Source organism: Thamnophis sirtalis, unplaced genomic scaffold, assembly GCF_051295495.1.
Source record: "Thamnophis sirtalis isolate CommonGarterSnake01/CBP01778 unplaced genomic scaffold, rThaSir2_p1.2 scaffold_7, whole genome shotgun sequence".
NCBI lineage: Eukaryota > Metazoa > Chordata > Lepidosauria > Squamata > Natricidae > Thamnophis > Thamnophis sirtalis.
The window spans coordinates 82,169,194-82,240,792 of record NW_028261387.1 but is presented as its reverse complement, the minus strand read 5'-3'; the positions used below and the strand labels follow the sequence as shown (position 1 = coordinate 82,240,792).

The 71,599-nt window shown below is 39.1% G+C and overlaps 3 protein-coding genes across 10 annotated transcripts; all 3 read right to left on the bottom strand.

Annotated features, from left to right (window-relative positions):
* Positions 1 to 4,004: 4,004 nt before the first annotated feature.
* LOC148044734 (uncharacterized) lies at positions 4,005 to 12,924 on the bottom strand. 4 transcript variants are annotated; one of them, XM_087720835.1, is made up of 3 exons: positions 12,653 to 12,924; positions 8,818 to 8,875; positions 4,005 to 5,308 (listed from the first exon to the last, which is right to left on the bottom strand). In XM_087720835.1, the coding sequence occupies exons 1-3, from the start codon at positions 12,803 to 12,805 to the stop codon at positions 4,137 to 4,139; spliced, it is 1,383 nt and encodes a 460-aa protein (XP_087576961.1). In that variant the 5' UTR covers positions 12,806 to 12,924; the 3' UTR covers positions 4,005 to 4,136. The 4 variants fall into 4 exon arrangements, with proteins under 4 accessions (XP_087576961.1, XP_087576962.1, XP_087576963.1 ...); XM_087720836.1 differs by having other exon boundaries at positions 12,671 to 12,924; XM_087720837.1 differs by having other exon boundaries at positions 4,005 to 5,191; positions 12,653 to 12,920.
* A 12,504-nt stretch (positions 12,925 to 25,428) lies between these two features.
* RAE1 (ribonucleic acid export 1) lies at positions 25,429 to 45,201 on the bottom strand. Of its 5 annotated transcripts, XR_015697365.1 has the most exons (15): positions 45,094 to 45,201; positions 42,948 to 43,044; positions 42,185 to 42,289; positions 41,420 to 41,512; positions 40,820 to 40,906; positions 39,897 to 39,983; positions 39,046 to 39,117; positions 38,675 to 38,782; positions 38,050 to 38,156; positions 37,861 to 37,936; positions 35,999 to 36,193; positions 33,557 to 33,642; positions 31,239 to 31,272; positions 27,282 to 27,401; positions 25,429 to 26,389 (listed from the first exon to the last, which is right to left on the bottom strand). XR_015697365.1 is itself a non-coding variant. In XM_087720500.1 (14 exons), exons 2-13 carry the CDS (start codon positions 43,035 to 43,037, stop codon positions 31,269 to 31,271), a joined length of 1,110 nt encoding a protein of 369 aa, XP_087576626.1. In that variant the 5' UTR covers positions 43,038 to 43,044; positions 45,094 to 45,201; the 3' UTR covers positions 25,429 to 26,389; positions 31,239 to 31,268. The 5 variants fall into 5 exon arrangements, 3 of the variants coding, with proteins under 3 accessions (XP_087576626.1, XP_087576627.1, XP_013924318.1); XR_015697364.1 differs by lacking the exon at positions 31,239 to 31,272; XM_087720500.1 differs by lacking the exon at positions 27,282 to 27,401.
* Positions 45,202 to 46,768: 1,567 nt separating this feature from the next.
* On the bottom strand, positions 46,769 to 70,047 carry SPO11 (SPO11 initiator of meiotic double strand breaks). Its single transcript, XM_087720834.1, has 13 exons — positions 69,926 to 70,047; positions 65,651 to 65,764; positions 61,927 to 62,015; positions 60,556 to 60,622; positions 59,202 to 59,310; positions 58,267 to 58,353; positions 57,017 to 57,050; positions 56,700 to 56,809; positions 53,325 to 53,424; positions 52,804 to 52,841; positions 50,562 to 50,638; positions 48,528 to 48,639; positions 46,769 to 47,132 (listed from the first exon to the last, which is right to left on the bottom strand). The coding sequence occupies exons 1-13, from the start codon at positions 70,045 to 70,047 to the stop codon at positions 47,013 to 47,015; spliced, it is 1,179 nt and encodes a 392-aa protein (XP_087576960.1). The 3' UTR covers positions 46,769 to 47,012.
* Positions 70,048 to 71,599: the final 1,552 nt, after the last annotated feature.

Sequence of the window (71,599 nt, the reverse complement as noted above, 5' to 3'; positions counted from 1 at the left end):
TTATGATTGAATCACCAACCAGGTGACTTCTCTTTTTGCATATCTTGCTCTTCTTGTGCGACTGATGTATGATGCCTGGTTCTCCATTTCGCCTTTCCGAAGTAAATTCTTCATTTTGGACCACGATCCCCCGCTTATTTGAGTCATCGTTATCACAACTACCTTGACTTGTCTCTTTAGTATCCCCATTAGGGTCAGCAAGGGCGCTATATCTGTTATGCTGGGTCACAGCAAAAGCTTTGTGTTTATGGTTCACAGCTCTCACCCTGCCAGATCCCACGGTTGTCCAGACTGCTCTTCTCCTGCGGGATCTTTGTGGTAGGGGGAGCTGATAGCGTGGCATCTCCGTAGAGTGGAATGACCGAATTGGACACCTAATTTTTGCTTGGAGAGCACAGATTAGAGATTCTAGATATGTAATCTGTCTATGTAGACTAGTAATTTGTTTACAAAGGGTACAGTATCCAAATTTGAAAAGAGTACTGCGGAAGACAGGTGCAAGACAGCTATTACATTGAACTAAACCGGTCATTTTGAAATAAATAAAATCACAATTTCAAGTGCCCTAATCCAGAATGTATTATTACTATTTTGGTTTATGGACATATGATTCACGGGCCACTACCTACTCCTCTTTTTCTCTCTGCTTCCCCCCCCCTTCCAGCCAGCAGCTCCAGTCACCAGCCACAGGAAAGTTCAAATGAAATGAGTAAATCTTGTAGTGGAGTTCATGAATAAATCTCGTAGTGGAGTTCATAACTGCTGCCCCTGGGGTTATTACATCATTATAGTCTTACATTCCTTTTTAGGAAAGAAATCTAGTGTTAGAATTTGGGGCTGTGAACATGTGAAGCTTCCTTGTAGATTCTTGGAGAAGTCCTCTAAAGATGGAGGAAAGACATTAGGAAAAATAAACCACACTGAACATACGGAAGAACTGACGGGTTATGTGTGGCATCTCAGTATCTCTGTGGGACCCGTTTGCTATTGTTTGCTATTTTTTAATAGCTCGTTTGCTATTTTTTGGCTTCTTCAAATTATTTTAATTAACAAATTGACAAGCTGGCATGCTGCAAAATGTAAGTCGGTTTGGTCAGGGGTGAAATCAACTTACCTTCGCTACCAGTTCAGGAATATGAGCGAGCAAACACTCCTTCCTCTCCTATTTCCCCACCTCTGCACGTGTGCAGGACCTTTGATTTCTGACGATCAGCTGTGACACACAATTTAAATTAGCTAGAAAGCAGGAAATCCAACCTTCTAGCTAATATAAATTGCTCATCACAGCTGATTGTTGGAAATACTGGTTCGCCTGAACCATTTTTTTAAACTGCTGGTTCGGGTGAACCGGTAGCATTTTTACTACTGGTTCGGTCGAACCGGTCCAAACCAGTAGCATTTCACCCCTGGGTTTGATATAGTGGTTTAAGATCCCAGCCTAGCATGAAAAACCACCTGGATGACTTTGAGCCAGTCATTCTCTCAGCCTAATTTATCTTACAGGATTGCTGTTGGGAAATAGGAGAGGAAGGAGTATTAGGTATATTCACCACCTTGAGTTCTACAGGTAGTCTTCAACTTACAACAGTTCATTTAGTGACTGTTCGAAGTTACAACAACACTGAAAAAAGTGACTTGTGACCATTTTTTCACACTGATGACTTTTGCAGCATCCCTACAGTCTCGCGATCAAAATTCAGACACTTGGCAATTGACTCATATTTATTATGGTTGCAGTGTGCCAAGAAGCTGTGATCCTCTTTTGTGACCTTCTGACAAGCAAAGTCAAAGGGGAAAGCCAGTTTCACTTAACAACTGTGACAAGAAAGGTCGTAAAATGGGGCAAAATTCACTTAGCAAATGTCTCACTTAGCAACAAAAATTTGGGGCTTAATTGTGGTCGTACGTTGAGGACTACCTGCATATGAAAAGAAAGGTGAATTTCATAAGGTTTCTGAATAAATAAAAATGATGGATGGATACAATCTATTGCTTAGTTGGGTATGTCTACTTACCTAGAATTAAGACAGATGAGCAGGTGTAGTAGAATATGAGTATAAATGTTTGGGTATGGGAATATGTGGGGGTATCATGACAAACCAGAACTTTTGAATTCTGTAACTCATGTCCAGGGGTGGGATTCAAATTTTTGTATTACTAGTTCTGTGGCCGTGGCTTGGTAGGCATGGTGTGGCTTGGTGGGCGTGGCAGAGGCAGGATAGTGCAAAATCTTAATTCCCTCCCGACTCCTTGGGAAGAATACTGCAAAATCCCCATTCCTCCCCAGCCAACTAACCTGCTTTCCAGCTCAGGACAACAAAAGCTGCAGCTGCATGGCAACAAAAGGAGACCCAGCTGATCAGCTGGGACTCGGGAGGCAGAGAATAGATGGGGGCGGGGCCAGCCAGAGATGGTATTTGCCAATTCTCCGAATTACTCAAAATGTCTGCTTTTCCGGTTTGCGAAAACCAGTCAGAACCGTCTGAATACCACCTCTGCTCATGTCTGTTGTTATCTGAATGGGAACATGCCACCAAGGCCATTTCACGGAGGACCCATAATGGTTCCTACAATTTGAGATGTCTTCATTTGAAAATCAGACACCCCTGTGGTTTCTTTGCTCTGCTTAATGTGAGGGAAGCAAGTGATTTCACCAGCCCACTATGAAGAAACAATTAACTTAGGAGTATCTAGCTGAGAATCTCCTTGGCTTCATCCCCCAGCCTCATTTTACAACTGCAAAATAGGTGTTTTTGCCTTTCCCCAGCCCTGCTGAAGCCTGCAGAGTGCTGCTGGGGGCTGGGGAGGCAAAAATGCCTCAGTTTTCTGTCTGTTTTTTTGCAAAAATGGGATGCAGGGGCGGGGCTTCGGGAGGCCAAAAATGGGTGTATTCGGTGTATAAGATGCACCAAGATGCATTTCCATGCTCTTTTTTGGGGGGGGGGGAGGTGCATCTTATACTCTGAAAAACATGGTATTTTGGTGATGTGAGAAGCTCTCTATCAGGTAGGACAAAATTGCCCGTGCTGTGGAAAACGTGGATGGAAACCCCCACCCCCCCATTCACAAAGTTAGAAGTTAGGGTTAATTGTCGCTGTGGGTGGTTATATGATCAATAAAGAGAAGTTAAAATGCTATGGTCAAGTGGAATCTGCTGACTTCAAAGCGAGATGGGGCTGCATGTAGCTATTGATCTTGACAGCTCTTTCTTATGAGAAAAACAGGCATTCCTGGAATACCAACAGCTGAAAATCACCCATGGAAGAGAAGTTTTTAACCCTCCTGGCTATATTGGTGAGCTTTCTGAAAGCATCTAGCTGACTAATGGGAGACACCATGCTGAGTCTGTTAGCCTAACACAGCAGGACTCCGTATGTTCTTACAAGTTGGAGATGAGATGATTATTATTTCTTCTTTAAAACCTTCAGAGTCTCCTTTTCCTTCAAATAATTCCTTCTGCAACAAAGGACCTAGTTGCTGAATGTCTATGGAGATTCTCAGTCACCCAAGTCATGGTTGTCCCAAAGGTGCTTTTTTTTTTTTCAAGAGGCAACTGGATTGGACTTTCTGGTTTTTCTTTGAAGATGTTTCGCTTCTCATCCAAGAAGCTTCTTCAGCACTGACTGGATGGAGGGGAATGAAAGGATTTATACTCCTTGCAGACAATTGACCATTTTTGCGTTCTTTTAGCGAGTCAAGTTGTTAAGGCTACCTGGAGGTTTATCTGTGTCATCAAGGACACCTGAGTGATGCAAATGGGTGTGTGGCCTTCTTGGAACTGTTGAAAGGACTGTGTTGTAGACTGGAGATAATGATGTCGTCAGATGATGATAAACGTCTTCAAAGAAAAACAAAGTCCAGTTGCGTCCTGGGAGGGGAAGACAAGCTCCTTTGGGATCTAGTGGCTGAGGATCTGGGCTATCATTGGGGGTTAGCCTATCAATGGGGCAGGTTCTGTACCTTTACCACACCAATATGGTGCTTTGTTAATTATGCTCTGTAAATGCTTTGCGCTTTGCCTTTATTTTAATGACCCCAGATATGCACCAAAGTGTTGAGGGAAGCAGTAGGAAAGACCCTTCCTTTCTCAAGAATTCCACCTGATTTCCGGAGCCTAAAAGGACCGTCAAATATCTTCAGCTGGCAATGTTGGGTGGAGTTGCATCAAGACTTTCCTTCCCTCTATCGACTAAGAGAGATGGGCTATGAGAAAACGGCTCATGGGTCCCAGCGTTAACTCCACCGTTGCTCCCTACTAACTTCTCATGGTCTGAGGTTGGCTGCAGTGATCTTCTCTGGCGCTTCCTCTCCCAGATGCTTTTGCGTGGCTTATTGGAATCGCTGCCCCCGTGGACTGCAGGGCCTTGATTATTGCCGCCCCTGCTCTGGTTAAGGGAGATTTTGTTCTCCAGCATTTCCTTCCTGGAGATGGTCTGAGAGGTTGGAAAAGCTGGGTTGGGTTGCTCAGGACGGTGTTCTGCTCTAGGGTGGGGTGGACTGACCAGATAGACATAGACCTCTGCTTGCTGTGCGGCTGGCAAGTGCTGATGCCACTCTAGGCCAAGACGAGGTTGATGACCTCTGGGAGAATGTGGGTAGACATATTCCTCAGCATTGAGGTGGGTTCTAGATGCCATATCTTGAGCAAAGGTAGAATACAGCACCCGCCGGGGACCAGGTAAGATTGGGCTGGGGATGAAATTGGTCTCACTGGTTGGATGATGAAAGGGCTCGTGGGGTTGAGTCAAGTGGTGGGGAGCAGGCCCATCTGTGTTTAGGCCCACCGAGCGAGTCAAGAAGCGTTGCCCATGGGAACTACCTCCTGTCACTTCCGAACTCTGCAGCTTATCGCCTGTGGCCCTTTGGTGACTCCTTGCCAAAACGCCATAGTTGGCTGAACTGTTTACCGTGTCAGGGGTGCGTACTGGTGAGCTGAAGCTGAAGCGGACCCAGGAAGCCACCGATCCCACAGGACACGCTGGCTGGGGAGTCTCGGGGTCAGACAGGTGGGAGCTTCCTTGGCTGTCCTGGAGGTGTTGTTGGCTCTTATGCCAACTGGCTTTCTTGTCATCTGTGTCATGGTGGCTTGACCATTCCCCAGAATAGTAGGCCTTGTTTTTCCTTCCCAGCTGAGTGCAGAAGGCTTTGGACTCGTGCGGGTTGCCGATTTTCACAGTCACTTTCACAGGATCTACAATGCAACGGAAGCGCAGGGTTGAGGGCTTTTTCTGGCTCCTGAAAAGGGCCGATTCTTTCCATAGCCTCTTGCTGCTGGAGAGAATCTTCATGGTTTTGAGCAGTCGGCTGCCTGCAATCCAAGGAGAAGCAGCCTAAAAAACCTTGAAAACGGGCAAGAAAATCACGAAGGGCGTCTCCCGGATAGAGGTGTATGGTTGTCCCAAAGGTGCTTTTTCAAGAGGCAACTGGATGTTTCGTTTCTCATCCAAGAAGCTTCTTCAGCTCTGACAGGATAGTGGGGAATGGATGTCAGAGCTGAGGACTCTTCTTGGATGAGAAGGGAAACGTCTTCAAAGGAAAACCGGAAAGTCCGGTTGTCTCTTGGAAAAAAAAGAGGTGCCTTTGGAATAGCTAGAAGTGTAATTCAGCAATATCCTTGCTGAGTTACCTCTCCCAGCATCTCTGGGAACTTGCCTGATAAAGCTGTGTACCCACAATTTATTGAATTCTTGACTGAGCAATAGTCAAGAGCTAGTCATTATTTTACTTATTATGGAAAAGCAATGAATGTGGGATTGGTGGGACAGGAAAGATCATTTTTTCCTAGAATTCTCTGGAAGAGCAGTGAAGAGAACGTGAAACAAACCCACAGTTGATCCATAGGCTCAGCAGGGTGATCTCCCTGGACCTGGGGGGGGGGATCATGTGCTAAGCCACCTACTATCCTGATGACCCCTAGCTGTGGGGTTAATTGCTGACTGTGGAAAGTGACTATGAGCCACCATTGGAAATTAGCAAGTACAATGTAGATACTTCCTTATTCACACTCTCTGAATCACTCATGTGCTCGTTCTATTGTTCTAACCAGTCAGCTGGCTAGGATGTGATGGGCATTGTAGTCTAAGCATCTGCAAGGCACCCGTGTGGCAAAAGTGGGTCTTAACGATTAGCTCACAATCTAATCTTAAGGCCATTTCCCATTTGCACCTAACTACAATGCCAAACATTGTCAAGCATCCTCCCGCCCCCCCGCCCCCGGCTTTGTCCCCTAAAACTTTTCCAATCTTCTCCCTCACTCATGAGTGAGACAGCTGTGTGCCATCCTTAGCTGTGCGGTGAACAGTTATTTCCCCTATTCAGATAGACGTTGTGCATGATATATTTACGCTTCGTCACCAATCATTGTCCAAGGTGAACAACTGTGGGTGGAGTTGGAATTAAATTTTATTCTTTCAAGCTAATGGGGGGGAAACTCCACCCCCCCCCACTCCTTGACCAGCCTCATCTGCCCCATTATTCTACTTCCAGAGAGTAGAAACATGATGATGCCAGTAGCATTACATTGTTCAGCTGGCTGTGTGATAAGTGCTTTAAAGCAGGGGTCTCCAACCTTGGCAACTTTAAGCCTGGTGGACTTCAACTCCCAGAATCCCCCATTTTGGGAGTTGAAGTCCTCCAGGCTTAAAGTTGCCAAGATTGGAGACCTCTGCTTTAAAGGCCATAGCTAAAATAGTAACAGTGGAATGACGGGACCAAACCCTCCTGACCCTCACCTCCCTATTGCCAAAATACTCATAAATTTGACATTTGTTGCCCAGATGAAGAAAGGTGTGTGTTTGGGTGTGAATTGAATAGAACTGAAGTATTCTAAATAAGCATCCCTATGACTCAGCTGCCTTCATTACTCTGACCTATTTTACTCGCTCTTTCAAACAAGTCAACTTTATCCGAATGGAGTGAAGGGGAGACTGAAGATGACAGGGCCCTGCAGCCACAGACATTTCTCCTGTTCTACGGCAGCCCCATGATTGGCGGATGTAAGCAGGAGGAGAAGAGCAAAGCCCGAGGAATCGGCCACTTGCTCCTGCTTATCACACGCAGAGACAAAATCAGGATGGCACAGTTCAGCAGTGAGTCAAGGCAGGGGCAGGATAGGGATCTGCAATAGGGATAACTGCCTAATTTTTTAATTTTCTTTTGCCATTTCAAGCAACATCCCTTTGTATCAGCAGTAGAGAAAGGCCCTCAGGTCATTTTCTCTAATGCATTACACCTCGTGGTGACACAAGCATGCGTTGGCAATTGCTTCCTGCCGTCTCAATTTTGTTTCCAGTTCAAGGATGAGATAGTTTTGGGATTTCATTTAAAGGGAAATATTTTCAGTTCAGGGGTGAAATGAGGCTGCTGTCTCTGAGCTCGGTTGTTTTCTTGCAGATATTTCATTACCCAAACTAGGTAACGGCGCCAGTGATAGCAGTCTTAATTCTTTTGGTTTTTTTTGTAGGTATTGTGATCTGTCCACAATAACCGTGGTTCAGCCTTTGCTAGTAGGATGATGATGGTCTGCCTCCCCCCCCCCCGTTTTTTTTTTGCTTGTGAGGGCTGCTCTATCCTCTGCTGTAAATTGATCCAGTTCTCGTCATCTTTCTGGTCTGCGGAAGGATGGTTTGTCTCAGGGGTGAGTTCCGGCTGCTGCTACTGCCGGTTCGTTCTGAGATGCGCTGTGCATGCGCACGTGCTTTGTGGTGCTCATGCGCAGTACTAAAAAAAAAACAGCTTCCGTGCATGCGCAGAAGCAAAAAACAAGATGGTGGCGCCATAGGCCAGTTTGGGGGCGTGGCAGGCCAAGTTACTACCTACTCGGCTGAACCGGTCTGAAGCAGGAGGAGCCCACCTCTGGTTTGTCTGATGTTTTCTTGGGCCTCTGGGAAGTTTAAGCAGTTTTACATGCTCCTTCTAAGGCTGCCAAGAATTTCAGGTCATTGACATCGCCTCTGGTTATAGTGGAGGCCTTTCGGTAGAATTCTGTGTTCTGCAGTGGAGAGTGTGCGGCTGGACTACTAGCTCTGATTAACATTTTGGGTAATGAAATGTCTGCAAGAAAACAGCCAAGTTCAAAGCACCAAGGACCCCTCATCTTGGGTTTTCCTTAGCTTTACCCATGGTTAAAGTCAGGGGTGGGCTTCAAAATTTTTAGCAAGGGTTGCTGAGTGGGCGTGACCATGGCGGGTGTGGCTTAGTCAGCCTCCTGCACCACGGCGGGGGTGTGTGTGTGTGGCCCTCCGGAGACTCCAGAAACTTTCCTCAAGCCTCTGGGAGGGTGGAAACGGCCTCCCCAGGCTCTGGAGGCCTTCTCCCTGAACTTCCAGTAGGCCCGTTTTTCGCCCTCCCCAAGCCTCTGTGCACACCCTGCACTTACCTGCATCCAAAACGGGCCAGGTAGAGACTCCTAAGAGGGGCGGGGTGGGATTTGGGGGTTCTCCGAATTGCAAAGAATCTTAGCTAGAGGTTCTCCTGAACCCCCGTGAAGTAATGTACAATTTACTGAGACTCTTCACTCCTCAGCTGTTTCTTTGACTAAGATCTTTTGGTATTTTTGTTTATAAATTGCCTGAGTTTTCTGTGACTTACTTCATAGCTTGTATTAAGCCAAGTTTACTGAATGCTGTATTGAATAAGTTACGGTTGTGTGATTTTGTGCAGCATGTTAAAGCAAAACCCACTAGAACTCATTACAACTTCATGTCATATGTGAGTTTAGCTGATGATTTTTGAAGGCTGAAGAGAAAAGATTGGCTGGGGGGAAAGAAAAGGGAATTTGGTTGCTTCCCTCCTACTTTTTATGCATCTATAAAATACCTTTCTTGAAGAAAGAGTCATATATTTTCCTCAGGAATGGGGGAAAGGTGATCCATAACTGAAGAGAGAGAGAGAGAGAGAAAGCATGGCATTAAATTAAGTAACTTAACATACTGAAATATTTTAGGCCTTTCCCAATGTTTCATTGCTCATCAGACCCCCAACCAAGTTTTCTGGTGCGATTGAGTAAAATTGGAAGAACTTAAGTCAAACTATATGAGATGATGCTGTGGTTATTTTCCATCTAGGTGACTGCCCAGAACTCCTGCAATTATAACATAAGAATTAGCTGGAATAGGAAGAATGGGCAGCCCAGAGAACAGGCCTTTGCTGACTTCCTCCTATTCATTTCCTGAGTGGAAAGCAAATACTATCTTCTAATAAAAAGGACAAAATATAGATGCTGTTGGAGAGTGATGTTCTGGCCAACCAGTGGCCAGCAGAGCTGGCAGCAGATTCGGACAGTGAGGAGGCTGGGGAGGAACATGGGCCAGTCCTGGAGTCTGATGAGGGCTCTGTGTTGGAGGCAGAGAGGGGGGCAGAGCCGTATGTCAGTTATCAGCTGCCTTCAGAGTCAAACATGATTGAGGCAGACAAACAGCTGGAGCCTATTCCCAATGTGCGCATGCCCAGAGTTGCCAGACGAAGGGAACAGCTAAAGAACAGGGGTCAACTTGGAAGTAAGGCCACAGGTGGAAGATGAATGGCCCCTCCCAGAGGAAATAAAAGAGGCACAAAAGGAAAGTGGAGTTTGCAGGAGACAATTAGTTCACTTAATTGGTTCGTGACTCTGTGAATCTCCTTGCCAAGTTTTGCAGATAGCAGCCTGTCAGCTCTCCAAGCCAGATAAGGTCTGTGACTGTAAATCCTCCCTTGAAAGACTTTGCTGGTTGTGAATGAGCAGAAATCACAGTAAATTAATAAAAGGTTTTTTTGTCGGGACTTCATAATTTTGGGAAGCCTAGGTCAGAACAACTGGTATAAGTAACCAATATGAAGTCATAAAGACATTAGTCATTACATATAGACACAACTACCACATTCACAACTGCCCAGAGCAGACTACTGGGGAGCCAACTACAATCCACAGCTTCCTCAACAGTATAGCATATAAGAAAGGATGCTGGAAAGTGTACTTTGGGGGCAGGATGCATCTCTGTATATATTTCCTTTTAAACCCAATGCATGGCTTGGCCTGTTTATCCCTCTGTTTGACACGGCTGTTCCGAGTTATCAGTAGCTGTTTCAACAGTTGGGACAGTAAAGGTTCCTCATATCTTCCTACTCTCACAACCTGTTCTATTTATCGGGAAGAGTCATCAGCAAGAGTCATCTAGTTTCAAAATTCAGGGAATTCAGGAGATCACAGTTTGGATTCTCCAACGTTTCTACTTTTATGTCTATGGAGATTCTCAGTCAATCCAGGTCATGGTTGTCCCAAAAATGCTTTTTCAAGAGGCATCTGGACTTTGTGGTTTTTCTTTGAAGACGTTTCACTTCTCATCCAAGAAGCTTCTTCTGTGTTGAGTCAAAAGGCCAGTCAAAAAGTTAGACACGTGCCCTATAGCAGTGTTTTTCAACCACTGTGCCGCGGCACACTAGTGTGCCGTGACATAGTGTAAGGTGTGCCGTGGGAAAAACACTTTATATATAGTCAATATAGGCACAGAGTTAATTTTTTTAAACATTTTCTAATGGTGGTGTGCCTTGTGATTTTTTTCATGAAACAAGTGTGCCTTTGCACAAAAAAGGTTGAAAAACACTGCCCTATAGCATCAGTTGTTTTAATCTGTTTTGTCGTTTTGCATATTTGAGTTATTTTTTTTACAAACAATGTATGCTTTGGGATTTTTTTTTTCTTGCTTAATGTTTTTTTGTTTATGCTGCCCATTCAGCTTGAGTTCAGCGGCTATGTAAATCCCTGTAATAAATCAATCAACAAATACTCTATATATTCCCATCCTTTGCCCGGATCTGCTATTTGTCTCTTTGAGTTGAGCAGCTGTATAAATGCAGTTGGCTTATATTCTTCTCCTTTATCTGGGTCTGTTTCTTCTCACTTTAATTCCTATTCATATTTTTGCAGGGCCAAAATGCTGGCAAATCGAAGCCTGTTGTGTTAGAAGCTTTTTGTGGGTTAAAGGAAAAGTGTTTCTGTAATTGTTGAATTGAATTGAATTTATTGCATTTATATGCCGCCCTTTTCCCCGGAGGGGACTCAGGGCGGCTCACAATCCAAGTCAAGGGAAGGGGGTACAGATAAGGGATAAAAAAGACGAACAGAACAATACACAATTTAAAAGCACACAACAACCATACCATTCGAGAGGGGGGGCAAAAGCTCTTTAGCCCCAGGCCTGTCAGAACAGCCAAGTTTTAAGGGCTTTGCGGAAGGCCTGGAGGGTGGTGAGAGTTCGAATCTCCACGGGGAGCTCGTTCCAGAGGGTCGGAGCAGCCACAGAGAAGGCTCTCCTCCGGGTAGTCGCCAGTCGGCATTGGCTGGCGGATGGTATTTGGAGGAGGCCTAATCTGTGGGATCTAATCGGTCTATTGGAGGTAATTGGCAGCAGGTGGTCTCTCAAGTACCCAGGTCCAATACCATGAAGGGCTTTATAAGTGACGAAAGGCTAACATACTCTAATATTAAATGTCCATCTCTCTTGACTCTCATAGGTGAAAGCAAAGTGTAATAGGTATCTTAGTAGTCAGTCAGTCCTGAATATTTTTTAGAAAATTGAATTATTGGGCAATCTGTGCATGTATCTCCTATGTCTCTTTTTTTTTTTTTTAATTTTGAGGCAATTCAGAATTTTCTTTGTAAGGAAAATCTTTATTAGAGGTCTTTTTTAGCAGAACCCTTTTTTCTTATTATTGTTTGTTTAAAAAGTAAAACTTTGTTTGGTCAACTTGATACTTAGAACTTCAAGTCCCCTTTGCCTTCTTGGCAGCCATTTAGAAGTGGTGTTCATCGCCATCTTGCAAAGTTTCTTTCGCTCCCCATTCTAGATCTATTGTGCTGATCCTCTAGTGCAGTGTTTCTCAACCTTGGCAACTTGAAGATGTCTGGACTTCAAGTCCCAGAATTCCCCAGCCAGCGAATGCTGGCTGGGGAATTCTGGGAGTTGAAGTCCAGACATCTTCAAGTTGCCAAGATTGAGAAACACTGCTCTAGTGCAGAAGTGGGTGTCAAACTCACGAGCCAGATGTGTCACGCTCTGGCCACGCCCACCTCTGTTTTAGCAAAGAGGAAAAAAAGTGATATGTCACGTGACGACGTGTCATTGTGAGTTTGACACCCCTGCTCTAGTGATACGTATCCAATCAGGTCTGAGACCCCTTTTTTCCCGCTGGGATTAACCAAATTGGCTTCCTGTTGTAACATGCTGCAGCTTGATCGTTGTTAGTGCTCACCAGTGGTGGGATTCACTTACCTTCCCTATGTGAGCAAGCGTGCATGCGCAGTGCTTGGGCATTACATCAGGGTGGGTGGGCGGAGCCTCCTGCAGCCACCACTGCCAGTTCCCCCAGATCAGAGAGAACCCGCTGAATATCACCTCGGATGCTCACTATTTACTTGTTTTGTAATCCCAGACCTAATTCATGCCTTCACCACCATCACCCAGGAAAGAACAAACCTTGTTTTAACTATGATTATTTGCTTGTAGAAGAAACCTCTCAGCAGAAAGGCTTCTATCCAGAAGAGAGATCCAGTAGAGAAGCTCATAGACGCCTCAGTGCCTTAATGCCCAGTGACGCTCACCCAATGCCCACAATTCGGATGGCCAAATATTCCTTGCAGCCCATCCAGCTTGTGAGGACCTGCGTTAACACCCACCTGATTCATTTTGCTTACCAAGGCAATCAGTTTAACGGCATATTCCAGTAAAGCAAAAAGGCCCAACACAATCAGAACGGTGGCTAAGAGTTTCTGATGGGTCTCACCAAAAGGGAGGCAACTGTTGTAAATCTTGTCCCCTGGCAGAGCCATGGTTGGTAAGGGGAAAAAAAAACAAAAATGGGCAAGCTGAGAATCAGAAGAGCATCTTCCTTATCATGGCTGTGTTGCCAGCTGCAGCCACAGCGCCAGCTGCAGCCGTGGAAGCTCTCCAAAGGGTGGATAAGTCCAAGCCTCTGCACAAGCCTTTGTGACAGATTCCCTGTGTCATTTCTTCACTGGTGAGTCAAGCCAGAATTGTCTTGGTTGACCAATCAGAAGTCTTCTGCAAGGCTACAAGAGGCCTTCATCCATTGGATAAGAGGTCATACCATATAGGTCTTTGAAGCCTAGGGATTGGTGGACAACCTAAGGGGACGTTCTTTTCAAATCATGCTAAGCCAGTGTTTCTCAACCTTGGCGACTTTAAGACCTGTGGACTTCAACTCCCAGAATCCCCCAGCCAGCATAGCTGGCTGGGGAATTCTGTGAGTTGAAGTCCACAGGACTTAAAGTCGCCAAGGTTGAGAAACACTGTGCTAAGCTGTAGTGACTGTGTTAACATCCCGTACTCAAGCAAGAACCCCATCATGTGAGCCAATGAGGTCAGGAGGAAGCGTCATGTCCACTTACCATATTTTTCCGTTTACAAGACGCCCCCGTGTATAGGATGCCCCCTACTTTTCTTACCCAAAATTCAGAAATCAATATGTTAAACATTAAGTAGAAGACATTTATTTTGCAGAGTAAGACATTCGCTTACCGGTACCTTTAAAAAAAAAATCTAACATTTTTATGGGCTCAGAACACTCTGACATTACCGCTCCCCGTCGCCTGTGGCTACATGCGCTCTGTAGCATCAGTTGACATCAGTTACAAAAAGCTCATGATTGGAGGAAACCTGTTAGCTTGTCTCTGCAATCAGAGGTTTCGCTCCGGAGGCTATATAATCTCAATCTCTGTTCTCCTGAGAAATACTGCTCTGGAAGGTGTAATCTCGTCTCCAACTCCCTCCTTAAAGGCTTCTTCCCTCCTTCCCCTCCTTTATTTATTTTTTATTAACAAACATATAAAATACACACACAAAACTTAGACGTACACCACATTTACACAATACAATATGAACAGGAGGTTCCTGTTCTTTCTAATAGCAATTATCAATCAATACCACTCACCTTATACTATTTCCCCTTCTATTGTATTTCATTTGGATTTCACCATTCTTAACCCTCTTATTTTATTCATAACTATTATTTTTTGAGTTTTGTTATATTCCTTCATTGATTCTTGTTTCTTTTCTCCATCCACCTATACCATTTATCCCATATCTGGTAGAATTCTGATTCTTCTTTTCCCTGGATTTCTTTAGTTAGTTTGTCCATTTCAGCACAATCCATAACCTTTCTTATTATTTCATCTTCGCTTGGAGTTAATTTGTTTTTCCATTTCTGGGCAAAGGCAATCCTTGCCGCTGTAATTATATGTAGTATTAAATACTGGATTTCTTTTTTGTATTTCACAGACATTATTCCTAATAAAAAAACTTCAGGTTTCCATTCTATTTTAACCCCTGTTATTGCTTCCAGCCAATTTTTGATCCTTTTCCAAAACTTTTAGCCTCCTCACTGGTCCACCATAAATGGTAATATGTTCCGTGTATTGATTAGCATTTCCAACATTTTGGTCCTTCCCCTCCTTTAATGCCTCTTCCTTATCTTCCCCAAGGTCCTCTCTCAATTTCTTTACAGGATCTGCTTAATAGGCATGCCATTCAGCCCATGTCTAATGAGTATTTAAGTAATTAAGAGCTCACACGGAATTTGTCAATTTTATTTTCATTTCCTTATCTTGCCTTACCTCATTTGGATGGTAAGATGACTGGGAACAAATCTGAGACTGGTGGCCTCAAAGTGGTGCGGTGGCCTATAGATAGAGCTCTCTCTGGGCACAATGAGAATATATCTGCTGAACAAAACTCCACATTGGTGACAGGAAGGGCATCCGGCCATTAAGCACTCTGTTAACTACATTCGGTTGCCCAGACTCCATCCCGTAAAATATTATGGGGTCGTTAAAAGATGGTGATGATCCTCTGCCTCATTCTTCATTGGCCTTCAATTTTGCTCCAATCATTTTGGCTAGAGATTTCCAGAATTTGTAGCCAGCCAGCACCCCAACTGGAGATCATTTTAATGGGAAACACTAAAGATGTAAAGCAACTGTCATTCCTGCTGAGTTTTAGATCTTTGCCAGAATAGCTTTTTAAATGGGTTCTGCTGATTTCCGCAATTCTTTTGTTATTTGTCTGTGTCTATTTGCTTTTAAACATTTTTTTTCATTTATTAAAAAAACATTTAAGAAACAAAATGAGACACGACGTAAAAGAAACCAGAAAAAGGCACATCGTGGATGGTAAATAAAATAGAGCATGTACTATTGACAAAAGATTTAAAATTCATTATTCCACGGATTGGATATATTGAACTAGACTTAATAAATCATCTTGAGAAACCACTGGAAATCACTGCGAAACACTAAACATTCATTCCAAGGTTCTTCTGGTGCCCAAGCAAATCTGTAGGCCTATTTAAAATGATTTGATCGTGAATTGTGAAGCCAGCCTTATAAATACAGGTAGTCCTTGACTTACAACAGTTCATTTCGTGACCGTTCAAACTTACATCATCGCTGCAAAAAGGGACTTACGACCATTTTTCACACTTACGACCATTGCAGCATCCCCATGCACACATGATTTACATTCAGATGCTTCATGAATGACTCACATTGATGACCACTGCTGTGTCCCGGGGTCATGTGGTCCCCTTTTGCAAAGTCAAAGGGGAAACCAGATTCTCTTAACAAACCTGCTACTTGAAGAGGCATGATGGCATAGTGGTTAGAATGCAGCACTACTTCTGCTGACTGCCGGCTGCCTGCAATTTGGCAGTTCGAACCTCACCAGGCTCAAGGTTGACTCAGCCTTCCATCCTTCTGAGGTGGGTGAAATGAGGACCCAGATTGATGGGGGCAAATATGCTGACTCTGTAAACCGCTTAGAGAGGGCTGTAAACTACTGTGAAGCGGCATATAAGTCTAAGTGCTAGTGCTATTGCTATTCAGTATTTCACTTAACAAATGTGGCAAGAGAAGCTGTAAAATGGGGCATAGAATTACTCACATAAAAAATTTCTCGCTTAACAACCTAAATTTTGGGCTCAATTGTGGTCGTAAGTTGAAGACTACCTGTATGATGAAATCTCTTTCCAAGCATCATACTGAATCAAGCTGAAATTTGCCCCAAATGTCTGCGCAGAAAAAGGGCCTTCACTATCAATGAGCATTTGCTGAGCATTGATATCTAGCTGATCCCAGGTTTGTTCCATTTTTGGTTTCCACTTTTTAGGAGTTTGTACAGGTAGCCCTCAACCACAATTGAGCCCACAATTTCTGTTTTTAAGCAAGACAATCGTTAAAATGGGTTCTGCCTCATTTTGCTGCCTTTCTTGCTGGAGATGTTAAGTGAATCCCTGCAGTTGTTAGTTCATAACCTGGTTAGCGAATCTGGCTTCCCTATCTACTTTGTTTGTCAGAAGGTCGCAAAAGGAAAACACATGACCCCGGGACACTGCAACCGTCATAACTACATGCCAAGTACCAAGCATCTGAATTTTGAACACAAGATATGGGAATGTTGTTGTGGTCATAAGTGTGAACATGGTCATAAGTTACTTTTTTCAGTGCCATTGTAACTCTGGTTACTGAATGAATGGTTGTAAGTCAAAGACTATCTGTATTACATATCATAAATACATGTTTTGGGGAAAAAAATAGGCATTGCATATTTGGGATACAAAAAGCTAAGTGGCCCTGATTGACACCAGAGAGTTTTAGTGTCTCCTTACTGCCACCTCATGAGCATTCAAGTGTTTGCAGTTGAGGTATGGCAATACCTACAAAAATAATCTAGTTGCTTAGATCAGTGTTTTTCAACCTTTTTTGTGCAAAGGCACACTTTTTTCATGAAAAAAATCACGAGGCACACCACCATTAGAAAATGTTAAATTTTTTTAACTCTGTGCCTATATTGACTATAGGCAGGTGTTTTTCCCACGGCACACCTTACACTATGTCACGGCACACTAGTGTGCTGCGGCACAGTGGTTGAAAAACACTGGCTTAGATAAAATAGAATGAGCTGGAAGGGACCTTGGAGGTCTTCTAGATCATCCCCCTGCTCAAGTAGGTGAACTTATACTATTTCAGATAAATGACTGTCTAGTCTCTTCTTAAAAACCTCCAGTGATGGAGCGTCCACGATTCCTGAAGGCACGTTGTTCCACTGGTTAATTGTCCTCACTGTTAGGAAGTTTCTCCAAGTTGCTTCTCTCTTTGGTTAGTTTCCAACCATTGTTTCTTGTCCTGCCCTCCGGTGCTTTGGAGAATAATTTGACCCCCCCTCTTCTTTGTGGCAGCCCCTCAAATACTGGAATGCTGCTATCATGTCACCCCTAATTCTTCTTTTCTTTAGACTAGCCAGACCCAAATCCTGCAGCTGTTCTTCACATGTTTTAGTCTCCAGGCCTTTGATTATCTTAGTTGCTCTTCTCTGTACTTTTTCCAAAGTCTCCACATCTTTTTTGTAGTATGGTGACCAAAATTGGTTGTAGTATTCCAGGTATGTGGTCCTATTAGGGTTTTAGAAAGTGGAACTAATACTTCATGTGATCTTGACTTTATGTCTCTGTTTATACAACCCAGGGTTGTATTAGCTTTTATGGCTGCTGCTGCACACTGCTTAAAAGACCACCAATGTATATTAGCAATTTTTACCCTCTCAGGCTTGTAACTTTTGGTACGTATTATCAGGCTTGCAATATCATTTGTAAGTCAAGCACAAGATGCAACAGCTGGCATTGTTGCCTTCCTAAAGGGAAGAGTTGATTAATTACTTAGCATATGCATTCATCTCAGGGAGACATTACTTACTCAGTGCTTATGTAGAATGTTCCTTTGTCTTTCAGTTCCTTCAGATCAGTGATTCTCAATCTTGGGAACTTTAAGATATGTGGCCGTCAACTCCCAGAACATTGAATTAAAGTTCCCAAGTTTGGAAAAGACTCTTATTGTATCACTTGCAATCCAATTCCTGATTTAGAGTACATAATGCTTCAAAATACTCATACCACACAAGACATCTCAAAGTGCAAGAGCTACAGGAGATATCTAGTGTGCTGTGACAGGGAATTGGGAAAAGAAATCCCAACATTCAAGCCTACTTGAGCCACCAAAGCTTTTAGTAGGAGGGCCAAGCGAGTCTATAGTGGTACCTTAGGGTTCAACATCAACCTAGCCAGACTAGTCATTGTATTAAGTCGGCTGCAGAACATGAAAGCTTTCATCTGTTCATTAAATTGGTCATGTGGAAAAGAAGCTACCTGGTCGCGCTTGGAACAGTTCTGTTCTTAGCCCAGCCTAGTTCACAGAATTGATGGTGTGTGGATTACAAGACCCTCAAGGTCCCTTCCAACTCTCTCTCTCTCTCAGTGTGTGTGTCTTGGAGGAAGGTAATATGTGGGAATGCCTTGAGAGACAGGAGAAAGATCTATAATCTTTGTATCAGAGTCTAATACATGGATCAGAAAGATCCATGTATTAGACAATGGCCATATAAATGGCACCTGGCTCTGCAGAAGGCAGGAGGACATGGCAGAATACAGTATAACAGAATTGGAAGGGACTTTGGAAGTCTTCTAGTCAAAACACCAGCCCAAGCAGGAGACTCTATACTACTCTGGACAAATGGCTGTGGAATGTATTCTTGAAGACTTCCAGTATTTGAGCACCCACAACCTCTGAAGGAAAATTGTTCCACTGCTTAATTGTTCCGTCAGGAAATTTCTCAGTTCTAGGTTGGACCTCTCTTTGATAGGTTTCCATCTGTTGTGTGTGTTGCCCTCAGAGACTTTGTGGAATAAGCTGTCCCCTTCTTTGTGACAGCTCTCAAATATTGGACGACTGTTATGTCACTCCTGGTCCTTCTGTTTATTGGACTAGACAGACCTAGTTCTTGCAACTGTTCGTTGTTTTGGCCTCTAGCCCCCTAATCATCTTTGTTGCTCTCCTGCACACTCTTTCCAGGAGTGTCTCAACATCTTTTTGGTATTGTGATGATCAGAACTAGACATAGCATTCCAGGTGTAGTCTTACCACGACAGTATATAGCAGTATTAATACTTCATGTGATCTTGATAGTATCCCTCTGTTGATGCAATCTAGGACTGCATTGGATTTTTTTGATAGCTGTAGCAAATTGCTGGCTTATACTTAAGTGGTCATTCACTAGGAGTCTTAGTGGATAGTGGATAACTGTAAGTTATTACTATTGAGCTAGGTTCCACCTATTCTATACCCGTGCATTTGGTTTTCCTTGTTAAGTGTACCTTACTTTTCTAACCATTGAATTGCATTTTGTTGAATAGTACCCAGTGTTCAAGTCTGTCAAAATTGTTAAGTGTATCTTCTTTTGGAGACTAGAGTTGAGTAGCAGAAGGTAGCAAGGAATGTGCCGCTGAGTAGTCAACACTATCAAACCCAGCTGCTGAAGTTAAAACAAGGATAACTTTACTTGTGTTGACAAAAATAAAGTAGGATAAACATTCTCCAAAACAAGCAATAAGTAGTCTTGAATTATATACAACACGTTGGTTTACAGATGCTCAACTCACGATTCACCATATAGACAGGTAACTTAACATACAGAGTAGCCACCATCCAATATACAGTATTCAACTCCAATAACAAGCACAGAGAACCTACAGAAACAACCAGGAACAACCAGTAGTAGTTCCCATTCCCTCTTATGGCTGATTAAAGCAACAGCATCCAATCACATCTCACTTGAGCATTTAAAGTGACAGATACATTATTTCATGGCATATATATATATATATATATATATATATATGTGTGTGTGTGTGTGTGTGTGTGTGTGTGTGTGTGTGTGTGTGTGTGTGTTTGTTTTATTTGTGCTGATAAATAAATAAATATCAGCACAAATAAAAAACACAAATATAACAAAGGCAACAGTAAAAATATTGGGTTTCTGTCGTGATGGACTCTTGTGACGAGCCGATTGACAGAGAATGGAAGCAGTTAACTTCCTCCCATAATTGGGGCATAGCAGGGGTTGTGACACTAAATATATATATATCCCTAACAAAAATCTTTCTGGATCTTGAGCCTATCTTTCAAAGTGTTGGTTAGTGATCTGCAAATTGGATGAATTCCCCTTCTACCCCCTTATCTAAATCATTTATGAAGATATTGCAGAGTACTGGGGCTAAGATAGTACCATACTGCATACTTCCTTCCACATAGATGTAGATTCTATTGAGGACTACACATTGCATATTGTCAGCCAGTTACAAATTCATATGAAGATGCTGTCTATCCACATTTTCTCTTATCAAGAAGTAGGTTGCGGTCTACTGAAATCCAAGCATACTACATCCCCCGCATTTCACTGGCCCACTAATTTTGTCACTTTGTCAAAGAATGCAGTAAGATTTGTTTGGCATGCAAACATCTTAGAAGGGGCATTTTTTAAATTCTTGTATTATAAAGACAGGGTTGGGGTGAGATTTATTTTCAGTTTTGCAAGATTCTCTTAATATATCCTTACAATCAAGTGCTTCTGGGTATGCTTTTTGTCTGGATTACCTCAGAAGGCAGACAAGGGAGGAGTGAAATTGAAGAAGTTTTGAATGAAAAGCAGGATATAAATGTAGCAACATCCCAAATTACATTTGTAATTATAAAGGGCATTTTGTTTTTTACTTTCCTGAAACCTGCGTTTCTCACACAAGTACATACACACCTATGCTGATAACAAATACATACTCTTTTAAGTTCTGATGTTTATGTACTCAAAATGGCACTTCCAATGCCAAATGGCACCTTGACAAAAAGGAGGAAGTGAGTGTTGCATGCTGTTGTGGAACTATAGAAAATGTTAGGAAATGAGAAAGGACAGAGGAAGTGCTCTCATCTCTCAGTCAAATGAAGGATATACGGCTTGCAATTGGGGTTGTCTAAAGTTTGGAGGGGGGGTTGGAAATGGAAAGCTATGTTGAAAAATCTTTGGCAGGCTGAACATATCACCTCCCAGTATTTCATTGCAAGTTCAGCATGTAAATAAAACAATTCTTCTTTTGAAGAAATTACTGTGTCTCAAGACACAGTAATTTGAGAGTAAAGTTGAGAGAAAAGGTTATTCTTATAAATAGCTTTAGGAGGTATCTAAATTCATCCTGGAACATCAGAAGGAAGCATCTGAATTTGCTGAGACTGTCGTCTTTAATTACCAGGAAAACCAAAACAAGGAATCTGACTTGTGGGTGGTTCCAGCTTCCTAAGCTTGATAAGCACCTAAAGCAGCTGGAGTTTTTAATTTTAATTTCCTGTAGTTTTATTTAACTTTTATTAGTTTATGCTGATTAGGCCAAGCCTTCCAAACTTTCCCTTTTCAACCTGCAATAGATACAAATGCTGCCATCTTCCGGCTCAAGTAAAGTTTACAGTATCAACAATAGTTCTTTTAAAAATTTGAAAATTCTTTAAAACATTTTTTTATCATTCATCCATATTTTTTTTGAAATTTACAGAGTGGGCAGTTAAATTTCTGAAAAACGGTTTTTCAGTGCCAGGCCAAATATCACATACACACACATATATAAAAAAAAACCAATTTCATAGAAAAGACTACCATAATCAAAAGAAAAAAAGGAGAGAGAAAAGTGCATTAATCTACTTATTCATGCTTAGAAGGCACACTGCTTTCTTAGAAATTACGTTGCTTAGAAAGAACTTGTGGCACTTGTATGTTGCTTGAATCCCATCCATCACTTGTTTCTCTATTGGTTAAAAGTTTTTAATATCTATATAAATTAAAATGTAAATGTTCGTTTGTTCAAAATCTTAAATCTCTGAAAGTTCTTTACCAATTGCTTTGAAATTTTGATACAATGCTGCATTCGAATACGCGCATTTTTATATACCTACTATTATATAGATGTCACACCTGTGACAGGTAAAAACATGTTTTGAAAACCAGCGCCATCTGTTGGACGTAAAAGCAACACACACTATACTAAATATTTCACGATTCCATTTCAATGTTTCTGATTGCATTGTTATATTGAATTTTCATAGATTTCAATATATTTTCATTTTGATTTAAATATTTCATGTGACATTGCATTGGAATTGAGCTGTGTCATTTACCATAGCGTTCATTTCGTGAGTATAGTATATTCGGAACAGTTCAGCCTCTCTCCAGCTTCGTCCCGATGGTCCCTTTATATGTGTGGCTGGGCTGTGGCTGCACCCTTTCCCCTTTCCGCCCCACCTCCGATGAGCTTCGGCCATTTTCGCCAAGGGGAACCAAAGTCCTTCGGCCTCCGCCTCCCCTCTCTCCTCTGGCCAGGCCTTTGCTGTCTGTGGCGGGGCGGCGCCTGCGCCATCCCTTGGCCACCTCTCCCCGCCCTTAAGCTGGCTGGCCCCGTGTGCTCTCCACCCCCCCTCACAACGAACGAGCTACGGCCTCACCAAGGCTGCTCTGACGGGCGGCGGTGTCAGCCTGAGGCGCAGTGGGGCTGGGGTGGCCGCTGGGTGCCCCGTGAAGCAGCGGCTGCAGCATCTCTGGATAGGGCCACAGCTGGCGGGAGCTGCCTCGTGTCTGTATCGCCAGGGGCTGTTCCTTCCTCCTCCTCAGGGGATGCTGGATGCCTCCTCTCGCCACTGCCACTGAGAGAAGCTGGGGCGGGGGCCGCCTCCTCCTCTCCTTCTCAGCTCAGCCGGCGCCTGAGGGAGGCATCATCATCATCAATGGCCGCATCGGGCCTTCCTCCCGCAGGCCCCAATTCAGCTGCAGCAGTAGCCTGACTCAGCGGCAGAGGCCCGAGAGAGTAAGAAGATGGTGCAGCCTGCGATGCTGCCTCGGTGGGCTGGCAGCAGCAGCAGCGGCGCTGACTTGGAGGACTTCCCACCCGGCCTGCTGGCCCAGCCGATGCCGCCTCCACCACCGCCTTTCTCGGTCCCCTCCTGCCCTTCCGGGACACCTCCGCTGCAGAGCCCGGCGCTGTTCTTGCAGGGAGGCGTCGTCGGTCCAGCAGGCTCCCAGTTGAAGTGCGGCTTTCAGATCACCAGCGTGACCCCGGCGCAGATCTAGGCCAGCCTCAGCTCCAACAACAGCATTGCCGAAGAGACGGAAAGGTATGACGACCTGGACAAGTCGCATACCAAGGACTTCTCCTCAGAGATCCTGGACATCTTGCTCTCCTGGTCATATTTGGGGGAGCTCGAGCGCAGCTCCTCCAAGATGCTCAACAACTTCCACGAGGCCGACACACCCAGCACCGTCTTCCCCACCAGCCTCGACTGGCCAGCAGCCCCGGGGCCTGACCAATGGCAGCACCCACCCGCCTACACCACTACACCCACAGGGGACACTACACCCACAGGGGACACCCCCAGCCTCCCTCGCATGCTGGAGTCCCCCCACCGTCTGAAGGGGCCCCATCCAGCCATCCGTTCCAGAGGCTGACCGTTGTGGGGAGCTTGGAGGATGCCAGGTAGGGGCCTGTGGGAGCATCCTCCATGGCAGCTCTTGAAGGGGCCACCGTGGCTCACTTCCATGCATGGACCGCCTCTGCCAGGGGAGCCATGGCCGGTGCAGCGAGTGGCAGGGATCGCCTGGTGGGCAAGACCCTCACGAACCTTGCCACTGCTGGCAACGGGATGACCCTGCCTGGAGGGAACCACTGTGAGAATGTTTCTTTCTTCGCATGCTGTTGGTAAATGTGCCCGGTCCAACGTCTTTCCAGCAATTGAAAATTGTTTCTCACATGGACAATTATATGTTGCATGTTCTAGAGTTGGCAAACCAGACAATCTCTACATCTGCACAGACAATGGAACAACAAAAAATATTGCATACCCACAAGCATTGTGAAATTAAACGTATTAGAAACTTGTGCTTTCTCTTTTCCATTTAACCAGACTGGGCCACAGCAACGCGTGGCCGGGTACACCTAGTAGTTATATAAAAACTCCTTTTAAAGCCCTGCAATCCTTGCTCGGGATAGAATTGTGGCTACTGGATGGAGCTGAACATTTACTGGCTGGATGCCCTTCCTGATGCCTACACATAGATTTACAGATATTATCACCTTGCTTTAGTGGAAATTCCAGTTTTTAGTAAAGTTGTAGTGTTTCTGATTTGATCCTTAAAGTATCTCAAAGGGATTGGGGTTTGCACAACTGATTTATTTATGTAACGTTTTCAGTTGTTCAAGCAAAGCTCACTGCCATGTTGTATACCAGTTAACACAAATATCTGTAACAAAATGAGTATCAGTTAAAAACAAGTATAACAATTATTCAAGAAGTGTAACAATTAATTGGCCTCATATTTATTGTGCTCTTTCAGTCGCTGTAATCATTCTGTCCCAAAAGCCCAAGGACTCTGCAATGGCTTAAAACAGCTACTCCTACTATGGAATTTGTACTTACCAAAATATTGGGGACACGTGCAGTCAAGTTGGGACTGGAATTTTGGTTAGGAAATGATTCAGTCATTAAATGAGTCATCATGTGACCAGACCCATTTTTAATGCAAAGTTCCCAGTGGACTTTGCTTGTTGGGAGCAGACTGGTAAGGTTACAAATCGTGGTCTTGTGATTGCAAGACTCCACAACCGCTGTAAATGAGTTGGTTGCCAAGAGCCCAAATCGCCATCAGGTGACCGTGGGGTGTGGGTGAAGCGATGGTCATAACTTTGAGGACAAGTCATCGCCTTTTCCAAGGCTGTTGTAACTTTGAACTGTCATTGAATGATCTTAAGTCAAGGACCACTTGTACAGCTGAATGGCAAGATCAGCAAATGTGTATTAAGTTGATGGGGCAAACTGATTTCCGAAGCATCTTGAATGCAGATTTAAACAATTAGCAGAGAAAGGATAACATTTTTTCTGGGACCTTGCCATTTGCGGAATCATCAACAGAGGAAAAGTTATACTGTAGATTTCTTTCAATACCTCTCTATCCAGATAAAGAAGAGTAAGTCATATGGTCAATCACCTACAATGAGGAAGAAATATTTTTATTCTATTTGCTCTTCATGAGACTTCAGTCTGCTTATACTACATATAACACTAGGGTGTAATGCTGGTGGTAGAAGAGCTCTATTAATCCTTGTTTTGTCAGCAGTGGCCCAAAACTGCCATTTATGAACATGTGGGAGGAATTATTAAAATTATTGCACTAGCAGTCCCTATATAATATTTTTAATACCTAGCAAGAACTGATCAATAAAAGATGAGTGCCAGAAACAAGAGGAAAAAAGGCAAGTTATTGTTTTGTGTGTGTGTGTGGTAAGGTAACAAATTCCCTTAGGAAACAACAGGGTATAGAGTAGAATCCTCATGGTGAAAATTGTAAAATAAAACTTTTCTGCCATAAGCAAAACCAATATATTTGTGAAATCATCACACAGGTTCATAATTTCTCCACATAGTTTTGTCATAGTGTGGCAACCTATTTCAGAAATTGTTAATCTGCATTTTCTAATTTATTGTCTTTTCTGTATCACTTTGGGGCAATTAAGAGGTTCCGACATGATGCCCAACTTTTATTTTAAATCATGGACCACTTGCAAATTGTTAGACAGCTTAGCGAGCCTCTTAGCAAACATTTCAAATTCCAGCATGTACATATCTCGTATAGAAAAAAAAAATGCTGCTTTATTCAGTAGCACCATCATTGTTGAAAAGAAACGTGTGAAAACCTGGGGCCTGAAGTTTAAGGGTTAATTCAACCAGGCTATGAAGTCTGTTCTGAGAAAATAAATCAAAGCCAAAGCATAAATAATAGTTGACTTTTCGATAGATTTCTTGAATGGAGTTCATTGGACCACAATGAAAAATCACCACTGAAGACACCTACACATTGTGCTGAAGATGATCAATGATAACAACCAGATAAGGACACTTGCTTAACTTTCTACTGCAATATATATCAAGGTAAACTTTTAAACAACTTATAAAGATGGTATAAGAACCAGAACCAAGTTGGGGCAAAAATGTAAAAATCCCAACTGTGGTGAAAAGAACCGAAAATATTTTGTTCATGATTTTATAATTGTTCATATAATATGAACCTTTGAGAGATCTAAAATAAAATATTTTAAACTGCTGTTTTTTTCCTCACTGTTAAATATTCCACAATTCTATTGGAGGAGGGAGGCAGTGCTGCTGTCATGCATAGTGTGATCCTATGCATAATTACTTGAAATTATGCCACAGGTTATAGGCCCACAGCCTTCAAGTACAGGTAGAAACAAATGGCCAATGTACAACACTTAAAAGTGAACGCAGTTCCCATAAAAAGAACACATTTTTAAAAACGAGGGAAAGGAAGAGACAACTGAGCATTTCTTTCTTTTCTTTTCTTTCTTTTTTTGATTTTTCTTATTTTGGCCTCAAAATAAGGCCGCACAAGGAAGAAGCCCAACTGACAGGCACGGTTAGTTAAGTTTCTGGTAGAAATTCCTTCCTCAGTTGAAGTTCTTGTGGCACCTTCAAAATAAAAAGGAACACAAGGATTTGTAAGAAAGGTTGCTTTAGAAATCATCTAATCCAAGAATGGGCACAAGGGTCCAAACATTTATTTTATGAACCAACTAACTCACAGTGTTAGAAATGGAAATGATAATTATTATGCTAAGATAAAACTGATCAATTCATTCCTACAAAATCTGTAACATTGTTTTGTTAAGATTCATTTATATATAATAATACATTATAAGAATAATTTTATTTAGCTTTGATGGTAATACTCTACTTCACAACTCCAAATTGTACTCTCCTATTACAGGTAGTCTTCAACTTACAAATATAGTTGAGACCAGAATTATCTTAAGTTGTGCAGGCCATTAAGCAAATCATCACATGATCAACTAGATTTTCTGACATTTTTGTGGCAGCCATTAAGTGAATCAACATGGTCATTAAGTGAATGCCACAGTCATTAAACAAATCCATTGTCTACAATAGGAATTCCCCCCCTGGAAACTGGGAGTAAAGGCCATCTGGCAAAGTCATAAATCAGGGTCATATGACAACAGGACACTACAAATCGCTACAAATGTGAGCTGGGCACCAAAAATGGATTATGTGCACAATTGTTGGAACTTTGAATTCTGGTCATAAGAACATTTGGGGGGGGGGGGGGGGGGCTTACATCAAACATTTGCTAAGCAGCTGGTCATACATTAAGGAGTACCTGCTTAACAGGGCTGAGAAATATTTCAGATTTAAAAGGGAAAATCTTCTTTGGAACATGGTACCCGTTGGCAACTCCTAAAACTAAATACATGAAGCTCAGAGTGGAAGAATGATTCTTAGAAAAGATGTATTTTGCTGAATTAACTACAATTACTCAGTATGTTCCCCGCTACCCTTGATTTACCAGCAAGCGGTGCAAACTAAAATTTTGGGCTCTTTTGAAGATCTATTATTCTGAGATGCACACAAATAACTGATCTCTAAGCACATGCTTCAGCACCTTTTCCATGAACCTGAGCAGCTGCTAGAAAAATATAAAGAACAAAGCACAATTTTCAAAGCTGACAATATTATATACACACAAACACATTCATACTAAAAAGCTCAATTAAAAGGGTCTCACAATATTGTGAGTGCCTTTTGTTACTTTACGAAACATCTTAATTTGGCCTTAAGAGCACCCAACGTAGCATCGTAGATGCATTTACATCCTCAATGAAGCAAATCCTTGTTTTAGCACGTAAGTGAAGCTTCTCAAAATCATTCTTCAGAACTCAGCAATTAAAAAAAAAGGAAAGAAACCCAGTCTGCCAAAAGCTTTATATCAGAAATGTAAAAGAACTTGAAATATATGAATTCCTTTAGACTGTTCTAATATTGTCCAAACATATATATGAGAAGGTACAGCATGATGCAGGGCACCTTTGAAAAAAAGCTTTGTGAACAAGCTTTTCTTTATGGCTACAGAACATTTTTGCAATATAAATGCTAGCAGAAACACACACATAATAAGCCAGTTTTAAAAGACAAAACATAATCAAACCTATGATATTCAATGGTAAATTATACTTTCAAGAAGATGTATTTTTAAGATGAAACATTTGAAAAGAAAATTGGCAAAAATGTAATTTAAATATCGCTCTTTTCTAAGTCCACATACTTACAATTTAAATCAGTCCATGTTGATGTTCTTGCTGTATCTCAAGTACTCAATACACTTTATAAAAAAACAATATTTCTCCCTTGCTACCAGTAACAGTATGTCAATCACGTATTAGAGTAAGTAATTCCAATTCATTCACTATCATCTATCTATCTATCTATCTATCTATCTATCTATCTATCTATCTATCTATCTATCTATCTATCTATCTATCTATCTATCTATCTATCTATCATCTATCTATCTATCATCTATCTATCTATCATCTATCTATCTATCTATCTATCTATCTATCTATCTATCTATCTATCTATCTATCTATCTATCTATCTATCTATCATCTATCTAATCTAATCTAATCTAATCTACCTAAATCTATCTACAGTATCTATGAACTGCACATGCTTGCGCTTGCTGACTTTTAAATGATTGACCTCAAATGAATAGTAATATTGGTTGTTCTTGCTTAACAATGGTAATTGGGACTCACCAGTGCAATAGTAAAGCACAATATCACATGGCAGTGTCTCCATTTACCATCGATAAGCAAGGACCACGCAGCTCATTAAGTGAGGCCCTCAAATGGCCGTTGGCTTCCAACCTCCCGCCAGCTTCCTCCACTGACTTTGCTAATGGAAGGCCAGGAGGAAAGGTGAAAATTGCAATCACATCAAAATGCATGACACTGCAGCTGTTGGAAATCTGGGTCAGTTGCTGAGCGGCTGGATCGTGATCACGTGACTGTGGGGCGGGGGGGGGGGGGTATACTATAATAGCTAGAATTTCAAGCACTGGTCTTATTCAGTGCTGTTACAAGTTTCAACAGTCATTAAATGAGTGCTCGTTAAACAAAAGACTCCATTGTATAGTTTACATTATTTTAAAAAGCACATTTAAGAAGAAAACGCACACATACACAGAGTCCATGGCATCGCCTTAACTCCAGCATTTGCTGTATTGGAGCAAAATAGGCATGCTCTCTCCTCACATGTATTTTCCAGATAGACAAAAACTCCTTGAGAACTTGAGGAGGAAAGACAGAAGAGGAAACCTTTGGTTTCTTTTATTTTCTCTCAAGGGCTCAGCTCCCTCCCATTATGGGCGTGTTGGAAACTGATGTCTGAGACACCATTTGTGATTTTTATCAGTACTCAATTCCCTATTCCATCCATTTGTCATTGCTCGGTATATTTGGCTACGTAATGTTAAATAGATATTGTACTTTTTCTTATTTTAAAAAAAAAAATTGGTGCTTTTGCCTTCTTTTAAAAGCAGGGGTAACTATTTTCTGTCACACATCTTAAAAGTTACTAGGCCCTGCAGATGATGCTACAGAACTTCCTATTCCATTACTACCAGTATTAGTGCTACTACTACTACTACCACCACCATTATACCTGGTTTTCAGGAAAGTAACTGCTCAAATTGAGATGCTCCCTCTCTCTTGTAAGCCAATACTAATGGAAGAAGAGCCAGCTCACATCATTTCCTTCCCTTGGAAAGACAACTGGTGGCAGTAGAAAACTACTATGTAAGTGGTGCACAAGAAAATGTAGACCCTAAGATGCTATCACTCTTAGACAACTTTTGAGAAAGGAGAGAGATTTTTCTATGAGCAGTCACAATCTGTCATGGCATCACAGAAAATATATCCTTTTCAAAAAAGGAAGGAAAAAATAACTAACAAAAACAACAATAATGAAGAAAACTAGACTGTAAAAACAGAAGTTCTATTAAATCTTTTCATTGATATGAAAAAGGCCAATTGAATGTTTCTTTAGAAAAAGGATTCTTCTACCTTATGAAGCAGTAATGAATAGGGTATCACTTGATCCATTCACCTTATTTTAATAGATGGGAGTGGCTAGACTCCTGATGAAGATTTTACAAAGAAGACAACCATGCATAAGAAATAATGATATTTAAGGTATCTTGGTTCCGCCCCATTAAAGCACTTCACCTAGCACTTTCCCTAGAAGCCCAACAAATCCCAAATTAAATTAGCCCAAATTAATAATCTGCCAGTCTGCTTCTAAACCATTTGTAGTTTCAGAACCATTTTAAAAAACAATGAATTGCAGAAGTTGAAATGAGACGTGACAAAATTGCAGGCAACTGTGGTTAAGCTCTCAGTTTGGAATTATAGTAGCACATGGCACATCTGCTGACATTTCTTAATGACTGTAGTAAATTAATAAGCATTATTGTTAAACACTAACTTCCATTCCTTTGATGATAGCCTACTCCACCAATAGCATAGCAACTGGATTCTGGTTCATATTTTACTTTTGTTGTTTACCTAAAAGTGCCATTGTAAAGAAGCTATGTCTTAAAGTCAAATACCTGGAATTTATACTTGCAAAAAAGTAAGGCTGATACAATGCCAAAACTTAGTATCATAATTAGCTTTTGAAAAAATATCCATCAACATAATGCCTGATTTGTCTATTACTTTATTTTGCATAAAGCAAAGTTATCTTGCAAAAGCCTGTTACAATTATTAATAGTTCAAATCTCTTGAATAAAAAGCACTATATTAATTGTGTGTTTTATAATGTATTACTCTAAAAAAACCAACTTTTACATAAATACAGATAGTCCTCAACATGGCAGAATTTCCATCGCTAAATGATGTGGTCATAAAGTGCAACCACATTGCTTAGCAACAACAATATCTGCATGGATCACAAAGGGTGTGCAAGAGGCGGGTCATGGGTCATGAAGCATAGTGTGAGGCAGTCAGGAAGAGTGTGTGAGAGGGTGAGGAAGGGTATGGCACAGGTCAGGGAGGTGCAGCAATGGTTGGGGAATAGTCCCCTGAGCACGAGTACAGAAGGCCTGGGGAGGTTGTTCAGGTGAAGGAGACTTACCCCAGCAATTTGCAACCTTCCTGTTGGCTTCTCCACTGACTTTCTGAGGTAGCCGTCAGAGAAGGTTACAAATAGCAATCAGGAGGATCCAGGGCATTTCCAACTGTGTGGAACAGTTGCATAGCATCCAGTCTGCGAGAATGATCATAGGGATGCTGCAAGGGCTGGAATAACCATGATATAATTCATTCAGCGTAGCTGTAACTTCAAATACTCACTGAATGAATGGTCACGGGTAGAGGACTATAACTACAGTCTAGTGAAACCAGGAGTACAATGCTCTGCATGAGTAATAGGGGTCACACACATAAACACAAAGAATGGTTACCTGCTAGAATCATAATGACTTCCATAAGATTTAACTGCAAAAATGAAAAACGCTTTTTTATAATCAGAAAGAGTATACATTTAGTCTATATTACATTAGTTACAGTGCAGCACTCCGACACAAACATTTAAATATTTATGAGCCACTGTCTATGATCTAAAACAGCGCAATCAGATTCTTGCCATAAGCAGTAGATTAGGGGGCAGATCTGTTCTTCCTAAAAGCCTACTGCATGCAAAGCTGATTTCAAAATATTGGCATATACAAGTATTGATGCAGTCAGAGCTTCAGCATGCCAAATATGCATTTTCTTGTGGCCTTCACAGTGAAACCCTGGATTGATTTGAACAAAATACCGGGCATGCACATACCTGCCTAACTGCAGAAAGAATTCTCTGTAGTCCTACATCTAATCTCACAGATTCACATCAAAACAATCTATGGCTCTGTTGGGAGACATTTAGGTTATGTGAACCTGAAGGTAACCTTTTAACAGTGGGTAGAAGAGGGTCATTATAGGAGATGCTAAGAAATCAAGAATCCTTGTAAGATACTAAACAGCATGAAACCATGTTGATTAAATTTCTTTCAGATTCAATTCTAGCAAGCACCCTCAGTTAAAACAGTATTAGCTAACATTGTTCTCATCAGATCCCTTCTAATCTCAACACAAATAGGAGATAGTATTGGGATGAACTGTCTGAAGCTGCACAAATTAACTTTTTAACTTAATGTTAGCCAACCAGGAACAACAGACATGCACACTTTATGTAGTAGCACAACCGTGTAGTTATTGAACTGAAAAGTGTAGCAAGATTACACGATGCATAGATAAGCATAGACTTCTCATTTACAGTGAAGTTAGTGATTGCCCTCTCTTAGAAGCAGATATATATATATTAAAGAAGAGTCTGCTAAATAATTAGTAAGAGCAATTGCCAGCTGCCTTTATTTCACTGCCTAACTCCAGATTATAAGCATTTGACCATTCGCCTATTAATGTAAAAAACATATTAATTCAAATCAGTTTTATTTAAATAGTAGCAAATATTACAACATAAGAACTTACAGAGATTGAATTGACAGAAATATCATAATATACAAGTTCTACAGTTTTGCTCCCATTCTTTATAAATAGCTACAGCATCAACCTTGAAAGAACAGTCCTTTGGCAGTCACACAGAAGATTCCAAAATGAAAACCTCAACTGAAATAACATTATAAAAGTCTCCAAACCATTTCTATTTGGTGGTATTCTGATTTGATCCCCATGCTTGATGATGTTGAAACTGACATAAAAATGCTGAGGGCAAACTGTTATTCTACTTGGGATATATCTGGGGGGATGGGACACCCCTGCATTTACAGTAGGGCACTGATTGGTTTACAGAAATAATCATATGCAACTGAGTCACAGAAGATATTCTAAAACACTGGTCCTTCATTTTTGTTGATACCACACAAGCATGGGCACAGTGCAATGTTAACATCTGTCCTGTTCATTCACTCATTGTCACTTAATGCAGACCCACAGAAATGGAAGGCAGGGTTCTAAGATTTAAAATTTTACAAAGATATACAGTATCATATGCTGCTTCTACATGATAAAGAGCATCAAGGCCAATAATTATCCTTTAAGGCATTGCCTAAAATTTCCAAGTTATGGTTGCATGCTAGAATTGCCCTCATCTCAAATATATATAGGCTTGGTCTAGCTTGGGATTTTTAACCACAAATTTATTGTTCACGTTCATAGGTAGAAAAATAATGTATACAGAATAAAAATAAGAACACATTATTTTGTTCTAAGTGGACAGTCGTTTAATATTAAATTTTACATTTTCATTATAAAAAGAAAAATCATTGCCTTGAGATTTCATTGAAATAGAAAGCTGACCTATAAATATAACAATAAAATACACAAAAAGACTTCACTCACAACTGTCTTTTTAGGTTTATTTCCTTGATCCCAATTGTTAGCCTTTCTTTTATGGAATTCCATCAAGGAAACAAAAAAGAAAGGTGGGGATCTCTCAGATTTTCTGCAGTATTCATGTTTTTCAAACTGACAAGTACCTTTAAAAGATGCAACTATTGTCTCTTGATCCAATGCAAGGATTTTGCCTCTATTAAGAAAAAGGACACATCTTCATGCACATGTCAGGCATTCCTTGCAAGGTTAATTTTCCAGCCAACCAAATGTGCTTTGATGTTAGTTACAGAATGTCCTGCAAAGAATGAATAGGCAACTCCAAGGAGACTAAAGGAGAGCAGGTGGCAGGAAAACAACATGGAATAATGGACAGAGTTATACTCACTACTTTTTATTTCTAGGTTTTAGTTCTTCAGCAGCATTGCGCAGAAATATATAGTTTTTCTTTTGGGGATTATAGAATTCATGTCCCTGGGGAATAAAAAAGGTTGGACACAACATTACATATAAACCTGAATCACGACATTATAAAATCAGGCACACAATATTTGTGATATTCAATTAAATTTTTCTTCATAATTACTGAGCAATCATTAATGCTATAGAAACCTTTAGCTCAGAGTAAAGACCAGTTGTTCCTCAATTTAAAACTCCATGTGAAAATATATATCTGAAAAGTGGTTCCCCATTTAAATATCCATGTAAGGGCATTAAGAGATATTCTAATTGTAAGACAAGTTAAACTCAGACGGTCAGCTAAAAAGCAAGATTGAAGAGAAACAAGATTGAAGAGAATAAAACAATTGCTAAGTGACAGAAATGCCAATCCCAATTGCTGTTGTAATCTGAAGACTACCTGAGATTCTATCACCAATAGAGTGAAAGGAAAAGGAGAAATTATGTATTTGTATATAATAAGAAAGAATAGATCTATTCATACTATGGCTAATGTAGTAATTTTTCCAACAATCCTTTGTTATTTATCATCGGAATACATAACACAACTGTAACAGATCTATAGGAGGTTTGGTATTTTCACCTTCTTACCTGTGCCACTTGTTAAAATTTGCAATTAAAACTTAATACTGATTTTCTACTTGGTACCAGGTCTTGCGCCCACCTTAAGATGGGCGTCCAGTGGCATCAAAATGTTGAGGTGGAATCTGATGAGAATTCTTTTCTGAATCATGTACTATGCTTAATGCCTGTCATTAGCAGACATCTGAAAGATAAGTTTTCCTTACAAAAATGTGATTGGTATTCTGGAAGATTTCACATTTGCTAACGTAGTAGCAAATCACAATATTCTGTCATATTAGCAGTTATACAGGTAGCCCTCACTTAACAACCACTGTTCAGTGACCATTGAAAGCTAGGACAGCACTGAGCAATAGGTATTTATGACTAGTTCTTGGAGTTGTGACCACTGCAGTGCCCCCATGGTAATGTGGTCAATTACTAGTTGATACCGTGTTTCCCTGAAAATAAGACAGGGTCTTATTTTCTTTTCTCCCCCCCCCCAAATATTGATTGGGCCTTATTATCCGAGGGGGGGGGCGCTTATTGTTTTGGGGTTGCCGGGTAGCTGCTCTCTTGCGAGCAGGAGCCCAAAGAGCCAGGCACAGCCTCAGAGGCAAACGGTTGTGTTGCGCTGTTGCAGCAGCATAACATACCAGCCATGAGGTGACTACGCTCACGAGCAGCCACCTGGCAACCCCCCTTCCCAGCCAATCAGAGCGCCACTCACAGATGCAATGATATCCCAAAGGTGGTAAGCCGAGTGGTGTTCTGCCCTCCCCCTAGCTCCCACGGCTTGGCGCATTCGGGATACCCTTAGGTCAGTGCATGGCACTCTGCCCAGCTGGAAAGGGAAGCTGTTCCCCAGCTTGTGTGCCTCCCAGCCTCACCATGCCCTGGCCCAGCTCTTCCTGCAGGGCCAGGGTGCCGCGGCACTCCGAATATAACCTATTCTCTGGCTTCTAAACTCCAGAGATCCGCAGCGGAATCTTCCGGCAGCGGCCGCTCTGGGAGTACGCTCTAAGGTTGTGGGCTAGCTGCTGGGAGAGCGTATTCCCAGAGCGTACAACCATAGAGCGTATTCCCAGAGTGGCAACTTCCAGAAGACTCGGCATTCTACCTCCGTGCTTTGGGAGCCGCAGAAAGAGTCAGGTGGCTGCGGTGGCAGCAGAGGTGCCCTGGCTCTATAGGGAGAGTTAGGCAAGGGCATCGTGAGGCTGGGAGGCACACGAGTGGGGAGCTGAAAACCCACTCGTGCAACCCCCCTCTCCAGCCATGCAGAGCACCATTCACTGACCTAGGGGCATTCCGAAGGTGCCAAGCAGCAGGAGCTGGAGAGCGGTGAACAGCCGCTCATGCGGTTTGGTAATACCCCTAGGTCAGTGAATGGCACTGTGCCCGGCTGGAAAGGGGGTTTGTCGGGCGGCTGCTGCAACACGCAACATAGCCATTCGACCCTGAGGCTGTGCCCGGCTCTTCGGGAGCCCGCTTGCAAGAGAGCAACCACCCAGCAGCCCCTCTCTCCAGCTGGGCACAGCAGCACTCACCAACCTAGTGGTATCCTAAAGGTGCCAAGCAACGCGAGCCTTTGCCCCACTCCCATCCCGTTCCTGCAGCTTGGCACCTTCGGGCTACCGACAGGTCGGTGAGTGGTGCTCTGCATGGCTGGAGGGGGATTGTCCAGGGGGTTTATTTTTAGGGGAGGGCTTACATTTTTGCTCACCTGAAAAATGTGGCATTGCCTTATTATCAGGACATGTCATATTTTTGGGGGAACACGGTAGAAATTATGTTAAGCAAACTCAATTACCTTTGACCAGTCATAACTAGAAGCATATGCAAATATGTTGCCATTATGGTTGAAGCAACAAGCAGATATCGGCTGGTCTAGCTGTTCAGATGTTTTTAGCTTTGTCCGCGCATCTTTATCCCAGAAACTGAATCTGCCATCAGACCCCACAGTTGCAAGAGTGCCGTGGGCAGGATGGAAGGCAATCCCATTTACCTGTTAAGTAAAAGTTAAAGTATAATTTGAATGTTCACATGCTCTCAGTAATGAAGATTGAAACCCCACTTTACCAAGCTTATAATTTAAAAAGTATGAGAAAAAAGCTTTGTAGTTGTGGCACAAAAAAGTTCCAAATAATAGCTCCACTTTACTCTGCAATAATCAAATCCAGGTCCAACTCTGGCACTTTGTTTTAGGAAAGATTTACAATAATTGGAATCAGTTCAGTTAAGCGAAATAAGAATGAACTGGAAACCTAAGAGAGACAGAAGGATCTGAAAATATTTAACCTCGGGACAAGACTAAGAGTCATATGGCAGCACTCTTCAAATACTTGAAATGATATATCACAAAAGAAAAGCACGACCTGTTATCTACTATTTCGGAATTCCACCAAATAGTGGATTCAATATACAGAAAAGCAAAGCCCAAGGGAATGTTAGGAAAAAAAAAACTCTTCCTAACTGTTAAAGCAGTTTGATAATGGCTGCAATTATTAAATACAGTGGCCTCTCCTTGCTGGTTGCGTTCAAGTGGAAAGTAGACAGTTATCTGTCAGAAATACTTTAGGTTAGCTTCCCATGGATTCAGAGTCCATCTCATGGACTGGATTCAGAGAATACACCTTTGAACAACATGATTCTTAAACAGTCAGTATTCTTCACAACTGGTTTAGTAATCTGAGTTTAGATTCAGCAATATATGGTAGGCTGCCAACTGCAAACTCTGCTTTAGACAATGAGAGACAGTATTGCTTTCCCATATGGAGTAGTGATTAAAGCATCACTTCCATTACTTTTCTCACCATATTTTATTCTTGTAAAATGATTGCAATTAATTTATAAGGGAAAGAATGATGGGAGCCATTGGTCAAGTAATGCAAGCATTTGAAGTAGGAAGGGTTGTTCTTTTCATTTCCTCAAGCTAAAGCATAATTGCTTTATCTGTAGAATTTTAATCAGAACCAAGGCATACTGTAACTTCTTTTTCTTTTGTATTAGCAAAATTCTGAATCCTACTTATCAAATAAATTAGAGCAGCGATGACTAACCTTTTTGCTGTTGGGTGCCAAAAATGCGAGTGCACCCATAGTACAAATGCCCCGCCTCGTGCGTATGTGCACACAACACCCTCCCATGCTCTCCTCCCCCCCATGCATGCCGCACTACTTACCTCCAAGCTGACCTTGGCATTTCCTCCTGGGGGTTGGGGGAGGCCATTTTTCACCCTCTCCAGGCTTCAGGAAAGCCTCCAGAGCAGCTCCCCTGCCCCCTGGAAGCTGGAAACGGATCGTTTCCGAACTTCCGGTAGGCTCGTTGGGCCCATTTTTGCCCTTCCCTGGCTCCAGAGGCTTTCCTGAAACATGGGGAGGGTGAAAACATCCCCACCCGCCTTCCAGAAGGCTGAAAATAAGATGGCGGCAGGTGCATGTACTTGTGTGCCGACAGATATGGTTGTGTGTGCCACTTGTGGCACGCATGCCATAGATTTGCCATCACGTTACTAGAGCTTGTCAGAGTAGGTTTCCACTCAGATGTGTGATACTAAGTGAAAATGTACTGATTTGAAAACAGCAATTCTTTTTGTAATTTATTATAAATATCCATTTTTCTCCTGTAATTCGTCCTAGAGGAAACTTACTGTACAACATACAAAATACTTACTGCATAGATATCCTGAGGCGCAGAGGTGTTTGTACCATTGGATCGATGGCATTTGAAGGTAAAGTTGTCTTTGGCGCTGAAAAAAAAATGCATTCTTTCACTTCACATTGCATGCAACACAGAGTTATTCTAAAAGCCTGCACTTCTTGGAATTCAAAAGTAAACAGGAGACCATTGCCAAATACTTACGGATTTGGTGGATTAATATAATGAATGGCAACTCTTCCTTCGATACTTCCAAGGGCAAAGCCTGTTGGTTTGTTCACTTTGTCTTTGAAAATAGCCACACAGCGATGCTAAATAAAAGGGACTGTATTTTAATCAGTACTTTCATATATGGCAGTTACAGCTCTCTAATTATCCCATTAGAAATAAGAAACCAATGCTAGCATTCAGGTAGTCCTTAATTTACAACAATTTAGTGACTGTTCAAAGTTACAATGTCACTGAAAAAGTGACATGATTGTCATCCACACATACGACCATTGCAGTATCAAGGTCAAGTGATCAAAATTCAATTGCTTGGCAACTGACTCATATTTATAACTGCAGTGTTCCGGGGTCATGTGATCACCCTTTCCGACCTTCTGACAAGCCAAGTCAGAAGCAGATTTACTTAACCGTGTTGCTAACTTAACAACTCTAGTGATTCACTTAACTGTGGCAAGATAGGTCGTAAAATGGGGCAAAATTCACTTAACAGATGTCTCTCCTATCAATAGAAATTTTAGACTGAATTGTATTCGTATGTTGAGGACGATCTGTTACAATTAAAAACAAGCCATACTGGGGAAATCAAGAAAACTCAGGTTACCTGATGTTTAAGTGGAGAGTCTATCCTTCTAAATTCAGAAGGCTGATTCTCTAACTGGTAAACTATCAAGCCCCTTTCTGCAGTAGCAACAACAGCCATGGGATATATCTAAAACAGGAGAAATTGTGTGAGAGTACAGACAGAGTTATGTAGTAAAAAGTGTTTTATTTCACATTCACACCTAAACAGGAAAGTATTTAATACAAAATTCAATCACATGCTTTTTTCCTGCAGTAACTGTACATCTATTTCATTATCATAACACATAATACAAATACCACTAATTACCACAATATAGAGAAAAGAGTGATAGTCAAGCATGGCATGATTCTAACTAATCAAAGCCCGAAGGCTTCTGAAATTCATCTTACCACATCAGCACAATAGCATCGTTCAGGCAACTGTAGCATCATCATTGGAGTGGGTGTTCGTGTATCCCAAAACTTTAAAAAAAAAAGTTCAATAAGGCCTCAACAAATTCTTTTATATAGTAGCAGAACGATCATTCATCATTTCACTTTGAAACGCCTCCAAACCCTAACCAAAATTGATTCAGGAAATATAATATAATGAATGTGGGAGGCTGAAGGTACAAATGAGCAAATGGTTGAATAAGTTATGCTTGGGCTCAGTTCTTACCTTTTCAACTGAACGAATAAGGATCAATTCAAAAGACTTGCAAGCATTTTTTATATTGGAATTTGATATACTTAGATAAGATTCTTTTTGGTGGAACTCTCAATATTGACCTCTACCATTTGAAGCGCTTTAAGCATGGCCCAGTTTCTGAAAATGTACTTTTTTATCGATACAGATAATTCTCTGGAGCATTCATCTGTATTTTTTATTATGCTTAAAAAACTGCATTTTTAAAAAGCATTGCTAAAAAAGTGTTACAAATATAATAGACAAAAAACAATTGCTCCTAATTGCAAAAAGTTCAAAGCATTTCATATATATCCATTATAATAGAAATATATTGGCACTAACTTGGAAAGAATATGTTAAATGGATATTGTGGAATAGACACTTCTCTCAATAAATTACTTGAATCAACCATTAGATTTCACCCTCAAGTACATTCACTTGGAAATAAGCCTCACATTTACAGGAATGCATTACACTTTATTCTAGTATGTACTAGCAATCATTTTTCCATAATAATTATTACACAGAACTGCATAAAACCTTTTTACACATAAAAAAAACATACAAGTCTTACCTTTAATGTTTTATCCCAACTTCCAGTCATCACACAACTATAATTTGGTGCTTTAATCCAATGGATGGTCTTTACAGGAGCTTCATGCTAAAGAATGTTTAAAAGAATTCTTTAATCACTTTCCATTCATGCAATTACAGATTTCACTTTTCTGTAAAAAAAAAAAAAAGGCCTAGCCTTGCCTTTGTAATCCCTTTGGTAAGGCTCTTACTTCTTTCCTGTGCTCTTCCATTTAATATAGGCTTGTTACATTTCTGATCCCATTAAAAACACATCACGTTTTAATTCAAACCCACAGATCTCACTCCATTAGCAGCAAGTTCATTATATTTCAGTTCATAGTTTTCAAATATCTGGAAACTACCTCATAGAGAAGGAATAATTTGAAAAGTGTATATTACATTCCAATAAAAAAATATAATCATTTTTTATCCCACTTAAGAAAAAAATGTCTTAGGGATAAGACTGTGTAATCAAAGCATCATGTATACTTTCTTCCCACACAGCTCCATCATTTAAAATATTGACAAAGATTTGTATCCTTTCTTAGAAATTAGAATTAAGTGAGGCCAATGCATTAGTATACATCAGTGGTCCCCAACCTTTCCGACTCCAGACCGGCAGCAGGGGGGGTGGGGTATGGTTTTACGCATGCACCCTAATCCTGCGCATGTCAAAATGGAGCTTTGTGTGCTTGCCCGTTTGGTTTCCAATAGGCAACAGACTAGTTCTGATCCACAGACCAGAGGTTGAGGACTCCTGGTATGCACAGTCACTCAGTTTGAGTATTCTGCATTCTGCAAGGAAACTTTTAAGTACTGTTTCTAATAAGCTTTCCCCCTCCATTTTGTGGGAGAAACGTTCATCAAAAGCTTTGTGTTGAATTTGTTACAAAGAAAACAATGTCCATTTGAAAATTGTACCTGTGCAATTTGTATTGCTTGATTGCTGTTAAGATCCCACATTTTGGCAGTTTTATCACAAGACCCTGTGAAAACTTTACTTCCGTCCTATTAAACAACAGAGAACAAAAAAAACCTATGTACTCCATAATGCATACTGAGGGTGGAGACATTTTAAAAAGAAATACAGGTAGTCCTGGATTACAGTTCATTTAGTGATAATTCAAAGTTACAATGGCACTGAAAAAAGTGACATGACTATTTTTCATAGTTACGTCCTCTGCAACATTCCCAGAATCATGTGATCAAAATTCTAAGAACCATGTTACTAACTTATTAACTGTATTGATTCACTTAACAACTGTGGAAAGAAAGGCCATAAAATGAGATAAAACTCATGTAATAAATGTCTGTTATTTGGGCTCAATTGTGGTCATAGGTTGAGGACTACCTGTACTGTGATTTTCAATGGTTAAACCTCTAAAATAGGGGTGCTTTTCTCATTCCAGGATAATTTCCTCCACTATTGCTTTCAGACAGTGGTTTTGATCTCACACGCCTCCTCCTCTGAAAACCACTATAAAATTTTAAGTACATCTCTTCCAAAATAATGGAACTTACATCACTCCAGCAAACATCTAGTACTGGTCCTGTATGCATCTGTTGGGCTTTTGGAATAGTTTGCCCGTTGTCTTGGATTTCCCAACAACGAACCTGAAATAAATGGAGACTTTTGTAAATATGAATTAAATAGCACTTGAATATAAGTATTTTACCCTGTCTTTTTAACAATTAAGTACATTTAGCTTTATAAAAATGCAACAAGGTGTTAAGATTAGACTAACCCCCCCACCCCCGAAGCTCAATTCAAGGCCTTTGAGATCAATTTATATAGTAACTGGGCCATACTTCTCTTAGTAGTTTTCCATTCTATGAGAGAATGGTTCATTAAATAGAAAACTGAAACTGTTTTTTTGATGAAACAGATACCAGCTCATAGAAGCCCAAGTAGCAATACCACCTTGCTCCAGATTTAGATATTGTAAACTATTTTTCAAATTTAGTGCATCAGTTAATAGAAATTTGATGAAATGAAATCAATTAGTAGTCCAGTCCTGAAATTTTTACCTAACTCATTTCCATTTTACTACTATGAGAGGTTTTGTTCTGAGATACCTTTAAAACAAACTATTAAATTGCAGCACTTCTTCATTGCTAATACTTTGCTACAAGCTCACTTTGTCTCATAGAGGATGCAGTTACCTTAACCATTTCCCACTTATGGATATCACATTTTGTCTGCTAGATGCAGTCATTTTCCTTGCCGGAAATGCAGGGAAAGCTGAACGCACGATATGCCTCTATCTATTTTCATTTGTTACTTACATCATTTGCCCATGATCCTGCAATAAGGAAATTACCCGGCAATGTTGGTGGGCTGAAAGCCAAACAACCTATGCTGTCATCAGGTGGAGAAGTAACTTCAATATCCTGGAAAAAAGTCAAAGTTAAACATGTTGTAAACACATACACTTTTCAAAAATCCAATTAGAAGAGTCAAATTGAGAGTACACTTCTACAATGGGGAAAAAAACCTTAGAAAAATAAAATTACAGTTTTCTCCAATAAATATCATTGTATCAAAAATGATATGCTACAGAAAACATACCCACATAACCTAAAATTGATGTTTTGTAAGCAAAAGGTAAGTATCAATTAAATATAACACTTTATAAGATCAATATACTACTCTTTCTCCTTTCCTTTCTTTGGTCAAAGAACCTATTAAATCTTGTAAAGCTATCGAAGTTTGCATACTTCAAAAGGGAAATGGAAATATGAAATGTTAAGCTCTTTTAAAAAATAGCAGAGGCTTGTGTCCTTGTGTGAGGTCTAAAGCACTTTTTTCTGAATATTCTTAAGGCTCTACAACTATAGTAGCTATTTGAATGACAGTTCTAACAGCTACTTTATTGCAGTCTCAAAATCTCACAACAATAATGCATAAACTTAAACCAATATTTGAATTCAGCCAAAGGAATTATACACATATACTAATAGGCAAACCTGCCATCTCTTAAATTTAATAATTTTCAAAATATTTATGTGAAGTGATTTAGTTTTTCTCATGGCATCCAGAACTTAATACCTTCATTGGGTTGTGATTATCTGTAGCAGTGGTGCCAAACATGCTGGTGCCTCCAGTTCCAAATCCTGATGTTGACCCAAACAAACTCATCTTGGTCCTGTTATAAGAATGCAAATGAATTTCTGGAAGTTATTTATTATACAGAGTGTTCAAAAATCAATATAACATAGTAATTAACTCTTATTGATAATATAGGCTGCTTTTATAATTGAAAACAGTTTATATATAAATAAATGTAAAAACACCATCACCACATGCCTCATTTTTCATCTGCAGTTACTCTCTAGACAGGTGATATCTGTCGTAGGCTTAAGGCCCTTTCCAGCACATTATCATTTACAGTACTTGGAAAATCTTTAGTCTGAAACCTTATCTAGCTTAAACTTCAAAGTTGCTTGTTGTGAGACATACATGGACTTAAGCACTCTAGTATCTTCTACAACATATTTAATCTTGGGTTTATACTTTCAACTGAAATTTATTTAATCTGTATATATTAGCCACATTATCTTTTTATTTTTAATGGGGAGAGCTTTCTTTACAAATTTTAATGTTTCTTAAAGTACATTATATTACAATACATTCTAGGACAGCCAATAAATAATACTTCGCTGAATGGAACATGTCTTTGGGCAGAATCATAAGGGTATTCCTTAGATGGAAATTAGAGCTACTTTGATGCAAGGATTTGAGTACTGGGAGACAGTGAGTTTGAACAGATCCCACTCCCTCCCCTCTGCCCCTCCCCTCATGTCATTAGATTTTAATGTTTGGTTTTAATTTATTTATGTTTTAATGTATATGTATAAATACATTTTTTATGATTGTGAGCTGCCCAGAGTTACCCTGTGGTAAGATGGGTGGCCAATAAAAAAGGAAGTAAGGAAGGAAGGAAGGAAGGAAGGAAGGAAGGAAGGAAGGAAGGAAGGAAGGAAGGAAGGCTCTCTTAGGCATGTCCCAAAAGTGCTTTTTCAAGAGGCAACTGGACTTTCTTGTTTTTTTTTCTTTTTGAAGATGTTTTACTTCCTTTCCAAGAAGCTTCTTCATTTCTGACGGGATAGTGGGGAATGGAAGGATTACTATCCTGTCAGAGCTGAAGAAGCTTCCTGGATGAGAAGCAAAATGTCTTCAAAAAGAAAATAACAAGAAAGTCCAGTTGCCTCCTGAAAAAGCACCTTTGGGACCACCATGACCTAGATGACTGAGAATCTCTACAGACTCTCTTGGGCATAAAAGATTGGGTGACGTCTGGTCAGTCACTCTCAACGAAACCCACCTCATAGGAGAAGTAGTATTTATATGTTTCTCATCTTGAGATAGATCTATCCATCCATCCATTTATTTTTTTAAATTTGGCAACTTTAGAATGGCAAGACCTCGACTCCCAGAATTTCCCAACCAGCAATCAGGCTGAAGAATTGTGTTAAAGTTGCCAAATTTGGAGGAAAAAAACCTGGTATAGTTTTGGTCCCATTGCAATCAATAGGGTCGTCCTTCTGAAGCGATGTGGATGTTTCCATTAGATCATTCTGGTATGGACTCAGTAGTACTCTTGACAGCCGGATTTTGGGTTTCCATGGGAACCAAAATGTCCCGTTGGGTGGCCAATATTACAATAGAATAGAATATTCTGTTATTTTAATTCAGAAAGTCTCCCTTCAGACTCAGCGAGTCTCCCCCCCCCCCACCCAAACCCAGCCCTTTGCCTGACTGATGGACAGCGAGGACCCAGATCGTATCTGTCTTCCTATCTCGCCACGAGTGGGGACTGCAGATCCAATAACCTCAGGTGAGCCGGCTGGGAATTATGGGGAGCGGTCCAACGCACCGAAAGACGGGGTGCCGGTTAAGGGAAGAGCACGCCCGACGAGGATGCGGTAGAGGGCAGGCGCCTGCTCTCTTCCGATCAGAGTTGGGGAAGTAAAGGAAGCTATTTAGCTCGTAGTTTTAACGGCGCGCCATCCGCCTCAACGGTCCTCAGAAAAGGACAGGGACCCAGAGAGCGAAGCAGGAGGATGGACGGAGCCCTGGCCGACGTTAAGCCGCCTCGCCTCTCTCGGAAACCCTTTTCCGGAGAGGAGACTTATCCGAAGAGGCAGACACGCGACTCGGCCCGGCCGAGAGGAGGGAAAAAAATTACACCCACCTATCAATCCTTCACTTCCCTCAAACCAACACGCCGGTCGGGACGGTTGGGATTATCCGTGAAGCCTAGGCCCTTCTTCACTGCGCATGCGCCAAGCCAGGTTCGTTCTCATTCGTCCACAGAACTGGCGGGTTAGTGGTGGGGCGTGACGTGTCGGCGTTTGTCCATTTCGCTGGGTGGGCGATCTTCTTGCTGAGCGCGTAAAAGTAGCTGGTCAGACTTGGGGTCTCGGGCTGTGCTAGATGCTCACTCTCTCAGCCTCCTGACCATATAGCAATAGCACTTAGACTTATATACCGCCTCACAGTGCTTTAAAGCCCTCTCTAAGTGGTTTACAGAGCCAGCATATTGCCCCCAACAATCTGGGTCCTCATTTTACCCACTTCAGAAGGATGGAAGGTTGAGTCAGCCTTGAGTCGGTGTCCCAAAGGTGCTTTGTCAAGAGGCAACTGGGCTTTCTGGATTTTTTTTGAAGACGTTCAAAGAAAAAAAGAGCTGAAGAAGCTTCTTGGATGAGAAGTGAAATGTCTTCAAAGAAAAACCAGAAACTCCAGTTGCCACCTGAAAAAGCACCTTTGGGATAACATGACCTTGATGATTGAGAATCTCCATAGACACTTGAGTCGGTGAGATTCGAACTGTGGATGCTAATGATTCCATATGTATCCCAAAGGTGCTTTTTTCAAGGAGCAACTGGACTTTCTAGGTTTTTTTTTTCTTTGAAGACGTTTCACTTCTCATCCAAGAAGCTTCTTTGGCTCTGGCCGAATGGTGGGGAATGGAAGGATTTATACTCCTTGCACACAGCTGGTTATTTGCATTCTTTTTACAAAGTTGTTGAGGCCACTTGGAGCTTTCTTCAATCAGAACAGAAGAAGCTTCTTGGATGAGAAGCGAAACATCTTCAAAGAAAAACCAGAAAGTCTAGTTGCCTCTTGGAAAAAAGCACCTTTGGGACAACCATGACCTGGATGACTGAGAATCTCCATAGAGGATTGCATCTGAAGTGTGTAAATGGATCTTTCACCATTGCTTCACTATTGTCAAAAGACATATTAGTCACAGGTAGCCTTTGACTTACATCACTTCATTTGGTGACCTTTTGAAGTTACATAGGCACTGCAAAAATTGACTTATGACCATTTTTCACACAACCTTTGTAGTATCCCTATGATCATGTGATCAACATTCAGATGCTTAGCAACTGCTTCATATTTATTGCAGTGTCCCATAGTCATGTGATCACCTTTTTCAACCTTTTGACAAGCAAAATAGGAAAGCCAGATTCACTGAACAACCATGCTATCAGCTGCACTTAACAACTCTAGCAAGAAAAGTTGTAAAAATGGGGGAAATGCATTTAACAAATGTCTCACTCATCAACAGAAATTTAAGGCGTAAGTTGAGGACTACCTGAATATAACTGTTCCCTCCTTTTGGAAGAAGGGTATAGTCACAAATTTAAATTACGGGGAATAATGATAAAGACTTTCTTACTTGATTTATTATAATTTTATATCATATTTTTAAACTCAATACATTATAAACAAATCCTTTTAATTAATTAGTAAACTGATAAAGCATTTGTGAAACAATATTACTATCCTTTTGTCATCTGTATTTTTTCTTTGAAACATGCAATTATAAAATGTGAAAACTAATTAGAATAGATCAGAAATCATTCTTCCTATCAAAAAGGAAAACTAAAGAGAATACTAATTCACATAGAAAATATTTTACATAACTGAAAATTTTGTATGACCTGCCTTAACACCTCTGAAATAAATTATAGTCCATTAGGAATGTAGTCCATCTATACCTTCTCTTTTGTTTCCTTATATGTTCTACATCTTTTCACTTTTTTAATATTTATATTCTGTCAAAATACTCATTAAACATCTTTAAAAGTGTCCTGGTATTCATATCCATCCACCGAATTGTAGCTTGTTTGGCAAATATATCCTGGAAAGATAATCTGTTGAAAATGAAGCGAGAGCTTGAATTTCAGCCTTCATTTTAGATGTTTCCATAATATCTAACTGTAAAAGAAAAGCATTGGAAATTAACATTTCAATCAACATTAATATAGATGCATCATTCAAAAGACAAGCATTTTATGCCATGTATTCCACAGTATAAATATAAAATGTAAATTACAAAATAAAACATAAAAATACAAAAATACAGACCATCAGAGGTTATTTGCTACAGAGGTTATTTTACTACAGTATTGTGCCAGATGAATTGCCTGTTGCCTCTCTGTCCTCATTTACATCTTTTAAATCTAGCGCATTGTCAGGACAAGTCAAGCCTATACATCTCAGACATTTCCTTTAGCCATAGGCAGCTACTAAATGCCAATGTTCTTTGCCTTTTTAGGTAGGCGTTTAAGCCTCAACTGTGTTATAGCATGAGACAACTTTCCGCTGCCCTCTTCTACACTAGAATCTGTAAAGTCCTCTGGAAGCACACCTTGTTTTGCCCTTACGCAGGAAGGCGTGTTTAGACCTGCTTCTAATCATTAAGACATTTTATCCAGTTCAAAGGTGCTTAGGCCAAAGCTATATTATGCAGACCTGTTTTTAAACTATTTCTTGATTCAAATATCAAAATTAAGTTTTTAAAAAAATTATTTAGGCTGGCGAGCTAATGCTTATGTTGAACAGCAGAGAGGAGCACCTGAGTTCTGGAGTTCTTTTCAATTCTTTTCTAATACTAACAGAGACAAGTAGAATTCCATAAACCCAGCGGTATTATCCTCTAGGTCCATGAGGCAACACAAACATGTCAGCATGGATTTTCTGTGTCTGTATTGCCAGACTCCCACAATTTACCAGCACACTTTACAAGGGATCTCAAGTGGATAGTCTACTTCTGTAGCTATGCTAACATTTCACACTAGGCTGCAGCTCTGGATGTATCAAGAAGACTTTCCCACTAAAACCAAGGGCTGCCATCACATGTAACGGCTGACGTGGATGTTGACACACTGTATAAAGGATTTGTGGGATCCCTGCATAGAACACACCATAAGGGAACATAACTTGCCAACATGGCTGCTGGCATACTGTTCAGAGGAGAGTGGACTGGAATGACATACCTGTCCCAACCAAGTAGCCAATAGATGATAGACAAATTATTATATAATCAGTTCATTGCTGTCAAATGCAACATATCATCTAAGATCAAGGAAACGTTGAAGAAAACACTAGTTAAATTTCGGCTCAGAGCAACCAGTCCCTTGACATCAGCTATGGGCTGAAGATAACAGGAAGGCTCATGTGGAGTTATTTAATTAGTCATTCTCAAGTTAAAGAGGGCACATATACAGTAGTTGCATCACATAATAGAACTCTAACAGCAGAATATAAATGAATCTGCTATTAAAACTGCTTACAATATAAAATACAGAATTTATTATGATCTATACTTACTTCTTTTTTCCAGGCTGACTCATGAGCAGTGTATGGTCTTGCCTGTAAAGCAGTTAGTTTACTCTGATCTTCTTTAGTCAGTGGAATTAGTGCACTCTTAGGAACATTCAGTCTAAAAAAACAGTTTGATTAGTCTGTGCTTATTTTTACAGTTAAAGCTTATTTTTATTTTTCATAAATATGAAACTGAAATAAAAATCTAATAAGATTAATACTGTCAAATATTAATGTTCAACTAAAGCCTTTGCACATTTTAGGGACCATGAAGTGTTACTTACCAGTGGCTTATCATATAGTTGGAACACTAACATACTTAACATGTCTCCTTGCCACATTTCATTAGTTAGTGCTTGCCTGTTTTGTCATTTTGCTACAGGGAAAGGAACAAAGGAGGATGATAGTTCAGGATGCTTCATATCTGCTCTAATACTCTTAGAAACTGGTGTTGTCTTTTGCTACACATTTGGGACATTATCCATTTTCCCCCTCATCCAGGCATTGAGATAGAGTCACTAGTGCTCCTTAAGACCTAGATATGATAAAATGGTAGATAATGCGGTTCTACAGTGGAACGTGTGTTTAAAATTTAAATTAAAGTGGGCAGAGAAAGCCCTCCTCTCATATCTCCAACATGCAGAAAATCAGATAGAGCATATCTGTATTCTTGCATGAACATACTGCCCAAATGGCAGGTTTTTAAATTGTATGATTATTCCTTAAATAATTCATTTTTACAGTCTGAAATACAATTATTAAATGAAAGCCTACTATTTGAGCTGCATATTTTAATGTTTGAGCAAAAAACAGATTTGGAAATGAGTTGATAGCATTGTTCCAATATTTGAGGAGTTATTACAAAAATGAGAGGGTCAAACTATTTTCCAGGCAAGACAATGGTTGGAAACTAACCAAGGAAAGAAGCAACCTAGAACTAAGAAGAAATTTCTTAATGGTGCGAGCAATCAACCAGCGGAGAGGATTGCCTTCAGAAGTTGTGAGTGTTCCATCACTGGAGACTTTTAAGAAGAGACTGGGTAGCCAATTGTCTGGAGAGGAGCATTCCTCTTGAGGACTCCTGCTTGAAGAGAGGATTGAACTAGAAGTCTCCAAGATCCCTTCCAACTCTATTCTATGTTCTATCACTCAGCATTTCATGTTATTTGGAAGAGACTTGGAAGTTCTGGCAGAAATCTCTAATAGATCAGAATATATATTGTAAGCATGGGACTTGAAATTCTTAAGTTAAATTGGTATGTATTTACTGTTTATTTCTACATTTATACAGGTAGTTTTTGACTGAGCCCCAAATTTATGTTGCTAAATAAGACAGTTGAGTTTTGCCCCATTTTACGACCTTCCTTACCACAGCTATTAAGTGAATTACTGCAATTGTTAAGTTAGTGACACGGTTGTTAAGTGAATCTGGCTTCCCTATTGACTTTGCTTGTCAGAAGGTCACAAAGGGTGATCATATGACTATGGGACACTGCAACGGTCATAAATATGAATCAGTTGCCAAGCGTCTGAATTTTGATCATGTGACCACGGGGGATGCTGCAATGGTTGTAAGTGTGAAAAACCGTTATAAATCACTTTTTCAGTGCCATTGTAACTTTGAACAGTCATTAAATGAACTGTTGTAAGTCTAGGACTACCTATACTTATTAAATCATGGAATATACATAGTTTTATATGCCACAACTGAATGAAAAATTGTAAATAAGTCAAAGCTCCAGTCAAGCAAGACTCTTAAATGTATGAGGGTCTTCAGAAATTGTGGGTGCTCCATCACTGGAAGTTTTTAAGAAGAGGCTGGACAGTCACTTATCTGAAATGGTATAGGTATTCCTGCTTGAGCACTAGAAGACCTCCAAGGTCCCTTCCAGCTCTATTCTAATTATAATTATCCTGCCGCCTTGTCCCTTGTAAATTTGTGCAGAATAAATCAATAGAACTCTTCTAACTATTAAGAAAAAAATGAACTTTTTTTTGCTTTTTAAAAAAACTAAAAGTATGATAGTTAGAAAAACTAACCGATAAATGTCAGATGGAAGGAGGCCAAGCCATCTTACAGCTGGAACTGTGAGGCGATGGGCTTCAAACGACATTGACTGAAATGTGAAATCACAATCTTTTTGCTCAATATATCTGTTATAGTAGACTTAATATAAAATAAGGCTTTTAATGATTAATATCATTGTAGGCATATCTACTCTGATTGATTGATTATGTGCCATCAAGTCACTATTGACACTTAGCATCCAAATAGATACGTAGATAGATACTCTCCATGAGCCTCTCCTTAACTTGGTCCTTCAGTTCTTCCAATTGTGTATACACAGCTGGTGTAGCTGAGTCTATCCACCTTGCTGCTGGTTATCCTCTTAAAATTGTCTACTTGGAAATTTTATTATTTTTATCCTCCAAATTGTGGGAGTGCTAATTGATTAGATAATGGGAGAATCAAGTTCTCTTTTTCACTGCATTATTTGAATCAACGCTTTTAAAATTTCATGATAAAAATTATGGGTTACATCCATTTATGAATTAATGTGTTCTGTATTAGACCAAAGCAAAACAGAAAGCATATTCAAAATAAAAAAAAAACACTTCTTTATGTGGCAATAGCAGTTAAATTAGCCAAATGGGACAACAACAAATGTTACAGTATGCAATGGAGCCTAATTCTCTTCTTCTCTGATGTGCAAAGTGAGCATTTGTGGGGTGAGGCAACATGTGGGAGTGTGTATATTCATTTCCCTCTCTGCAAGATTTTGATGAACTGCTTTTACACCACATCAGATGTAGAAAGATATCTGCTAATCAAGTAAGGAAATACAGTTAAGGGGAAGGCCTGTTGAAGAAATACCTTCCATTCCAAGCTTAGGTATTCTAAATGCTTCCAGTACCATAGGCATGCAATGCTGCAGCAAACATTATGGTTGGGTATTCTATATTTGTGGCTCAACTTGTTATTCCTTACCGAAGGGAAGAGGGAGTTAAGCATTTTCCCAAAACCGTATATTGATGTGTCATAGCTAACCTTGTGCTTGATTATTAAAAAAAAAAAATTGGAAAGATTTGGGATGGAATGATATTTACCTCACAGACTAGGAGTGAAATTGAGCTATACCTCAGTTGAATAACTACTACAAATATGCCCTAAAAGTTTTCTTCACTGAAATATTTAATAACAAAAATGGTTTCATGTTGTGTGAACACTTTTTATACTTATTCTCTTCTCAGAATAGAGAAGATTGGGTGGTCCCATAGTTGAGGCACCAAGAACACCCAGGTTTTTCTGTCTATCCTTTTGTAGACTTTAGACTTTGGGCCAATGACTGTTCCAAACCAGAAGTGTTGAGGGGAAAATAAGAGAAAGGAATATTATGTATACCATCTTTAGCTTCTGAATATGAGAGCGGTATTCTGTAATCTAATAAGTAAACAATAAAATATTAATGACACATAGGATATGTGCTTTTTTTGAAGTACCATAAATCAATGTGACTCTGTTTTGCATAAGTTTTCCGTCTTCTTATTTTAAGACCTAGGTGTTGTCGTGATACAAATTTTAACCAGTTAAAACTTTTTTTATACTTTCCTATTTTTAGTCCATCAACTTTTCAATCTAAATTTGTTTCGCCATCCATGCAGGCTTAACATTCTCATTATATCTCTCAGCCTGCTCTTTTAAAATTCTTTTACCCTTTTTATTCTTCAACCATAACAGTTAAAGTATGACATGCAATTCAACCTCCCCCCCCCCCCCATGAAAGCATAGGCAAATAGTTGTCAACAAGATACAAGTGTTCTCTTGATTTGTCTCTCTAGAAATCTTGTGGTTCCATAGATTAAGCTATGACTGTAGTCTGAATTGGAGTTTCTCCTGGCTTCCATGTTATTACTGATTATTGTCCCCCACTCCCTGCCAAGTTTATTTTTATTTTTTAAAAACATACTGATTATTGTTAATGCCAGTAGGAGTGCTCTGAATGAACTGCCAGTATATTTTTGACCTTTTTATCTAACTTGCAATTCTACCTACCAGAATTCTCAACATATGAATTGATGTTCTAATTGTGTGACCAATCCCAATCAGTTTGGTTTCAAACCAATTTTGCAATTCCAAGCCAAAATATGAGAAAGAGATAAAGTATGTGTGTGTGCGCACACATGCGCGCACGCGCACACACACACACACATGCAAACACATGCTGTTACATTTCATTCACTGTGAAATAATATGACAAGTTTAAATTTAATAAAAACTTACCACAGATCCATATTTGTAGATACTCATTATTTCAATACCTGTACAGAAACAATATTTCCCAGTTATTTTTTACAATGTTTTAGCAATGAATTCCAAATGAATTAATTAATACCAAGTATATGCATGACAAAGTTGTCCCAGAGAAGACACAGAGTTTTAAAGTTCCTAGTCAGTAGCAATGGAGAAAAAGAAAAAAGAAATGAAAGAAAGTGAAGAAAATAGAATATAGTAGAATGTCTGAAGGAAGAGAAAAAGACTCTTGTATGAAAAAGTATTAGTGATGGATTAATGTCCCAATAGAATGAACTGTAAATGAACTGGCTAATTTGAAGCAGAATGAAAAATGCATTCCAAAATGCAACAGAACTATGTTGAATGGGAAGTATGGAAAAAGTGGCAGGTAAAATAAAGATGAAAAAAATATTAAGCAAACAGCAAGATAATTTGCAAAATCTGAGAAGTGCAGTGTACTTTTTACAAAGGGTATAGAAACCTTTTTTGCAAAGGGTATAGAAACTTACCATGTGGGTCAGCATCCATGAGAGCAAAGATTGGTATATGACAAGTATCCCATAATTTTCTGATTAGTAGTCTTGTATTGATATCTGGTACACCTTTTCCCTGAAGAAATAATTACTATATTTACAACAATGACACATTTTTCAATATCTGTTTAGACACGGTTGTACTACTCAGCAAAATCCTTCATTACAGAATTCCCAATTCAGCTTCCAATGAGTATAATCTTTTTTTTTTACAATTGTTCATATTAAATGAATGAAACATTAATACAAATACATTAAAATATACACCAATAAAATTAATTTCTAAAAGGTGTATTAAAAATGGTGAAAAACAGGAATTAAGACATAACATACAGTGCTAATTAAAAGAATTTTAAAAAATCCAAAAAGTAAACCTGCTTTTAGATACAAATCAGGCAGGTATCACCATTTAGAAGACTTGCAAAAAATTTTTTAAAAAAAGTATTTCCACTGTCTCAAAGTACATATGGATAAATGCCAAGAGGATTTCATTGTGTAATGCAGGTAATGATAAGGTGACAACCCATCTGAAAGATTTGCCTTGGTCCCCACACTGCTCTAGTCAGGGTCTGGATGGGAGTGAACAAACTCGCACTCAATCCTGACAAGACCGAGTGGCTGTGGATGTTGCCCCCCAAGGACAGTCCAGATATTCCATCTCTAAGCCTGGGGGGTGAAACTTTACACCCCTCAGAGAGGGTCCGCAACTTGGGTGTCCTCCTGGACCCGCAGCTGACATTAGAACATCACTTGTCAGCTGTGACTAGGGGGACCTTTGCCCAGGTCCATCTGGTGCACCAGTTGAGCCCCTATCTGGATCAAGAGGCACTTCAAACGGTCACTCACGCCCTCGTCACCTCAAGACTCGACTACTGTAACACGCTCTACATGGGGCTGCCCCTGAAAAGTGTTCGGAGACTACAATTGGTCCAGAATGCAGCCGCACGAGCGATATTGGGTGTACCAAGATACACCCACGTTACACCTATCCTCCGCGAGCTGCACTGGCTCCCTATCGGTCTCCGAACGCGTTTCAAGGTGCTGGTTATTACCTTTAAAGCCCTACATGGCCTAGGACCCGGATATCTGCGAGACCGTCTTCTGCCGCATACCTCCCAATGGCCGATAAGATTACACAGGGTGGGCCTTCTCCAGGTGCCGTCGACCAGACAATGTTGTCTGGTGGCTCCCCGGGGGAGGGCCTTCTCTGTAGCCGCTCCGACCCTATGGAATGATCTACCCCCAGAGATCCGGATCCTCTCCTGGCTTTCTGAAAGGTTACCAAAACCTGGCTATTCCGGCAGGCCTGGGGCTGTTGACCTCATGAATGAGGTCCAGCCCCGCCTATATTGAGTGCATGAAGTGATCTTTTAATCTGTTTTTTTTCCTCTATTTTTAATTCTTTATTTTTAAAAAAATGTATTTCTGTAAAGGGCCCAGAGTCCTTCGGGATTGGGCGGCCTATAAATTTATTAAATACTTAAATACATACTTAAATACTTAAATACTTAGTCACACCCCTGACTAGAGATAGTAACTCTTCCCACATATTTTATATCCACTAAATTCTGAATTCAGAGCATATTCACACACAATGAAAACTGGAATTCTGCTCTGCACACACCAGCTTTCTTTACCTATGAACCTACTGGTCACTGTGGACAATAGACACAGAGACAGTCATTGGAAGGATTCTGTACGTTTATCTTCATTCCTTCTCTAAAAAGACCCAGTTAGCACATCTCCATGTAACATATATCCTTTTGATTAGATTAGCATTCTCAGGGATTTCATCACTTTCTTTTCTCTCTCTCTCTCTGTTCTCTTTTTCTTTTCCTTGTGATCATACACTTCAGGTACTTCTCTGGGCCACTCTTTTTCCATAATGTAAGCTCACATGACAAATTCTTATCCATAGATAAAATAACTAAGGCTTTTCTATCACAGAATTATTTTCTAAATAAAGCTTATCTTTATTTTCTTTCATACAAGCACCGGTCTCAAGAATACCTTCAGTTACACTCCTAACTTTAGTGTTTCTCTTCCCATGCATTCTTTCCACTATATAAAGCTCTCTGCTATCCAACAATGCATTGTTGTTGGAACTAATGGAGGCCCACTGAAGCCAGTTAAATCTCTGTTAAGTAGGAAAGTGCTTTTGTGCCTTAATGACAAAGATAAATCTGCAACCCCTCCAAAGCGTGCACTTGACCCTTAGAGCAATGTGGCATTGCTGATATACTGTAGGTTTTTTCCTATATTTTCCTGGATAGGCAAACCACTAAGCTTCTACTTTAACTAGACTCAGCTTTAACTCGTCAGCTATCTGTCAGTACAGTCCCACAATCAAACACTGATTAAGGTTTTCAGATGATGTATTTCTGTCTGTAGCTAAGTCTTCAGAAGATGAAAAAAGGAAAGGTGACAAAACTAGTCTAGGGAGACATAGCTCTTGCTATTTTAGCCTGAATCAGAACCTTTTTTCTATTACTTCTGCGGAGTATGAGAAGAACTATAAGCCTTCAAGCTGACAGTGATCATATTACTGTGTGAAAGCTGTGTAAATATGAGGCTGAAACCCCGGCTTTCGGGGAATAATGGGCACCAGTTATTACTTAATGATATGACTGGACTTGTGTGGTTTGACCATAAATAAACAAATGGTTTACCAAGCAAATGGTTGAAGATAACACTTGCAATCTCCTGTATTACCTCTCCTGACTTGGAAAACCAGACTTGTTGAGATTTACCTGTTCTTGCTGATTATTGCTCCTTCCTGACTTCTTCCGACATGAAGTGCTACTAGGTACATCAGATTTGGCTTAACAGTACTGCTTACATTATTCCTTTGGAATGATTTTGTGGTGATGACCATGTTGTCATTTTGGGATGATAGGATAATCCCTCCATGTTACCCCAGGAATAGAACAGAACAGCCTATGATCACTATGCTGGTGCCACTGCATGCTTAACATCTGAATTACTTCACTTACCAGTTTCACATGGCATGGAAAATAACATAACAGCCCCAAAGCACAAATGTCATTGTGGTTGAGCAGAAACTTAGCACCATTTTCTCAAAAAATAATCTAGCTATCAGTAGAATCACTATAACATATTAAACAAGGTATTTACAAGAAGGGCATAATTGATAGCATTGAAAATTGCTGAAATGAATTCAGGAGATTTTTAACAGGTTTATGCTTTCAGATTATATTGGTAGTAGTCCACCTCATAGTATGACCAAGGCAGTTTTCCTTCTGAAACCAGATACAATTGAATTGAAATGTATCTGGATAATTAGGTTTATTTGAAATGATTGGATTTGCTTAGAAAAATGTAAACTTGTACCGTAATTATTATACTTGGGGACATTTTACAGCAGAAGTTGTCATCTAACAGTCTCTGAAAAGTTGCATCTTTTTCTATAATTAGAATAAATTTTGCATCTGTAATCAAATCTGTAAAGTTAAAGGGTTCAAGAAAATATACTGGAATTTAATTGCACTACATAAAGTATTGGAAATTATATAATTTTCTGTTACTATAATGTGAACAATTATAGCATCAGCGATGCCACTTTATATGGAATCTTTAGTAAATTTTGTATTCGAGTCTTCATTTTGTTTTTTAATTTCTTTAATCTATACATTTTGCTTAAAGGATACTTCTTATTCCTTCTACATTAGATGGTACAGGTGTCTAAAAAAACAGACATCAAATTGTTTTAGAAACTGAGGAAAATCATTCTTTCAAATAAATTAGACAATAAAAAGCAAAAGTAAATTTCTAAAAGTATTTTCCAAAACAATAAACTATAATAATTCTACATTACTTTGTAAGTGTTATGGTTTTATATGTTAACACACTAATTCTAACCATCCTTCAAGAGTTATTACCTTATAGTGGTGATGGGGCTAATACATTAGAAATACTTTATGAATTGGGATTTTATTTGATTAAATAAAATCCATTGGAGAAAGAAAAGCAACCCTCTCTAGTATTTTGCTAGTAAAATAGTAAAAACATTCACCACTCAGAGGTAAGGTGAAGACTGCATAATTGCAGAAAAAGATTTTTCCACAATGTGCACTAGTTAGGTACAAGTTAAAAAAGTACAGATAGTCAGTTCAGTAAAATTATATCCAAGCATCAATAGCAATAGCAATATAGCAGTAGACTTATATACCGCTTCATAGGGCTTTCAGCCCTCTCTAAGCGGTTTACAGAGAGTCAGCATATTGCCCCCAACAATCCGGGTCCTCATTTTACCCACCTCGGAAGGATGGAAGGCTGAGTCAACCCTGAGCCAGTGAGATTTGAACCGCTGAACTGCTGATCTAGCAGTAGCCTGCAGTGCTGCATTTAACCACTGCGCCACCTCGGCTCAATAATTTGATTATCATATTAGACAACCAATGGATATAAATACTGGTTTTTCTCTTATTGAATATATACATGGATGCCATGAACTATTTGAGAGCTAAAGTATAATTTCTCTAAATTTGGGATAATTCAATGTGAATTCTTTCTCTAGAGATTTAAACATACTATACTTAATGCTATTGTAGATTGTCATATTGAAAATAATTATGCAGACTGCACTAATTCTATCCATTTTTGATGGAATGGATGAACAACAATAATTATACAATATCTACAATATAAACACTGAGAATGTGTTTGCGATCCTGAATTTACCAGCAATTATGAAAAAGAGGATTTTTTTGTAATTTTGCAAAAAATCATTTTTGTCTATTTTTTTTAAAAGACCTGAAGTGGGAAATGTTGCTCCTGAATAAAAAATTACAGGGCCTCATAATGCATTGAGCAAAAACATGTAATCTATGTACTTCAACTAGAATACAGAAATGTGCACCTTATATAAAATCGGGAAATAATAATGAATTATACATACTGTGGTACTACAAGTACAATTTACTTTTGTACCATCCTCCTCAATATAACTAAGATTACCAGCAATACACCCTTTGCTAGTGGAGAGCTGCAAAGAAAAAAAATAGTAATTTCAGATAATAATTATATAGTCACCAGGATAATATATCTAATCATTATTTATACGCTAGATGGGAAAAAATGTTTATCCTAAATGAACATAAATGATGTGATAGTGTTCTTAATTACTGTAGTCACAGGAAATTTTATCAGTTCTTGGATTGGCTGAATTTAATATTGCCTTAGGGAACTATTTCCTCAGGTTCATAAATAGCATGACTTATTTCCATACCAATTTGACATTTATAGAAAATTGACCACTATCCTCCAAATTGTCTTTTCTAGACAATATTTAAGTTCTTTAATAACCAATCCCTCAAAACCATGCAACTGCATTTTTTTGTTTAGCAAACGGGAAAAGTTTAGGAAATTTTCTGGCAGTGACAGACTTGCTGGAGCATAGGAGGATGATATCTCCCTTTTGAACTATAGTATTTAAACAATAGGCTGAAATGTTTCTTTTTCAAGGTGGATTATAGTGTAAGTGAGCAGTCACAGAAAGAGCAAATAAGAATTATTTTATTTTGGCTATACTGTATAATTTGCTTCTGGAGTGTCATTAGAGAAAGGAAATGACAAAAGACCATCCCATATTTTTTTTACACACACACACAAAAACACACACACACACACACACACACACACACTTTATCCCCCTTTCTGTGATTTGCAACTGCCAACAAATCTATTCTTTAGATATGACTTTTCTATTTTTATTTTATCATGTCTATCTGTGTTTACTATTGTGGAAAATTAATAAAAATAGTATTTTGTACTTTTTCTCCACAAAATGTATTAAGCTATTATAGATCATGTAAGAGATATTTAATACTTAACAATATGTAGAGTCCTTCTGGGTATCTTGAGCATACAGCAAATGTCATTTATAATATTGTCCACAACCCTCTGGTTACCAAAAAGTACTGTATCAGTGTAAAAGATATCTCTGTCAGAATAAAATGTAGTTTTAAAATAAAATAATGACAGTCTCAAGAGATTTCAATGCTACTTAGAAAATAGTACTCATGAATATTTAGCAAAGGGCATCCCATAAGTATTGCCTGTGGACATTGTCCCACTCTTCTGTCATCTTCTTTGAATTTTATGTTTTGTCTCTTCTAAATGGAACCCACAATAATTAAAAATTGTAGGGAAAATCCCTAAGGGAGTGTTCAGGACTATTCTTATGCAGAATATTTCAACAATGATTTTTACAAGTTGTCAGAGTTTGTGGAGTTAAGATGAGGAAGACAATATTCAGACCACTATGCAACCAAAAAAGGAGCTGGTTACTTTCTCTTCCAATCTCTTTTACCATAAGAGTGGAGAAAAGCTTAGGAAGTGGCATGGAAAATGATGAATCCTGATTTGAGATGCTTAGAGAAAAATTTAAATGTAATAAATATTATTTTTGATGTAGGCTAACTTACTAAACTGCTCTTGTGGCATCTGTAAAGTTTGGATTTGATTATGGAATAAATGATTCCTTTCATTCTCTTATTGGTAATCATTAAATGAATAAAATTTGGTCAACCATACTAATTTATCTGAAACTTGAAACAGCTATTCTGGCGTCATAAAAACACAGCAGTCTTGTAGGCTAATTAGATAATCTCAGATGTAATATATTTAGTAGAACCACTTTCAAAAATATTTCAGAATGGTGAAGTAGATTTTGTTTCAATGAATAACTTTACTGCTTCAATATTTCAAACAATATTATGGTAGGGAAGATCACAATAGAAATGCTATCACAGAGGCTATGTTTGTACAGCACAAATAAGCTTTTATGAAATTAATTCACTTTTGCACAATAAGTTCACAGGGTAGGAATCACATCATAGGCGTCTGTTACAAGCCACAGCATCAAAATGTATAGTATATGTCAATATACTAATGATATAAAATTTTTGCCAAGACATCTAACACAAGTATTACATAATTTTGTGTGATGTCGTTAAAATGCAAGTATCATTTGATACCTCTTGAGGTTGTTTCTATGAAATTTTAATTGGCAGTAGGAATAACTGAAGAATATTCACTACTAAGACAATAGTTCTATAAAAAGGCAGAAATGTAATTTGAGTAAGTTTCCCAGACTTGACTCTCACTAATTCTCACAAAGATAAAGTGAATAAATATTGTATATGTTTATTTTAACCTTACAAATACATATAAATATGATTATTACCTTTTTGTTGCATACGTGTTTGTCTGAACCATCTTGTAAATTATAGATAATATTTTAAGACACAAAGCTGAAACATAAAGCAAAACCTCATACAGTTGCCACCTGAAACATTTGCATCCCTTGTATTTTATCTTCAAGTTCTTGGCATACAAATTATTTCTCTTACTGATGGCATTATTTGCAAAGATATGACAACCTAGTCTAAATCTTATCTGACAGTAAGGCTTTATGTCAACACCTCAGTTGATGAAAACCACAACAAACAATGGAAATCAATATTTATTCACTTACTCGGTGACAACCATAGCATAGAAAAATTGCAACCTGGAATAAAAAGGCTTAAATGGTAAAGAGCATGAATTAATAAATGAAATGAAATGAAAGAAAAATACTTATAGTGTGTGTTTGTGGAACTAAGAGAAAGGGAAAGTATATAATCAATCTGAAGAAAGGGATAATATAGAGTACAAGTGTCGAATACATGCACAGAAGTGAAGGTATTCAAAGATTTAATTGAATAAAAGAACTAAAAGATGTCAGAAAATATGAACTGAGGTAATCAGGATTATTGTAGAGGTATAAGTTGGAAACACTGTAGAGGAATCCATAGGTTGGTAAGTTTACGTTATCCTCCAGGGAATGGTGATAATGGAAGAAGTTTGGGGGGGGGGGAAAGAATATTCCGAATAAATGTGATCCAGAAGGAAAAAAAAAGAACCAGGTGACATGAAGAGAATAGGAATACCTATGGGAATGATATAAAAGTGTAGAAACAGTGACTGAGGCATTTGGAGATCTAGAAGCTTTGTGTGAGAAACATACATTGAAGAGTTTGTGTCAAATAAAACAGATAAACAGGAAGTTATAAATAATGTGAGAATGTTGAATTGAAGAATGCTAAGGCTTCATGTGTAGATGGCGTAATGGAAAATACATTAAAATATGGAGATGGATTCACTTTGGTATGACGTATGTTTTCTTTAAAATATATACAATGACTGCATCTCTGCTTATCAATAGGAACAATGACATAATTATACCACTATGCGAAACAAGAGAAACAAGAATACATGCAAAATTACAGGAGGATTACCTTATTATGTACATCCAGGAAGTTTTAACCCAAAGATATTTTAGCAACTCGCTTATTTCTTTATTATTCTTACTAAATAGACTTGCAAAGCTTTGGATTTTATGAAACAAAAGTTTATGCTTCAAATCAAAACAAATTGTTGTACAAGTTATCCTGACACAAAGAGGACAAAAGTGGATCCCAATTAAATGATCAGATCCATTTGTGCATTCTTTGAATTGGAATGAAATGTTTTTGAACTAAATAGCTCGATATATTGCTGAGTTTCTTTAACTTACCAAACTTTGGTGCTGATTTAGGACTGTCACTTCTTATTTGCTGTGTGGTGCAATTAGATATCATCTGCAAACCTACAGCCTCTGTAAAACTAATTTTGAAAACCAAGCAGGAATTTAAAATAAGAACTAATAATCTGATATTTTATTCATCAGGATTGGTAGTATTACATAAAAGTCAAGAATATTTTTTGCACTAAAGATTAGAGGAAAAAAGATAAAATGTGCAGGTAATCCTCAATTTATGACCACAATGGAGCCTAATATTTCCAGGCCACTAGATGGCTATCAGTAGATGTATTAAGCCTTAAGAGCAGGGAAATATTGAAGTTTCACTGTATTTACCACTTCAAGTTAATTCTCAATATGGGTTTTGAATCATAAAAACCAGTTTGTCTTTCTCTTTGTCTTTCTCCAATGGAGCTCCAGATGTCTCACCTGGTGCTCCATCTCCCAATCAAACAAGATCCACCCCAAGACCAACACCCAGGGAGTACACAATGGGTGTTTAGGGAAATGCACAGGATAGTATAATACAGGGAGATACACAGAGAAAGGCTTCATAGGGATGGTACAATCCAAGCCCCTGCCACCACTATTCCAAGAAGTGACTAAAGCCTCAGTCAAACTGCCCACCTTAGAGAAAATCCCTGAATCTCAAACTTTCTCTGAAATTCCACAGGATTCATAAATGTAGGGACAAACATTCTCTCCTTGGTGGAGAGAAGCAGTTACCATTACCTACACAAAAGGGTCTGAAACATTTTTAAAGTCCAGAATGAAACACATTCTGTACACTCCCGTTTATTTAATGGATTGAAATCCTGTTTATATCTGTTACTTTGCCTATAGACATAGACTTTGTATGGATAAGTATAATGAAATATGGGGCTCATTTATACAAAATATTAGGAAACAGTTATTAATGCTGTGTTTTGCTATCTAAAGTCACTACTTTTTATATCCTTAAGGTGGCAGAAGATACTACATTATAAAATCATAATAAATCTTCCAGTCTTAGAAAACTTGTGATTTCTCAAGGTACTGAAATGAATCCAGAGTAAGTTAGTCATCATGTTTAATTTCATTTTACTTCAGTGGTTGCATAGAAAACTCTTGTCATTTAAATTTGATACAAATTACAGTCAAATTTCAGTTTTCCTTATATTTAGAAAGAATGTGATTAGGTAACATGATTAGGTAATAGCATTACATATAAAATTATTTTGGTTTGCTTTATTATGTATATAAACAAAAATCAAGTGAATCTAAACTCAGAAGTGGGTTATTTTCTTTCTACTTATTTTCTTTGGGCTTAAACTTTGATTTCCAGTTAATTAGTCCAGCCCTTATTGTATTTATTTCATAGTACTCAAGGAGGTGAACAGACTTCAAAATTTCCTATTCTAAAATTCACAAACCCAGACTAAAGTAACTCCAACAAAACATGTTAGCAAAACTTTTAGTTATAGATGGAGCTAGAGTTGCAATGTTTAATCTATCATGTAGCTGTCAACCCTGAAGCTGACCTGGCTGAAGCCATCTAGGAGCTTCAGTGCTGCCACACTGGAGTGAGGGAAAGAGGGGGCGGGATTAGAGATAGCTGGGATTCTGTAGTCAAAATAAAATTCTTTCGCCTGGGAACCAGGGACGTTCTCACAACTGGCTGGAGGAAGGAGGAGTGATGTCACCAGACGAGCAGATGCTGCATTGATTGGGCCATGTGACTGATTGTTTGGGGTTGGGGGAAAAACTTTTAATTAGGTGAAAACCAAGGGGTTGCTCAGAGTTGGTTTTCACCACATATGTGCCAATTTGATATTTCCAATAAAACTATTCTTTGAGGATTCCAAATGCCTCGGAGTTTTGCTTGCGATGGAACTATTTCTTGGAACCCTGACATTAACTTTTGGTTATGCAGCAGTTCTTGAAACTTCTAATTGTGAAATTTTATTCTATCATCAATGTGGTCTCTCCCAAATTTTAGTAGACTAAAACTGAATATATAAAATTGAATAATAGCAATAATAATTTTCACGTTACCAAATGTAATACAGTTTAAGTCAATTGCAAATTTCTGAATTATAAAATTCAAAAACATATTATGTAGCTGCATAATAAACGAAGTGAAAACATAGAATAAATTCTTCACTAGTATTATACCTCTTGGATTTCTGGTGCCCTTTCTTCTTTCATAGCAGTTAAAACATTTTTTTTAAAAAAATAGATAATAAAAAAGACACATCTATTAACAATTCTATATTTTTAGATCTTTATTGATGAGATTCAGGAATAGTTCTGTCATACTGACCTGCCTATAATCTGTAAACCCTAGTATCAATATTCCACACTATCATTTAAAACAATTCTTTGATTTACTAGATTTTTTTTCTTTTTTCTTTTCTGTCAGTCATCTCCATTGCCTTCCATATTAAGCTAACAGTTGGAATTAATATTTAATTTCCTGAATAGTGAGCACTTAATTGGCAGCTGATTTGTTTCCATGTCATTCTTTGTTACTAAGAAGTGTTACACAGGTGGTATTCAGTAGGTTCTGACCAGTTCTGGCGAACTGGTAGTGGAAATTTTGAGTAGTTTGGAGAACTGGTAAATACCACCACTGACTGGCCCCGCCCCCATCTATTCTCTGCCTTCCGAGTCCCAGCTGATCGGGAGGAAATGGGGATTTTGCAGTAACCTTTCCCTGGAGTGGGGTGGGAATGGAGATTTTACAGAATCCTTCCCCTGCCATGCCCACCAAGCCACAGCCACCAAGCCAAGCCACACCCACCAAGCCACACCCACAGAACCAGTAGTAAAACATTTTAATCCCCCCATTGGTGTTACTAGTGTCACTAATGGCACTTCCATGCTTTACCTCCTCTTCTCCTGAGAACATCAGTCAGCTGGCTAGTACAAACTCAAATAAGCTGATCATTAGAAGTGTAAAAAGCAGCATTCGATCAATACCCACTCCAAATAACACAAGGTTCTGAAGTTTCAAAAAAGCTCCTATTCTCACCTTACACAGATATTTGCCAACCCTCAGTTCTGTTGATAAATTGAACAGCTCCTGCCAGGAGGGGAAATTCCTAAAAGTGTCAGCATAAGTAAGCCCTGCAGTAAGGATTTGGGGTGAAGCAAAAGGGAAGAATACCTGTTCACAATTTCTGTAAAGCATCAGCATTTCAATGGAAAGACTATTTTAGTGATACTTTAAAATATGCTGCAGGTAAACCAGAAATAAACTGAAGCTTTGCTGATCATGAGTAGGTACAGAACAGTGGTGGGATTCAACATAGGTTTTTTTGCTACTGTTTCTGTACGCCTGGCTTGGTGGTTGTGGCAGGGGAAGGATACTGTAAAATCTCCATTCCCACCCCACTCCAGGGGAAGGTTACTGTTAAATCCCCATTCCCTCCCGATCAGCTGGGACTCAGGAGGCAGAGAAATTTCCACTACCAGTTCTCCAGAACTGGTCAGAACCTGCTGTATACCACCTCTGGTACATAATTAGATTCTGATTCAAAGACTATAGAATTGCTTGAGTCTAATCTAATCCTTGAGAATGTAGGTTGTTAACCAAAAGTTTTCATGTTATCTTTGGCACTTGCAATTTAAATCAAAGGTTACAAATTTAATCAGATGTAATAAATATATAAATATACAATTCATATTTTACCCATCATGTTTGCATAAAATACATTAGCAAGCATGGTTTACTTACTGTATATTTCCCCAATCAGATCTGTTTCTTAAGATAAGAATAGGTGCTTTATTTCTGGACAAACTCATGATAACATCTTCAATAACATTTTCTATTGCTCTCAGTACCTCGGAGCTGAAAGATGTTACAAGATATAATTTCATACAGATGGTATATCATTTCCCAAGTTTCCCAAAATATTTTTCACTATTGCCTTCTAACTATTTTTTTTTTGAGATTGCTGAAGATTCTAGAAACATTTCATAGTGCTTTGTCTTGCTTCCAGTAGTAGAAATCAGTTCATATATTTAAGTTTCAGCCTTAAGAAGTACATTTCTAGCCAGTCCTCACAAGCTTTTTTCATCAAGCCAAATATCTGGATCAACTGATTTAAAACAACTATGATTAATGTTTTTCAATCATATGATGTAATATTAGCTTTGGCCAGAGTTTGACTTAACTTGTTTTTAAATGCTGTAAACTTAAAATAAAAGTTCAAGGATATAATATAAGTACTTCCTCTCTACCATAGCACATTAACCTTTTGATCTGACACTTTGAATGAGTGCCTGTGGTTTTTAATTATATGAAGGTTTTGGCTGGATAAGAACATTGTGTGTGTGGCAGGGGGAGGCGAAATGTATCATAAGCTGAAGTAAGTGCATTAGTACTGCTCTCTCTCTGTACTTGTGTATGTCTGTGGGTATATTTTGATGGAGGGGATAGATAGACACACACACACACACACACACACCACACTATATGTATGTATGTATGTATGTATGTATGTATGTATGTATGTTACTTTCTTAGATGGGAACTCAGCAATTTAATGAATGACCAAATTTAGTGTTTCTTCGCTGCTATTTTTGAGTGATTTTTAAATATAATTCTAGAGGTATTGTTATGAGGACTAATATTTGTAATAATATTATATTTAAAAAGATTAGGGGATAGCTTTCTCTACTTATTGCTCATGTTTTAGATTGAAATGTTTTAGAATAAAATTGAGTTAATAGAAATGGACAACCCTGGTATTATTGATTAGCCACTCCTTTTTCTAAGTTATTTCACTTCTTTCAGTACTTACAGTTATAATAATTAATGATCCATGTATAGTAAACAATATTATTGTTCTCCGTAAACCACATCATTTAACCAGACAGATTTCTATTTAATCTTTAGAAATGTGTAAATAAGTAATGAGGCTCAGATGGTAGATCCAGGTTTCATGTGCAGGCTTAAGATCTAAGGTTTTTGGAGCCAACAAGTTTGAGAGCATTTTAAATATAGGAAGAGAAATATTTGATAGACATACCCACTCAAACAAATTGCACAAGTTCCTTCCTACATTTTAGCTCTCACTGCTTAAAAATGAAGTAATCCTCAATAAAAAGTGATATGACTAGTCAAAGAAAAAGTTAAAAAGAAAAAAAACACAACACCTCAGCAGTAATTAAAGACAAATCTAAACTGTTGAACGGCAAAGAACTACAGTGTATCACACAAGAATAAAGCTTGTCAGCTCATTTCCAACAAGTCACAGCATGAGCATTATTTTTCTTTTGGCAACAGAAATAGAAATATTATTTCACAACAGAAATTTTAAAAGATGCAGAATTAATCTCTTGTAATATGTTTGTTTCGGTAAATCTGGGTTAGGACTTATTATTTCAAATTAAATACTAAAATATTAAATTGTTCGTGGCAATTGTATCAGATGACAAAGTCCTTAAATTAGAAAACAATAGCATTCCCAATTTCATTTGGGGAATGCAAACTTTCAAATGATTTGCTTGTATGTGCAAAAAGGATAATTCAAAGCATTAGAGCTGATTATGTATAATTTATTTTTTTATTTTTTTATTAATATAAATAGAAAGAGCAACATGTTCAAAATCCATAAAGACAGTATGTTGTCGGGTTACAATTATTTTGAGTAATATTCATTATGATAATAATAATAATAATAATCGTATTCTCTAATAGTAATTTCATAATGACAGTTCTTTTCCCTCATAATATTAATGCATATTAATTGTTAATATTAATAAAAATTAATAAGTTACAGAAATCAACCCTAACATTAAAATTAATATTTCTCTTGTACTTTTAGGGAGTTCTAACTCCTGTTTCTCTCATTTAGCCATTGATAAAACAGATTCCATACCTAAAAATATTCAGCGCCTCCCTTTTCTTTAATTTCAAATGTTAGTTTATGTATAATTAATATAGCCAATCATTACAGATGTTACAGTGAATAATGCTAATGAAAGTAACAAATGCAAGCTATATTTCAAATAGAAATCCATATTTCAATTTTTACATTTATTTGATTTATTTATTAAATTTTTATGCCACCATCTCCTCTACAAGGTGAATCTGGACAGCTTATTATTCCTTTGTTGGTATACCTAAAAGCAAAATTATTTACTAGATATTGAAGATATTTTCAAAATTTTTTAAAACAATATCACTATTCGGATCGTATGTTATTGTATATATTTATGTTATAGCTAGTGGGTTTAATGTTGTTATTTTACATGATTCAATCAATCTTTTATGAATGCATTAATTTAAATTTTTAGGGTGATAAATAATGATAAATATAAACCATACAAACAGAAGCTCTTTGGCGGTCCCCCCTAATTTTTAAAAGTAGGAAGGGATCCTAAGAGCAAAAAGCTTAAGAAGCATTGTGCAGGAACTCCTTGACTTATGCCTACAACTGAGCCCAAATTTTATGTTGTTAAATGAGACATTTGTTAAGTGGGTTTTGTCCCATTTTATGACTTTTCTTGCCACAGTTGTTAAATGAATCATTACAGTTGTTAGTAACACAGTTGTTAAGTGAAAGTGGCTTCCCTATTGACTCTGCTTGTCAGGTCGCAAAAGGGGATTACATGACCCTGGAACACTGCAACCGTCATAAATACGAGCCAGTTGCCAAGCATCCCTATTTTAATCATGTGATCATGGGGATGCTGCAATGGTCATAAGTGTGAAAAATGGGCATTCACTTTTTTCAGTGCTGTTGTAATTTTGAATGGCCACTAAACGAACTGTTGTAAGTCGAGGACAACTTGTACTAAGGATTGGAAATGGATAAAAAGCAAAGAAAGCTTGCATATGTGGTACTGTGCAACTCCATGTCCTAGCATAGAGTCTTTCTCCATTTTCTTCCTCCAGTATTTACTAGACATTTATAAATGACACTGAGAATTTGCAAGGGAGCCTCACATTTTCAAAACAGAAGCAATAATAAAGCAGCCACTACAATACAGAAACATAGAAAACTGATGTTAGGAAAAGACACAGCAGTCCGTTGAGTCTTCTTTTGAGGGTTTTTTTTCCCCCCTTATTATTTTTATTTTTTATTTTATTATTTTAATTTTATTTTTTACCTTTTTTTGTCAAATGATAAGACTTGTGTTTATCCATTATCTCCACTGGAAGTTGTTTCCCAGCTTCCATAGAATAATAGACACAGATTTTAACAGAAACAAGATTTGAACTGATTTAAATATCAGCTATTTTTTTAAAGTCAGCATACTTTTTAGAGCATGTTGTTAAACTAACATTTTACACTTCCTGGAGAAGAAAAAAATCTCAACTGCCTAAAAATTGAGCTTTTTAGACCTAAAGCGTTTCAAATAAAAGCTTTAGAAGCAGCGTAATAAAAATTGCTTTTGCTGTTCCCAATCATAGATGTCCTTGTGTGCCACGAAAGTGTGAAAATATTTATGCCTAGCTGATGCATTTTCACCAGACTAAACTCATTAAATCCTCTTACTTCAGAACAAGTACAGGTAATCCTTGCTTGGCGACTGTTCACAGTTAAGACAGTGATGAAAAAAAATAACTACATGATGAATTCTTGCATTTACAGCATCCCTAGCTCAGTAAAGCAAAGAAAAGTTGATGTAAAACGAAGCACAGTTGCGGTTACACTTAGCAACCATGTTCCCAGTCCCAATTATGGTCAGTAAACGAGGACTACCTGTATTCCTGCTATTATGTGGTAACAGAAAATTGGGTTCCTGCTCTACCTTTTTGAAGTAGCCTCTGAAGGATGTCAATCCCTTTGGTGAGGTCTGACATGGTCTGTTACCTGGAGTGACAGACATTTGTGGGTTATTTTTTGAGGCAGCCATGGGAATTTAGTGAGGATGCTAGTGAGAATGGGCTTCAGCAACAACTAGCCACTTCAACCACCTTTTGACAAGATTCTCTCTGTCTTGGTTCATATCATAACCGACTCAAATTATAATCTGGGTTGAGTTAGGATGACATTACCTAGGGATTTCACAACGGAAGCTGGCCACATGGGGTGGTTTTGCTGAAGTTTTCCTGAGGGCCAACTGGTGTTGATCCAATAAAGTGAACAAAGACCAGTCTGTCTCTGTCAAACAAGCCATAAGGAAATAAACAACAATTTAAACAAAAAACAGGAGAGAAAAACTTGTCACACTCAACCCATGGAAAAAAAGCAGATTCAGACTGAAAGTCTGGCTCTATCCTTATCTCTCTATCTTGCCTCAGAAAAAAAACAGCCAATCAAATCATGGTAAAGGTGGGCCTAGTCTGCTTGCTGGGTGCAGTGTGGACACACCTGGTTGTACTCTGAGGGCTGAGGAAGATTTTTTTTTTTTAAAAAAAAGCCTTCAGTGTTACTAGCGTATATATTTCCCAGATGTGGTCATCAGGGCCTGGATTAACCATGGCTGTAGTGAGTTGATTGGTGGGGGGGGCTCCTGTTCTTTGCAGGGGACTGATTTGGCTAGTATTTGCAGTGTTCAGGTCTCTGTTATCCCATACTTTCTAGGATACATGCACATTCTTTTACTTTTGTAAAGATTTAATCTGTTTAGTCTTTCCTCCTGAGGTAATGAAAGCCATAAAGCTTTGGCTTTCTTCTTTCAGAAGTTGGGGAGACATTTGCAGCTCTAATTCTCCCCCACCTCAACTTGCTTCAGAAGGATTAGTACCACACAGTGTTTCTTAGCACTGGCCACTTTAAGTCGGGTGGACTTCAACTCCCAGAATTCCCCATACTGGCTGAGGAATTCGACAGTGGACATCTACACTTCTTAAAAGTTGTTGAGGTTAAGAAAAGTTAGGATAAAATGGATTGACTATATACAAAATAAATACGGGACCAATAGCAATAGCAATAGCAGTAGACTTATATACCGCTTCATAGGCCTTTCAGGCCTCTCTAAGCGGTTTACAGAGAGTCAGCATATTGCCCCCAACAATCTGGGTCCTCATTTTACCCACCTCGGAAGGATGGAAGGCTGAGTCAACCCTGAGCCGGTGAGATTTGAACCGCTGACCTGCTGATCTAGCAGTAGCCTGCAGTGCTGCATTTAACCACTGCGCCACCTTGGCTCTTGACAAGTTTCTTGGGACCAAGAAACTCCAGTTAGCCTATGCTTAAGATCAGAAATGATTTAAATTGTTTAAAGTTAGTTCAGCAAGAAGAAGCTAAGGTCAATGTAGGATGTCATTAATTTCTTTATTTCTTTTTTTCCCAATAGATTTTAGACTGTGTTTGTTAAAAATCCATACCGTGTACGGGTTCTGGGAAGTCGAGGGGGGGAAGGAGGAGGGGGGTTGGGGGGGAGGGTGGAGGGAGGGAGGGGTATGCATTAGGCTAGACAAGAATTTGGTGGTAAACTAGAATTATTTTGACACACAAAAAATTGTACTTCGATGTCTTACTGATTGAGGAATGATGAAATGTTTGTTTTAAAAGAAATAAAACTTTTGAACCTGAAAAAAAAAGTTAAGATAAAGAACGATATAGCGAGATTAAGTGGGAATGCCACACGTCTCTGAAATATGAGCTATAAATGTCTATTTAAATAGACCCTATCAACTGTACTTTTTATTTGACACAGGCATATTTATTTGGTTGTTTACTTAAAAAACAAATATTTGCCATAAGGCCCTAAAGTACACGAACCT

What these genes read in the sequence shown, in the direction of transcription:
- LOC148044734 (XM_087720835.1), bottom strand. Translation starts at nt 12,805, where the DNA reads ATGGCTCTGCCAGGGGACAAGATTTACAACAGTTGCCTCCCTTTTGGT. An exon ending in TGGTAAGCAAAATGAATCAG is followed by an intron (nt 8,876 to 12,652) that starts GTGGGTGTTAAC and finishes CTCTCTCTTCAG; the next exon opens with TTATGGATCACCTTTCCCCC. An exon ending in TGACTCTTTCTTCAAGAAAG is followed by an intron (nt 5,309 to 8,817) that starts GTATTTTATAGA and finishes CTTGGATTGCAG; the next exon opens with GCAGCCGACTGCTCAAAACC.
- RAE1 (XM_087720500.1), bottom strand. Translation starts at nt 43,037, where the DNA reads ATGAGTTTGTTTGGGTCAACATCAGGATTTGGAACTGGAGGCACCAGC. An exon ending in TAGATGTTTGCTGGAGTGAT is followed by an intron (nt 40,907 to 41,419) that starts GTAAGTTCCATT and finishes GTTGTTTAATAG; the next exon opens with GACGGAAGTAAAGTTTTCAC. An exon ending in GTTGGGATAAAACATTAAAG is followed by an intron (nt 39,118 to 39,896) that starts GTAAGACTTGTA and finishes TTTTTTTTAAAG; the next exon opens with TTTTGGGATACACGAACACC.
- SPO11 (XM_087720834.1), bottom strand. Translation starts at nt 70,047, where the DNA reads ATGGCTTGTTTGACAGAGACAGACTGGTCTTTGTTCACTTTATTGGAT. An exon ending in CTTCCATCTGACATTTATCG is followed by an intron (nt 48,640 to 50,561) that starts GTTAGTTTTTCT and finishes CTGTTTTTTTAG; the next exon opens with ACTGAATGTTCCTAAGAGTG. An exon ending in AGTCAGCCTGGAAAAAAGAA is followed by an intron (nt 47,133 to 48,527) that starts GTAAGTATAGAT and finishes TTTCTTTTACAG; the next exon opens with TTAGATATTATGGAAACATC.